At 46.2% G+C, this 71,394-nt stretch overlaps 2 protein-coding genes across 2 annotated transcripts in view; one reads left to right on the top strand and one right to left on the bottom strand.

Moving 5' to 3' along the window:
- The window catches only part of Nim1k (NIM1 serine/threonine protein kinase), a 19,235-nt gene extending 7,543 nt beyond the window's left edge, over nucleotides 1-11,692 (top strand). The window contains exons 2-3 of the mRNA XM_004647302.2: nucleotides 8,654-8,922; nucleotides 10,824-11,692. Coding sequence (XP_004647359.1) covers nucleotides 8,654-8,922; nucleotides 10,824-11,573 — 1,019 coding nt within the window. The 3' untranslated portion in view covers nucleotides 11,574-11,692. The remainder of the gene's footprint in view (nucleotides 1-8,653; nucleotides 8,923-10,823) is intronic.
- A 4,712-nt stretch (nucleotides 11,693-16,404) lies between these two features.
- Hmgcs1 (3-hydroxy-3-methylglutaryl-CoA synthase 1) lies at nucleotides 16,405-38,677 on the bottom strand. Its single transcript, XM_004647301.2, has 10 exons — nucleotides 38,559-38,677; nucleotides 25,462-25,919; nucleotides 24,892-25,017; nucleotides 24,285-24,449; nucleotides 23,184-23,349; nucleotides 21,204-21,374; nucleotides 20,153-20,259; nucleotides 19,566-19,691; nucleotides 19,249-19,412; nucleotides 16,405-18,131 (listed from the first exon to the last, which is right to left on the bottom strand). Exons 2-10 carry the CDS (start codon nucleotides 25,907-25,909, stop codon nucleotides 18,042-18,044), a joined length of 1,563 nt encoding a protein of 520 aa, XP_004647358.1. The 5' UTR covers nucleotides 25,910-25,919; nucleotides 38,559-38,677; the 3' UTR covers nucleotides 16,405-18,041.
- Nucleotides 38,678-71,394: the final 32,717 nt, after the last annotated feature.

The following is a 71,394-nucleotide window of genomic DNA, read 5'->3' as shown; positions in this document are numbered from 1 at the left end:
GCTGGGCTTCAATCCTCAGTCTCACAAACAAAAATGAAAAAGTAATTTCGTGGAGATGAAATACAGAGCTCCCGCCAGGTGGTAGAATAACAGGCAATACTGTCAAGGGCTTATCACAGAATATTCTCACATATTTCAATTTTGTCATATAAGTATTAGGGAGACTAACTTCCCATTTAAAAAGCATTAGTGATTAATACTTAACTGATTAATATAATCTGATGTCAGCAAGGAAGGTGAACAGAAGTTGGAGAATGATGACAGCCAAGGAGCCAAAACTCATCTTTGTTTAGTGGCCCAGATGGATGGTCCTGCCCACAGCCAATAGTGACAATGACAGGGAGGGAAGAAGACTCACCTGGAAGTGTGGTGGGATGTTGGAAAACCTTGGGACTGACTGGATGGGCAAGAGCAAGCAGAGCCAAAAGCAAGGAGGTGGAGGAGGGTAACAATCACACTTGCAGGTTGGATGATTTACCAGTGAATAATAGATTGCAGGAGAAAAAGTAAAGCTGAGAGTAAAGATTTGGAAGCACTGACTTGGAAGTAGCCAGAGGTCATAACTGAGAAGTGAAGATTTGCGGTTTACAAATTCTAAGGTAGAGTAAAAATCTGAGGAGCGCTGGGTATAGCACTGGAGCCAGATATGACATCATATCACACTCAGAGTCCCGCTGCATGGTATGAGCAACAAAGATGGACAAACATTTGGAGGATCAAGTAAAGACGCGAACTTCCCACAAAAGCTCAGGGGAGGCAGGAGCACACAGGGCGGGTCTCTGCTAGCTGCCGTCTGCCTCCAGCTCCAGCATGGGCTGGAAGCCGAGTCTGTATAAAGGCTGCACAATGGTTTTGAACAAGTGATCTCTCCCCTTGAATACATTCATTAAAATATAAACATAAATCATATTCTTACTTTAATAATGGTTAATTAGTGATTTGTGGGGAATCCATTATAAAAATAAGTTCAGTGTTGGACATACTATAACCCCAAATGTTCCTGGTAGTGTTAAGAACTAAAATTGACCTGGAGGATCCAACAATTCGGGGATCATCAGGCATGTTAGCATTAAACACTGGGCAGGAGTTTCCTGTCAGAGGTCATGCCTATAAAGATTTGATGTGGAAGACATGCAGAATGCATGAAAGAAAAGGCAAGGTGCAAAGCTGCCCTCTGGTGACAGTAACCTTGGTTCTTTGATGACTGAAGAGAATCACTTAACAGATATTTGTTGAGCACTTTGTATGTAAGAGAAACTATTCTAGGAGAATTAGAAATATCACATCAAACAAAATAAACAGTGAGTTTTGCTCTTACACAGTTTATAATCTTCTGAGGGAGACAGACAAAATTAAGTGATTCATTATGTTATGCAGTGATGAATGACAAGAAAGGAGAGGGTGTGGGGGTGGAGGGGAAGGCGGCCAGAGATGGCCTTCCTAAAGAGACACGAGCTGAGCTGACAGGAGAAAACTCACTGGAGTGGACAAGGAGGAGAGCAACAGAGCAGAGGGCGCAGCAAGCGTCAGATGCCAAGGAGAGCAGGCATCTGTACACTCTCCGGACAGCAGGGCTGAGGCAGAAGGCAGGGAGCGGTGCTGTGCGGCCCTGGAGGGAGTAGAGGAGGGGGAGATCTGCTCACGCTGAACAGGTCCTTGCTTGCTGCCTTCTTGAAAGGTGTGTACGCACCAAGGCAGGAAAGGAAAGGTCAGTTAGGAGCCAAGCCTGGCAGTACCCAGTAAGGTACTGGGGGAATCCTATAGAAAGCTATATGGAGAAAGAAGAGGCTGCTAGGGTTTGCTGACAAATTGAACATGGAATGTAAAAAAAGTCAGTACCTGAAGGCCAGGAGACTACAAGAAAAGTTTGTTTATTGAAATGGGAAATGTTTGGAGGGACCGGTGTGGGCAGAAGAAACCAAAAGCATGACACTGAACGTGTCATGTCTGCCATGCCTGTTGAACGGGTACTACATCAGAGAGCAGGGGCTCTTGGCATCTCACGCAGCGCTCCTGGGGTCTCACTACTGCAGCAGTGCAGTCCTGACCTTCCACTGCCTCTCTGGCCATCACTGCCTTGTGGGCTTCCCCTAGCTTCTGGAGTCTTCTCTGCTTACATGCATGGTGAATCTCTAGCACAGAGGAATTCAGAGTTCCTCAGAGGTAGCCAACACCAAATACTGGCAGGAGTTAATGTAAAAAGTCTCTCCAGTTCAGGTGACAAAAAGATGAGTTGGAGATAGTGACACTGGACCAACTGCTGCAGGGAGCTTTGCCTTCGAAGAATGAGAGAAAGTCTGCTGCTGAAGGGAAGTAGGCTGGCTCAGTGGGGCTTCCATGCAGTTACAGTTCTTGCTGTTTGATGTACGTCAGTTCAAAAAAATACGTGAAAACTCTAAGCAGGTAGGTCCTGGAAAGACCCATACAACTACCACAGAGCAAGGAAAGGATTCACAGTCCCTCAGAGCACCCCCAACTCCATCTGTACACACCTTGATGAGGGGGCGTTGGCCCCACCCAGGTGCCACTGAGGTGATTCCGGCACTTAAGCGCCCCTGCAGGGTAAGCTGTCCACCTGGGTGTCGTCTCCACTCGGATTCTGCCAGGAGCCGATCCTGAGGCAGGGACTGAAGTGTAGCCTCCACCCTGACTTAGCAGATTGCTTTTGCTTTAACAGCACCATCGCAGAGTGCAGGAGTCCGCTGGGATGGAGACCGGCTGCCCACCACACGCGCAGTGCGCATCCCTGGCTCTCGCTTCACGTGCTCAGTATTATACTTGGGAACGACGCACATCCTCGTCTGTACTGTAGGCGTCACTGCTCACTGTTAGTTCCCCTGTGTGTACATCACAGTTATTTACCCACTCTTCTGCTGGTGACATGGACAGTTTCCAGTTGGGACTGGAGGAATAATGCTGTGGTCTTCCTCTGCCTTGAGCTGCTATAGCAGAACACTTGAGAACAGGAATTTCTCTTTCACAACTCTACAGACTGCAAGGCCCAAGATCAAGGCGTGGTGCCTGGGGAGGGCCTTCTTGTGCATCCATGATGGAAGGACAAAGGGCAAGAGAAGGCAGGGCCACTTTGCCCAGTGCCCTCATGGGGTATGACTCCGTGCTTGAGGGCCCAGCCTGTGTGACCTAAATGCCCCCCAGAGTCCCGCCTGCCAGTACTGTGGCACTGGGGCTGAGTTTGCAACACATGAAGGCTGAGGTCACATTTGCACCATAGCAGCTGCTCTGGATATTTTAGCACAAGTCCTTCGGGAAATGTATGCATGCATTGCTGTTGGGGAAAAATCAAAGAGCATGAGTGTATGCTGATGGAAATTATCCAGTAGGAAAGGAAAAATTGGTAATGCTTGGAGAAGGAAGTTTTGCAGGATTGTCCTTGAATGGATAAAAGTATGCAGAATGCATGCAGCATGCAAAGGAATGGGAAAGGAGTACACACATTTTATCCAAAGGAAAAACTTTCTGGGTACAGAGGTAGATTGGAAGACCTAATGAGAAGACATTAAAGAAACTCTTTTCTTTGTTCTTGTATTTTGTTTTTTGAAACAAAGTCTCACTGTGTAGCCCAGGGTGGCCTTGAACTCTTGCTGATACTCCTGCCTCAGCCTCCCAAGTGCTGGGATTACAGAGATGCACCACCACACCTGACAAAGAAATTCTTTTCTAATGCTTTTTTACTCAGCGTAGGGAGGAAGGTCTGGCTAAGAGTGAGGAGAGGGAGGAGGGGCTGAGAGATGATAAAAGAAGCCTTGGAGGCCAAAATAAAAGGAACTGATGTGTTCTGGACATGGACCAATCCCCACAGCGAACATACTCATTATACACTGCGAACACGTACTAATAAAAACTTAAAACCACAAGTGTAAGAGGGCTGTCCAACTGAGGCAGAGCGTCCTCTGCCAGGAACACTGGAGGCCTCCCGAGGCTCGCGACCACACGTGCAGAGAGATGTGCCTGCTCAGCTGCGCAGCTGCAGGAAGCAAGTACTCAGAGCTAGGTTTGGCCGGGCTTTTGGCTTAGCGAGGGAAGCCAGCAGCTGGGAGAGGGCAGACCTGCAGGATGACACAAGCTGAGGACAGCCGTCCAGACCCTCCAGTGAGTGGCGCATCTGCCAAGTGCTCTCGCTGGAGCCTGGGCCGCAGCCACGTCCTGCCGACCACCTCCTAAATATCCCACCCTTTTTCACCCATTCTAACCACGGTCGTTCGCCTCCTTACTGGCTCTCGTGTGATTCCTCGCACTGCAGTCAGGAGCGATCTTTCAGAATGTGCCAGGCCGATCCTTTGGCCCCACTGACAACCGCGTGGTGACTTCTGTTGTCTAATGTGAGCCCCAGATGTGACTCACGGGGCCTTGGCCTGGAGACCTGGCTCTCCTCTCCTCTTGGTTTACACATCCCTTCCTTTCCCGGTGCCAGCCCTGCTGTCTTCTTTGGATTCCTCCAGAGGGGGTGCAGACACCCCCGAAGAGCCCAGGATGGCTTGCCAGAAGGAAAGCGTATCAGAACTTCCATTTGTGTGTTTCTCATTATATGTTTAAATTCCTATGATTAGACATACTTAAAATGTATATATTGGTAATAAATACATATAATTTTAAATAAATCTGTGTATATTAAGATAGTGCTCAAAATGTGTCATTGATAAGCCAAGCCAGTGGGAAGGCCTATAGACCTTGTGCTCAGGTGTGAGTCTTTCCCGCCTCAGGGTCCTTGCTCCTCCTTCCCAGCCCCAGTGGTGAAACCTTTTTTTTGCTCCCCCCATTTTCCTCCTGCTGACTCTCAGGCAGGATCTGGCTCCCTGCCTGGGGTCTACCACTCTGTCTCATGCCGGTCACACCCATGCTGTGCCCAGGCCCACTGTGCTAGGTATCGCTACCCAGCGCAGCAGACCCACCCTCCCTCCGGCCTTCCTATTGGCTGCACTGTCTCCCTCCTCTGGGGCCAGCCGACCTTTTCCTCCAGGAAGCCCTTGCAGGGGCTCAGCGGGAGGAGAGAGGGGCCCTGCTCTGCTCACACCCCTCGCTGAAAGAGTGACCCAGGCCTGCGGTCTAGGAGAAGTCGCAGACCCTGTCAAGGCAGCTTCCCCTAAACAAAGCCACACTCCTCGTCTAGGTTCCAGGATCTGCTCCTACCCTTTGTCCCTGCAGGCTTGTGACATATTTTGTTTGTCTTACTCTAGGTTTGTAATTCAAATTAGTTGCTGACACTTAAAAACAGAAGCTTTTGCATAAAATTTCAAATGTCTGACTGCTCTTAAACATAGAAATCATAGCCAGGCATGGTGGTGCACACCTGTAATCCAGCATGCAGGAGGCTGGTGCAGAAAGATCCTTAGTTTGAGGCCAGCCTGAACCATATAGTGAGACCTCATCTCAAAGACTAAAACTTACATAAATATAAATTCAGGTGAGGTCCAATGACACAATCATGTAATTCCAGTGCTTGGGAGGCTGTAAGCTTGAGTCCTACTTAGGTAACCTAGTGAGACGTATGTCAAAAATATAAATAAAAAGGGCTAGGGGTGTGGTTGAGTAAATAAATAAACAAATAAAAATAAATCCAAAAATCGACCTTCGGCCCAGACTACTGTAGTGGCCTTCAACAGTCACCACCTTTTGGAGCTGGCAGCAGCTTCCCTTCAGACCAGGTCGGTTCACCTCTAGTCTCCATAATCCCACTGCACTCCCAACTGTTATAGGAGCCTGCTTTGCTGTCACTGCCAAGGACATTTGAGGTTGCAAGTTCTGGCTTAAAAAAATGTTACCCAGTGTGGCACACTGTGACACAATAGACGCGGAAACCAAAAGAAGAATTTGGAGTGCTTTATTAGCTGAGCTCAGCAGCAACAATCCCTCAGACAAGCTAAGGAGAATGTACGCTGCATTAAAACAAAGCACAACCTTTAAGGTGAAAAACCGCAGGGTAGGGGGAGAAGGGGGATTCTTGCAAGGTTTACTCATTGCCCTTTGTTCCCTTACCTGGGAAGGACATTTGGTAACAGTTTAGCCCACACCTCAGAATGCTGAGGAACACTTCAAGCAGTTAATTTTATGGTCTGCCATAGGTGGGAGTTCACAGAGAGATTAGGACTTCACAAAATGAAGGTTATAGAATTTGTTAAAAAGGGAATTAGTTAAGCCAGTTTATAACACCCAGCAGGTGAGACCAGTGTCAGACCCTTCATCTGCTGTGAGAAGGGAGGTCGGCCTCCCAAATCCCCCCATTTCTCCCTCTCCCCCTCACCACCACCCAGAAGGTCTTGTCTGGGGCGGGCTATCCACTGGCACACAGCTGTCCTGCTCTTCCATGTCCCACCCTGCTGCCTATGTAGCTAGCCTATGCTTTCTACAGTGGGAGTCAGAGTATATCTTTCCCCTTTAAAGCCCTAGGTTTCCTCATCAGTGTAGAGACAAAGGCCACATTTGCTAAGTGTACCTCCAGGCTCTGGGCCCCAGACTGACTTGGGCTACTCTCCACCACTTTCCCACTCCTCTAGGTCATAAAAACAAAAACAAAAACAAAAAAAAACAGCTAAAGAAAATCTTAATCCTAAAGATTAAGAAAGACACGATCATCTATTTTCTGGTGCTGATTGCCAGCTGACGTCTAAAGGGCCTACCTGTCCATACCCGCACTCTGCCACAGGGCCACATCCTCAATCTGGCTTTCTTTAATACCACAATAACACTATAACACTCCTATTTAATGTGACTCCTAGAGGAGTATTTTCAAGCTGATAACCATTGTGCCAGTGCCATTCAAAGCAGTTTTCCAAGTAGGTTAAGTAGGCACCCTGTTCTGTTTACTTGCCTGATAACTTTTTTCTTATCTAGTAGAAAGTCTGGCCTAGTGTGAGCCAAAAAAAATGTAAGATGTTTTGTTATGGAGTCAAGATGCATTCATTTTCTAACAGTAACCCTTTCATTACACTATCTATCTCTCTCTCTATCTCTCTATCTATATTTTAAAGGTTTCACATATTTCTTATGGGCCACTAATGCTGATCACAGAGAAGAGTAAGGCTCCTGATTAAGCACACAGGTGTGTCCAACTGATACGATCAGCTTGGCTGTGATGAAGAAGGTGTCATCTCATGAGCCCCAGAGGCTGGCTGCTGCAGCTTCCGCAGGTCCCTGTGGTCCCCACGCATCTCCCCAAACATCTCCCCAGTGTCTGCTCAGGAGCTGGATGTTATTTTATTACCAGTCTTCATCTGAAACCACTGAGGAGTAGGACAGGGTTCTGCTTTTGCTTCTTGGCCAAGAATCTCTCAATCCTGAAAGTCTTGTGAGAGGACATGGTTAGGCTCAGATGCAAGAGCACAGTCAATATATATTTATTATAGAAAAATGAGAAAATACCAATAAGCCAAACAAAACCTAAGAGAAAGTCACTTATGGTTCCTCAGTTAGAGAATAACTCCTGTAAATACACTGATGAATGTGTGAAAAATCCTGTTGGGCTTTTGCTATGCAAATAGATACTTGATTTTTTGCTCACATATATTCACCATGCTTTCAGACCAATGAATAAAGATCCCCAACGTTATTTTGGTGTGCTGGTATATTAAGGAACTGTGTCTCAGCCATCTTTTGTGGGCTACGTAAGCTGTTCCCAGTACCAAGAAGTCTTCTTACATACGTCTTGTATGTGTCAGATTGCTTCTTGGACCCTAACTGCTACAGTGCGATAAAGACAGCCTTGGAGTACGCGGCCACCTTTAAGAGCTTGAGTGCACAGCGCTGACATCCCGCCCAGAGCTCACGGCACTCGGGGCCCTCACTGGCAGCAGAGTCCTGTGCTGCTCTGCTGGGGTTCCGGGACACGCAGTGCCGCTCTGCAAACTTCTCTGCACACCAGGCACTGGCGAAGTCAGGGAGAGCAGGAAGAGGGGGAGGGAAGAGCCAGCATGGGTGGGGAACACGTGGGGATGACAGTAAACTGGAGACCAGAACACTGAGAACGTGGACGCTGTGATCATCCTAGAACCGGTGTCCTGGAAGACTGGCTGGCTGATAGGCTAACTGAGTCTGATCTTGAGGGATCCACCTGGAATTAACTAAATAAAAGACAGGAAAAGAGTGATAGAACGATCCAGAAAAAGGAAAGGCCCCAGGTGTGTCTGTTGTTTCAGGAAGCAGCAAACCATTCCTCACAATTGGATTGAACGATGCATGGGAAGTTGAGGATGGTGGACAGGAGCTATGGCCAGTGAGGCTGAAGAGACAGGTCAGGTCTGATCAAAAAGGGCTCTTGGAGCTAAACAAAGAAACTTTTCCTTTCCTTGGAAAACCAGATAAAGTTAACAGCTGAACACTTCTTTGGGAGGGAGGAGTTGGCACCAAGTCCCACTCCAGGCCAGGGGAGGAGCGATCATACTCAGAATTGCTCTGCTGTTCCCACAGGTGGGCTCTGTAGACCTGGGGCCCCGACTAACAACATCGTGTGTGGTTCTCCTAATAGCCATGTGCAGCAGTTATTGGGGTCCCACTTCACACAGGAGCCTGGCATTCGTGTCGGACAGCTGTACCTAGAATTGCCTCGGCTGCCAGTCTGTAAAGCCTGAATGCTCTTGTAGTGCTAAGTATATATAAACACTAGCACATTCTTTCTTTTTTTTTTTTTTTTTTTCCCCAGAAAAAGTTGCCATTAAGATCCTGGACAAGACCAAGTTAGACCAGAAAACCCAAAGGCTACTATCCCGTGAAATCTCCAGCATGGAAAAGCTCCACCATCCCAACATTATCCGCCTTTACGAAGTTGTGGAGACCTTGTCCAAGCTGCACTTGGTGATGGAGTACGCTGGGGGTGGGGAGCTCTTCGGGAAAATCAGCACTGAGGGGCGGCTCTCCGAGGCCGAAAGCAAGCTCATCTTCTCCCAGATCGTGTCGGCTGTGAAGCACATGGTGAGCACGTGGAGAGTGTCCCCCGCCACTCCACCCACACGGAAGCATGAGGCCTTGGGTTCCTGTCACATAAGGAGCCCCACAGGGCTCTGGTTCTGCGGGGCAGCTAGTGTGGTCACTGGTCACAGGTCTGGCCTGGATGATGCTCTTTGCCTCCCAAGAAACACCCAGGGATCTCCAGTCACACGGGAGACTCCTGGGTCATCTAGCAGTCGCCAGGTCACGCACGCAGCCATCTCCTCACTGCCATCGCGTCTCCAACCTCGCATTCCATACTTTAGGCAGGAGCTCCTTGCCGTGTCTTAGCCTTGCTAACCCGTGCAGGAGGTCTTCTCTTCGTAGCACTTGTCACTGCAGGTCCTAGCTGCATGTCATGACTGCTTGTCTGTCTGTCTGCCTGTCTCTGTCTCTGTCTCCATTGCTGCTCTTGCTGTCTCCCTCTGAAACTTGTTCCTTTGAGTCCTGTGTTGACTCACCCTGAACTTTCCTGCCCTGGTAAGAGCTCCTAACTCTTCCTCCGCTGTGCTCTGCAGGCACTTGATCCTGTCCTTCCTGCCGTGGGTCTCTGATTATTTCTTGATAAGTCTGCATTCCTAAAGCCCACTGTCTCTGTTCTTCAGGAGCTCGAGTCCTTTTGTGCTAGCCCTATTATCAGCCCTGTTGTGGGTGGAGGTTGACTCGCTCCTCCTGCTAACTTGGTGGGCAACTGGAAGGGAATGTAGGGTAGAGTGCAGATAGACAGGGGTCCTTCAAAGACCTAAGCCCTGCCTTTCTCAGGTATCTGGTCTCCCAAACCAGTAAAGGCTAATCGTAGACATAGATTCAAACTACGCTTGGTTTGTCTGTGTGCTAGGACGGAGCAAAGCACCACTGGTACAAAGCCTGTGCAGTTCTAAATAGCTGCTGCATGGTCACCAGGGGCCCATTTTACAAAGGAGACAGACATCCATGTGTCACAGCCAGTATAGCCGAACATAAAATTGACTGAGCTGTCAGGTTTCAATACTAGAATTCTTACTCCAAAAGACTCACTAGGAAAAGTAACATGAAACTGCTTCCAAAGAGCCCCGGAGACTCAGAAGGACTGGGGTTTTGAGAAGGTGGTCCGCACCCCGAAGGGCAGGAGGCCGTGTGGGCACACCACGCCACAGTGGGACCTGCCGCTAGATGCCTGCCAAGAGCCACTGTCGCCCTCCCCCTGAATTGTATGAAGGGGAAAGAAGCCCCTGAAGGAGAATGGCTGGAGGCTGGAGGAAGGCTCCAGGCTTCCTGGGCTTGATCCCAGCTGTAGACCACTCAGAAAAACCCAGACAGGACTTCAGAACGCAAGGGCTACTGTTCGACTGTGGTTCAGAACACACCAGCTCTTACTTCTGGCACTAATTCCTGCGCCCTAGCGTGTGGGACAGACCCACAACTCCCCCCACAGTAAAACCACGCCTTTGTTTGCTTGAGGGAGGGGCATTAAATTGCTAAGGCTATGACAAGATTTCCTAACTGATTTTAATTGCTCTCATTAAATTTCTATTTAACTACAATCAACTCACTGTTTCAGAACAATTGATTTTTTTATCTTAAAGAGAAAAATACCACAGAATTTCAAAGCTAAATAGGAGAGTAACAATAATACATTCTTCATTGTTATCTTCAAAGTAGTTACTCAAAATAAATAAATAAATAATAATGTAGTTAACTCAGAGTACAGGGTGTAGGCATGAGCTAGTGTCTAAACTATGTTAGCACCAACCTTTCTTTTCAACGAACTAAGAGCAGTTAGCAATGTAACTATCCTATCTTCTGTGTGTGTGCGCGTGCAACATTGTCCCCCTTCCCCTTTCCAACTGACACATTTTGTATTTGGAATTTTACTTTGAAACTGATTTTCCTGTCTTCTTCCACAGCATGAAAACCAAATTATTCACCGGGATCTGAAAGCAGAAAATGTGTTCTACACCAGCAGCACGTGCGTGAAGGTGGGCGACTTCGGGTTCAGCACCGTGAGTAAGAAAGGCGAGATGCTGAACACCTTCTGCGGATCTCCGCCCTACGCTGCCCCCGAGCTCTTCCGGGACGAGCACTACGTCGGCGTCTACGTGGACATCTGGGCCCTGGGGGTGCTGCTGTACTTCATGGTGACCGGCGCGATGCCGTTTCGCGCCGAGACTGTGGCCAAGCTGAAGAAGAGCATCCTGGAGGGCGCCTACAGCGTGCCCGCGCACGTGTCGGAGCCCTGCCAGCGGCTCATCCGCGGGGTCCTGCAGGCCGTGCCCAGCGAGAGGCTCGGCATCCACTACATCATGAGCGACGAGTGGATGCGCGGGGTGCCGTACCCCACACCGCTGGAGCCCTTCCAGCTGGACCCCAAGCATTTGTCAGAAACCAGCACCCTCAGAGAAGAAGAAAATGAGGTGAAGAGCACGTTGGAACACTTGGGCATTACGGAAGAGCATATTCGGAATAACCAGGGACGAGATGCTCGGAGCTCGATCACGGGGGTCTACCGCATCATCCTACATAGGGTGCAACGGAAAAAGGCCTCGGAAGGCGTCCCCGCGGCGGTGGTGCCGGACCCCAAGGAGCGACACCTAAAGAGAGGGTCCCGAGTCTACAAAGGCATAAGACACACGTCGAAATTTTGTTCAATTTTATAAATCATGTTGGACTCCCGATAGTTATCAAAGATCATTGCTGCTGCTTTTAAATTTTTTCATGAACAACTTGAGTGGAGACATTTTTGTAATTTTAAATAAATTTAAATTTGAGATATGCATTTTTTCTCCAAAAAGTCTGTTCATGCACATTTTGGTTTGATTTAGGTTCTTGTCTTATTCTCAAACTACAGCCTTCATTCGTTTAACCAAGAAACATTTCTTCAGTGCCCACGATGTGCCAGCTACTCTAAGGTCCTGAGAAAATGCGAGGAAAGCCAGGCTGGTGTGTCCCAGCTCAGGACTCTGGCGCTAGCAAGTGCCTCTCTGTGCGTGATAGTCTAGTGTAGGGTGTGCATGATGACAATTCTGGCATAGCGATCTGACATGAGAAGCTTGCTACTTTGGGCTGGATCTTTATTGAAGCCCCCTTTGGGGAGACAAGAGTAGACGAGCTGAAGAAACAGGACTGACTTTTGAAACGTGCCACGCACCTTCTAGAGGTTTCAGACAGAGCTCGCCTGAATCAGAGCCCAAGACCAACACTTCCATGTACGGCAGTGTATTAGGGAAGTGAGCTCAGAGCACAGGGTGAGGAACAGGGCAAACAGAGTATAGCGGTTGGCTGGTGGTACAGGACTGCTGCTCAGCCCCGCATGGTCCTCTAAGAAGCCTTATGCAGCAGATCTCTGCTTTCTTCCTAGAGAAGGAAAGGGGGACATATGTAGCCATCAGCTCCTGTCCAGTGGTCTAGGATGACAGACGAGCCGCTGGTGGAGTGCCAAGCAAGGCTCCAGGGCTTCCTCTGCCTTTGGGTCAGGAAGGAAGTGGTACACAGCCTTGTCTGAGACAAGGGTTGGCCAGCCATGACCTGCAGGAAACTGCCTCAGCTTGCACGGACACAGTCACTGCAGCAGCGGCTGAAGCAGCATGGCGGGAGGACTAAAGAACATGCTTCGGACACAGGACAGCCCCTTCCACACTCCCCTCTGCTTGCCCTCTACTGAGTGTATCTGGGAGGGACTAGAAGGTCCAGATGCAGTAGGTCAGGGAAAGGCCCCAGGGCCCAGAAAGCTCTCATACACAGAATCATCTAGAGAGCTTGTTAAATCATGAACTGAAGTTTTTAGTCAGTACCTCTGGGGTGGGGGCAAGAAGTTGTTTTTGTATTAAATTCGTAGGCCATGCCAGTACGTCTCATGGGGCCAGGCTTTGAGACACACTGAGCTTAGTGGTCACCAGAGCTGGCGTGGAGGCTACTGAGACACCATGTCATTCATCTATCACCCATCCTCAATTTCCTTCACCTTTTGCCAGCCTTCACCTAGTGTAAATTGGGTAGCATGATTTAAAATTTCATCATCTATGGATATGAGCCCTTAGTTGCTTCATCCTTGTTGAGCTGTAATCACTCCCATTGCCATGTGCCCCACAGTGACACACCAATGAAATGCTTGGGTTCCAGGTGCATTCCTTTTTAGCTTCTGTGTGGTTAGGCTCAATAATCTCCACCAGTACAATGCCTCCTTACTTTGCCTGTTTGTCCACTGGCATGGAATGCCCAAGGGACCAGGTGCAATTCACAAGGCCTAACTCACTGGAGCCTTTCCTGGGGACACTCCAGTGAGTGTCTTTCTACTTCCTGGAAACACAAACCTCTATTCTAGCGTAGGTTGTAAGAAAGAGGAATGTAAAACCTTTAAATGAGCCACTGATTTTGAAGATGAGTTGGTCAATCCTACTTCCACCCATCGGCTCCCAGACCTGTGTGTGTTAACAGGACAGGGATACATAAGCCTTTGTTAAAGTGTAGGCAGTGAGTTCAGAAGGAAGCCCCAGACTTGCAGGTTTCTACCTCTATCCAGTGCCTTAGCCGAACCACTCCATCATTCGTTCTATTACACTGGCCGTTGAGATCTCTGGGAAGATGTGAAGGTCCTGTGCCTGCTGCCCGCCTTCTTTATCAAAGGAGTGGTCCCTTGGGGCAAGGTTATGCAAGATACCACAGCAAAGAACCAAACACTTGCTAGGTTTTCTCATGGAGCATACAATGCAGGCAGAAAAGGCAAATCCATAAATGGTTGTGTCCACTTCAGGGAGTACGAATCATTGCTGTGCTCATGGGATCTGAGCATGGAGGACTATGCTGTGGGTCTGACAAGGCGCAGACCATTTGGTACCAGCTGCTTCTCGAGTCCCTGGGTAGCCACGAACAGAGGCTCAGTCCCTACTGGGTCAGTAACACACCTTGCCCAGAGTTTTCTACTGCAGAAGGTGTGGGCTCACTCTAGGATCTCAGAGCTGTGCTGGAACCTCTAGGGCTCTCCAAGGATGTGATAAAGTGTTAATTGACATGCACACAGCCTGAGTAGCATGAATTTGTACTGAAAGTCACAACTGCTGTGATCTTTCTTTTGTGAAATCCACTTGAAAATACTGGCGCTGATAAAACACTTGGAATAATAAACCAAGTACAATGTGTGCTTCCAAAATCCAGGGAACGCCACTAAATCTTATGTCATTATATTAATGCTAAGAAATGGGGATTAGGGGCAGCCAGATAGCTCAGCAGATTAAAGCACCTGCTTAGGCAGATGCAGGGGCCAGGTTCAACCCTCATGTGCCTTGCCGGCCCCGCCCCTGGGGCACGCCGAGACAGCAATTGAGACTGGGCGTGGTGGCACACACCTGTAATCCCAGCATTTGGAGGCTGAAAAACAGAATCAGAGTCTGATCTGTACAGTAAGACCTTGTAGACCCTGTACTAAAAAATACATTAAAAAAAAGAAATGGGGATTAAAAGAGTTTACTGTAGAAAGAATATCTAGATATAGCCCTTCAGCTCATTGATTTTCTAAATACCTCCCCCGTCTGACCCACCCTCAGGTGCTCATGAAGCTTATCACTGCACCTGAGGACATGCAGGTCTGGCAGGGCATCTGAGGTTCTGCTCGCTCCTGGCAGCTGTGGGCATCTCAGAAGGCATCACCACAGTCAACCAGCATAGTGTAGTGTGTAGTATGAAGCCCACCAAGATCCTTAAGACTATGTTGTGGGCCAGCCAGATAGCTCGGCAGACTAAAGCACCTGCTTAGGCACCGCACAGAAACCAGGGATCAACCTCCTGCGTGCTGTGCCAGCCCCACCCCGGAGCACACTGAGACAGCAATGAGACTGGGCGTGGTGCGCGCCTGTAATCCCAGCGCTTGGGAGGCTCTAAACGGGAGAATCACTACAACTCTGATCTAGGTAGTGAGACCCCTAGATCCTGTACCAAATACATTTTTTTAAAAAAGACTATGTTGTGACAGAGCAGAAGGTTCAACATCTTTTGGGCAACAGTTAATGGTCATCACTGTTCTAGAGGAATGTGAACTGCTTTGGGTCCTCCTCTTGGATGGAAGCTGAGAAGGATGTATTTGCTGGATCAGTAGGTGCATATCAGACATCAGTGAAGATGCGACATCCAGCCTGGCATCCTGTGTAGACCGACAGCAGTGCCTGCCCTTCTCCGCCATCTGCTTGCTTTCTTTCGGGTATCTTATGGCTAGGATGGAGCCATTACTTGTTTCCCTTGGGATTTCAGGGGTGGCATGCGCAGCTGCTGCCCTCTTTCACGTGATTTCTCATGCCTCAGTGATGTGGCCAGGGAGACATTTCCATTTGGCTCTTCTTAGATTCTTCTCCACAAAACATAGGTCTAAGCATATTTATACACCTGGAGATTGGGAAAATAACCCTAAGCAAGACCTGCTATGAACTAGACTTTGGCTAGGACTCCCTTTCCACCCAGCTCACAAAAGCCCCCATCTACACATACAGCCACAGGCGGTCCAACAGTCCTTTAAAATTCTAGATTGTTTATACACTTGTGGAAGATAAGCTTTTATCAAGACCAGCCTTGTCCTCACCGTGCACTAAATCCTAAGTAGACCTAAATCTAAAGGCTAGGCACGGGCTATGACCCTCCCACTCTGGCAGACCACCTCTGCTCTCTGCTCACGTCCTTGCCTTCTCACCCTCCCTCTCTCAGTTACACAGGTTAGGTAACACCCTGACCAGCTGTCTCTCAGATACCCCCTTGGCCGGCCACTGTCACAGGCATGGCACTCCGCTCAGTCCTGCACTCTCACTATCCACGGCTGAGTTCTCCTTTCCTGGGCTAGTCTAGAACCCACCACTTCCCCATACCTTGCACTGTTTCAGATTAGCATCTGTCGACCCACCCAGGTGGCAGCTGCCGTCGAGCTTTCGTAGGTGCTGATGTGCCCCTCGCATGGCGATAAAGATGAGCTCATGAATGTTAGAAAACAAATGATCAGACTCCTTTACTAATTACTACACTTTTAAGAGCAGATATGAGCCTTAAAGCTGCCAATCCAAGAATTCCCTCTACAAAACCCCTGGCTGCGAGTTGCTAGTAATCTGGGACTTTTCGAGGCATTCACTGGCGGTAGGCTGTCCTAGGTTGGCTATAAAACTTGCTCTTCTTGAATCCCTAAGCCTTACTTTCATGTTGACAATTCAAGAAGCTCCTGGCCTCAGTTTTTATAGTTTATACATGTTTACCACCCAACTGGGAAATTAATTTCTTTCTTGGAACTGAAAGAACGAATTACAAATGTACATTTTTCCGTAGTAGACAAATAACTCCTTGAAAAGAAGACTGGAAATCTGGTACGTCCTTTTAGTCTTGACATACACTGTTTAGGTTTTCAGGTATTTGTGTAGAACGAGTGTGTGAACTGAAATGCCCATGTTTAAAATTAATATAACCTGGTCTCTGGCCTAAATTATTCATTCAGAAGGGAAAAAAAATACTCAAACAGCCAAATATCTCTCTGAAACTTTATTTCAAAGTGGTTCACCTCACTGGCTGCGAGGCATGTGGTCAATGTCCTGTGCCAGCACTGCCAGGCTTACCCACTGCCGGCAATGGGCCCTGAGAAAGCCATTTCTTGACTGAACTCCCAGCACTTGCGAAGGTATTACATGCACCACTTCCCCACCATTCTTCTTACATAATCTACACAAGCGGACATTAAAATGAAGTCACTTTAACAAATTAGGGCTGTACAAGGCAGAAGGTAGAGTTCACGTCAGACAGGCGTATCTCATAACCCCATTACACATAACCTTGCAGTCCAAAATGTTACATTTCGTATTTGTGAATGGTTATTTTAGATAACTGAAACTTCACAGAATTTAACAGCTAATAACATTTTTAAAAAATTTAGCTCTGTACATTAGTTCCAACTATCTCTATTTTACAATCTATAAGGCTCATGTCATAGTTCAGCACCAAAAACAGCTATACAACGTTCCAACCAATCTTTTTATCCCACATGACAGTTTTTTTTTTCTTTTATTTATTTATTTATTTATTTATTTATTTTAGGTTGGAAGTCTAAGAAAAGCTTTATAAATCCTACTTCCAGACTTCGAAGCAGAATACTCTTTTTGGCTAGCCAGACTATGTCACAACTTGAGTTGCACTTTTTTAGTTTCACTGAACAGACACACATAAAAACACACACATAAAACACACACAATAAACAAAATAACTCTTACACCATGAATTTGTCAGTCTAAAAATTAAATTTGTAACACTGAAGCAAAGGTAATCTAATAATGCCCTGACCCATCCTCTAAATTTTTAAAAGGCAGCCAAAAATGTTTCCTGTATCTTTTACAAAACAGTGCAGAGAAAGACCGCAAACACAGGCTTCCTCACACACACCCCAACACACGAAGGCTGGGAGTGTGACAAGCCACTGTGCGCTGATCCACAGCGACCAATGCCACAGCCACAGCCACGGCTATGAGCCAGGTTTTCTGTGTGGAAGCCACTCAACACTGCATCTCTGTTCAGAGGTTGTTACAGTAGCCTGTCGCTGCCAGCCTGGACACCAAGCAATGGCCCAGGGTCCAGCACCAGTGTCACTGTGTCCTCTTTTCTCCCTCGTTACAATGTCTAATCCTAGAAAAGCATGTTTATCTTACCAAACAAGGTTTGTTCATAATATATTTTAAGACCCCATTTCCTAAGCTAGAAAAGTTTGTCAAAAACCACATGTACTTTCATTAATCTTGTTTGTTCAAAGTATAAAATTCTTACATCTTTAAAAAAAAATTTAAATTTGAGACTAGTACCTCTGCTTTCTTCTGACAAAAGCACATGATTCGCATCATGTTTAAAAACTCGACTTCATGCATATAAATGGCCAGAGATGCCTAAATTCTAAGAGCCCTTAACATCATTCCAGTACACTCAGCATTGGCCAGACCACAAAGGGCAACGCGTCAGCAAACTGAGCAGAGACGTTCCAAGAGCACAAATACTTCCATAGGTTGTGTCAGTCACAAAAATTTAAGCAACGTGTAACCCTTTAAAACTGTCCCAGACACCGCACCCCTCCACCCTCTCCAGCCCCCCCACCCCACCATGACATCGTGCGCCCCACAGAGTACTCAGTGTTCCCCGTTGCTAATGACAGCTGCTCCAGGCTCTGCTGCTGATGCAGGAAGTCTCGGCACCTTCTTAGCAGGGCTTGGGATGTGCTAGAATGAGAGGAAAAGAGCAGCTGGCTCTTACAACGCCCCAGGCTCGCAGGCCAGAGCCAGGGCGAAGCTAGCAGGTGCTCCCAGAGCTAACTACAGACCTCTCCGGAGAGCGTCAGTCTAAACAGGTAGTCTCTCCAGCTTTCCCTGGGGCAACTCAATCCCATTCTTCTTACCTTACAGTCAACCACACCCAACAGACAGCAGCAAACTTTCTTTCTTTCCTTCTTTTTGTTTTTTTCATTTATGTACTTGGTACAGGGTCTCACTGTGCAGCTCGGACTCCTAGTGGTCCTCCTGCTTTCAGCCTCCCCAACACTGGGATTACAGGCACGCGCCACCACGCCCAGATTCATTTGCCAGCTCAGCACACCCTGGGGGTGGGGCTGGCACAGCATACGGCACTGGGGATCAAACTCTGGTCCTTGTGCTTGCCAAAGCAGGCACTTAGTCCACTGAGCTATGTCACCGGCCCTCTCTTTTCCTTGTTACATATTTCCCACTTAAACACTGGCAGCCTGACTTGCTACTTAATGGGCATAAAAGTAAGAAGCAAGACTATGCACTTATCAAAGCTGTGATAAGCAGAAAAATAAGTAACTTCAAGTTATAAAAGTTCTTGGTTTGAAACCCAGCTTTACCATTTGCTATGATCCTGGAGAGGTAATTTAATTTGTTGGAGCCTCATCGTAAGATAAGGATAGTATCATTAAGAAACCTTAAGTAGGTTGTTGTAAACATTAATCAAATATAAGTACAGCCTGCCATACAACAGACAGGAGCCCCCGCTATCGGGGTTGCCTGGCGGTGTGCGGAGCGGTCAGCAGCCCCGGCTCCACATCCCTCCTCTGCCCCCACTAAGCCGCAGCTCAGACGAGCATCTCTACAGAACTATCTTCCGTCGTGTCTGGTGCTGTTAACACAACCCAGCCTGGAGCACACACTCTACGCTGCAGCAAGCAGCACAGCTGGAATGCAGCGCCAGAGCCCAGGCCCTGACTAGCGTTTTACTGCCACCCTTTAGGGTGCTGAGTCTCAGCCGGGGGTCCTACAGCCTGCGAGATGAGATTGGAAACTTCTACACTGTCACAGAGCAGGACAGCAAAATGAGCTTTACCTCCGTGGCTGTGCTGGAATGAATCAGTCCTACTCCTTCGCCCAAAGTGTCATCGTTTGGAGAGGGGTGGCGTGCGTAGGTTCTTCTGTGCTTCTCATCCACTCTAACTAGGTACCATGTTCCTCCAAAAAGGGAGTCTACGGGGCACTGGGGGATATAGTTGGCTAAGGGAAGGCAGGAGACAATGAAAGTCAGTGCGGTACACAGCTCACCTGGTGACAGAACTAAACAGACTTCTCACACTTGTGGACAATTGCACATTTAGGATTGTGATAGCGCCCCAACAAGTCCTACTGAAGTACAATTTAGGTTAGTACCCAAGTGATGGGTGTCCTCTCTGAGCTTCATGCTTTCGGCGAAGACATCAGGTGCCACACACGTTCTTGAGTCAAGCCTCGACTTAAGATCACATAAACTTGCTGTTATTCTGTCAAGAGCGGACCCTAAAATGCAAATCATTTCAACTTTAAAGACTAAAAATAGCATGTGCTTAAGAAGCCTGAGTAAAGTCTTGCCAAATAAAAATAACCTTTCTTTTAGAACTACTGGCTATGTTTTAGCTAAAAACTAACATGGTGTATAATCAACCCAGCTTCTGATGCCCTGACTAGATACTGATTCAGAGATAAGGTAGGAAAGAAACGAAAATAAGTCACTTTTCTGAAGCCTGCCCACAGTATCCTTCTGAGTCACGCCAAGCTTTATTCAGGCTTGTTCCTCCCGCTCAGGGAAGCCATGAGTTTCCTTAAACCTACAGAAATCAGTGTGCTTTACCTAGGCAAGGCAGAGACTAACAGCCTGGTTCTGCTGCCCACGGGCCAGACTAGGGCCCATCTAAGGAGCCTAGTAGAGCAGCCTCTGCACAGCGGGTCCTCATGATTCTACCGAGAGACCTGGCACTGACCTGGCGTGGCATCTTGCGTGACCCTGAGAGAGTACAGGGTGGCGGCCAAGCCAGAGCCATAGGAGAACACTCCGATCTTCTTTCCTGCCAGCTGCTGGGGGGAGTACCTGCATGGTGAGAACACGGCTATGAAGCTTAAGTGATCCACACCTACAGTGCGTGAGAAGCCACAAAAGAAGGGATAAAAATCACACTATAGGTCAAAGTAGGAACTACTTTAATGTTCTTAAGGATCTAGCTTAATGTTTTAGTATTACAGCAGGAAATCTAACCTAAACTTTTAGTATAACAGCAAGCAGACTACAAGCAAGTTTTTATTGTGGGGGAATGGTGAAGCTTACAAAGGTTATACCCCAAGATAAGATGTTGCTCAGTCAACCACAGATCTGTCTTCAACTGCACATCAAAAATAATAGGGGCTGGTGAGATGGCTCAGTGGTGTAAAGCACCTACTTAGAACAAGCTTGGCAAAGCACGGGGACCACGGTTCAATCCCCCAGCACCACATGCCAGCCAGCCCCGCCCCCTGGTGGGCTGAGCTGGCTACACACACACACACACACACACACACACACACACACACACACAAATAAATAAAATTAAAAATAATAATAATAATAATAATAATAATAATAGGGGCTGGTGAGATGGCTCAGTGGTCTAAAGCACCTACTTAGAACAAGCTTAGCAAAGCACAGGGACCGCGGTTCAATCCCCCAGCACCACATGCCAGCCAGCCCCGCCCCCTGGTGGGCTGAGCTGGCCACACACACACACACACACACACACACAAATAAATAAATAAAATTAAAAATAATAATAATAATAATAATAATAATAATAAAAGCATGAAAACAGAGACCAGGAATGTATGAACTGGACTACTTCGGGAAGCCTTATCCACTCACTATGTCCCTCAAGTTAATGGACAACAGTACAACAGAAGATACAGCAGCATTTTGTGAACTATCGACAGACCTCACGCTGGATTTGGTCTGAGAAATCTACCACCACCAGAAGAGGAAGGCAAACAGCTGAAGTCTATACTCACTGTGCTAGAACAGAAGCAAGGGAGCCATATACTGAAGAGGTGTACATATTTCCATTTTGATTCGATACAAGCAAAGAAGCCTTTGTTTTCTGATTAAAGAGTTCAGAGCTGGCCTTCATAAATGCCTTTTCCACATCTCTGTCAAAGTAAGTATCTTCTAATTTAACATCCCTGAAAGGTACAGTTGTAATTTAGGTTTCAAAGTTTATATTTTTATATCAAATGATAGTCATCCTAGTTAATATTCAAATCTTTAAGTTTGTATGATTCTGTCTCCCCATTTTTAGAAAGTCAAGTAGCAACATGCTAACTGCTACAAAAGATGTAAAGTTGTATGTATATATTTCTTTTTTGTTTTTATTTTTTTTGGCGGAACCAGGGATTGAACTCAGGCCCTTGTGCTTGCCAGGAAGTGCTTATTCCACTGAGCCAGCTCCCCGGCCCCGTATATATTTCTTTTTCTCAAGGTTTCTCAGTAAGTAAATGCACTTGATACTAGTGAGTTCACAGACTACTACAACTCTATCATCCCCAAATACAGTGTGACACTATTGCAAGTCGAGTAGTGTATATTTAGTTAGAAAAGTTATCTTGTAGGAGCTAAGCCTTAAAAATTGAGTAAAGGGCTGTAGAGATAGCTCAGCAGTCTAAGCGCCTGCCTAGCAAGCACAAGGACCTGGGTTCAATCCCTGGTACTATATGCCATGCCACTGTTCCAGTCACTGAAACCGACATGGTAGCACACAACTGTAATCCCAGCACTGGAGAAGCTGAGACAGGAAGGTCACTATGAGTCCGAGCTGCATAGTGAGACACTGTACCAAATAAATATATTAAAAATTGAATAGAATTTTATCAGATGGAGAAGGGACACAGATGGGGAAAATATGAGTTTAATATACAAAATATGCTAGAAAACCTAAAGATTGAGAACAAGATGGAGCATGCTGTTCTTCAATAGTGGCAATGTGCGCAAAAGATAAGGCAGGGCTTTGGCAGAGGCAGGGGGCTCAGTGAGGCCACACGGGGGCTTCAGGAGTCTTATTTCAGGGACACTGAGATGGCTGATGGGGAGCTGAGAACATCTTAGGCAGATATGACTAAAGAATTGGTGTAAGTAAGCTACCGCCCTTCACATCTGTACGAATAAAAGAAACAACTCTTAGGGCCAAACATGGTGGTCTATGCCTGTAACACCAGCATTCAGAAGTTTAGACAGGCCGGGGAGCTCGCTCAGTGGAATAAGCGCTCCCTTGGCAAGTGCAGGGGCCTGAGTTCAATCCCCGGTTCCGCAAACGAAAAAAACAAGAAGTTTAGACAAGAGGATCACTGCAAGTTCAAGGCCAACCTGGGCTACATGGTAAGTTTTAAAACAAAACAAAAATAACAAAATCAAAAATTAAAATGTTCTACTTCTTGTTACATAGGTCTTGCTTTATCTTGGACTTAATCATCCAGCAGAAAAGTATAAAAACGAGGTATAAAAAGTAAAGCCCTATCAATATGTTGAGCTGTAAAAGGCTCAAGTCAGCAGCTTCTGACATTGCCAGTCCTGTGGACAACCCACTGCTACTATGGACTGCTGGACTATATTGGATTACTTTGCTGAATTCACATACCTACAATATTTAAATGGCAATGGAATACCCATCTCTGACAAAACTAACAAAAAAGGAGGATATAAATGAAGGACCATTTTGTAGTGACCATTTTGTATATACAAAATAGGATAGATATACAGCTACTTTCTCTTAATTCAATGAGAAGAAAGATTTGTATTAATAGTGTTTAGACAGGATATCATGTCTGTATCTTGTACTATGAGTAACTACCACAAAGACAATAATATGCAATGTATTAAATATTGTAACTGTCCTACTAACGTGTTTTGAAACTGTCTCACCGCTATTTGTTTCTCAATAAAATTAATTTTAAAAAGTTAAATGTTCTAATGTAGAGGGGAAAAAAAAATGTTCTTACCCAAAGGATTCCAGTCCACTATAGACAGAATTTTTATCTCTATTCTGGTCATTAAGGAAATCATTCAGCATCATCCGAGCCAGAGATTTCTGAACCAGTTTACAGTATGGTGAGTGAAAGATCATGAAGCCAAAATCATCCAAGGTAAAATCTTTATCATTTCCCTCTGAAAGAGAAGCCCAAAGAATCTGTGACATTCATACAATCCAAGAAGTTTTGTAGCTTGACTTTAGAACAAGGCTAGAATGTTTTTATATCCTTAGATAATAATCAAAATGCTCTTTATAAAGAAATTTCTCTTAGTGTAAAATGCATATTTTTAAAAAAGGACACCAAGGGATGGAATAATATATAGTACTGCCTCACTGATTTCCAAATTTAAGAGTCATACCTCATGAGGCTATATAATCAATCTAACAGTTTAGGACCAGCTTTAAAAAATAAAATAGAAACATAGCAAACTAGACACATGTACAATGTCAAGTGTGCTTCTTACTGTAGGATCTGGTTAAAAAAAAGAACATCACTGTCCTGTTCAATACAATTATGTGGATGGAAGTGAAATTTAACCCTGTCTCACAACTCTAAAATACAAAGCTGCATTACAGAGAAAGCATACTTCCTATACCACTGCATACTATAACAGCAATGACACAAATACCACCTTTTTCATTGCCTCAAGAACTTTTCAAGGTCAAAGACTGAGATCAATGACGACACTTAAAAATACAGATTCATAGGAATAACTTGAATAATTTGTTATTCTTAGTTTTCTCTGAGTCATAGTTGTAAACTAAAACTTTGCTAAACTACCTCTCAAAAGATGAGCAAAATTCAAGACATTTTTTTCTGTCTAATCAAGGCTTAATTAGCCCAAGCATTTTTGCAGACATATATTGCATTTTCAAAAGTTACCACTCTATCTGAATTACATGTTCCCCAAAACTACAGGAAAATGCTGGTTGGCAAATGAGGAAAAAGAGGTGAAATGTAACTACTCAAGGCTCTTCCCAAACAGTTTCTCACTAAGGTTACCCAGCACATTATGCCACTGCCAGCAGATACCAAGCCGTAGGAAACGTGAAGAAGGACAAACCTTACCTTTCTGCCACTGGGCACGGATCTTTTTACGGTAGACAGAATAGCAGCGGTCTAACGCGCTGAGATAGCACTGTATGGAGAGCTTTCCATCTACAATAGGGTACTCGGAGAGCATATCAGGCTTGTAGAAGTCATAGGCATGCTGCATGTGTGTCCCACGAAGCCCTATCAGCACCAAAAAGAAAGATGTCTCTGACTGATGCTCATATATTACTTAGTACACTGCATCATCTACGCATCTACCTCAACAAATTCACTCTTACCAGAGAAAACACAAGGGACTCAGGGTTACAGGAATTAAAAGGAAACACAAAAGGAATCATGGCCGGGCCTCTGAGTCCCTTCATGCAAGTTCCACAAAAGCACCTGGGAGATCAAGCTGGGACTGTGAAGACACACGAAATGTGCCGGTGACTGGGCCATTATTCAGCCCTCACCTGCACCCACCGTGTCCCTGTACAGCATGCTCCACCTGCCTCAGCAAGTGTCAGGAAGACACAACGAGGCAGCAAGCAGGGCTCACACTTAATAATCACTCGGCACGTGACAGCTCAGAACACCATGTTAACCAAATAAATAAGAAGTCAATAAATGCTTTCCCACTCACCTCGGTCAAAAATTAAAGGGGCATTTGGCCCAATTAGCAGCGCCACGGCTCCAGCCCCACCCGTAGGCCTGGCATTTCCCGTGGCATAGACAGCAATATCTCCTGCAACCACCAGGGCATACCGTCCTAAAAAACATTTTTTGTCATTTCACAAGGTAGTTAGCATCATATATACCATGCATTCAAATTCAAATTTTGTATTTTCCCCAGAATAAGCTTTTCCCATCTTTAATACAGAAAAATGTCCTAATTTAATTTTGAATAAATCATTTATCCTGGAGAATACAATAACCATAACTCACAATTTAGATGAGATGAAAGGTACCGTATCTCTCTGAATATATTTAAACAACTATGACTAGTAAAGTGTGCACATGGTGGGCTGGGGAGCTGGCTCAGTGGAATAAGTGCTTGCCTGGCAAAAGCAAGGTCCTGAGCTTGATCCTCATACTACCAAAAAGGAAAGCACTTTGTGAAGTGTGCACATGGCATTCATTACAAGGTCATGGGATCTATTCATCGAAGGAGTATTTAGGGTTCAGTTTTGCAGAGTAGAGGCATGCAACATACCGTCCCAAGAGCTAGATTCAACCCAGTTAACAGCATTGAACACCGCAGCCGTGCCCCCATAGCACGCGTTGGTTGTATCTATCCCTTCGATATCTGTATTCCCAGACTCCTCAAACAGCTGCATCAGATTACTCTTCACAGACTTGGATTTGTCGATGATCGTCTCGGTCCCAACCTCGAGCCGCCCGATGCAGTCATAAGAAAGGCTGTTCCTTTCCATCAGGTTCTGGACAGCGGTCATGCAGAGAGAGGTGATGTCCTCTCGGTCTGTGCAGAAGCCCATCTTCGCCTGGCCCAAGCCAATGGTGTACTTGCCGGCATCGACGCCGTCGTATTTCTCCAACTCTGCCTGGTCAACATACTGAGATGGAAAATAGATCTCCAGGGCGACGATTCCCACATCTTTTGGCCAGCAAGCTTCTGCATTCAAGGGAAGCGACCCAGGCATGGTGAAAGAGCTTTAGAAAGAAAGAAACACACATTATTTTAGGTGATGAAGTGTTAACTTTGAACATCAAGACCGAGAAACAGATGTGATGCATTCAACAATGACATAAAAAATTACTTCAGTTTCTCAAAGCTTAAAATATTTTCTTTAGGGCTAGCAAATATAAATATGTAAAGGAGTAATAGTTACTGTACAAGTAGAATGCTATACTGTACACTTATAGCCTTTTAGAAAGGCTTCTACTTTGTTCAAAACTGGGTATCTTTATATTTGAAACACTCAAGTAAAATTCTCCCATATTATAAAAAATTATGACATAAAGTGTAAAGCCAATTTTAAAATATGGCAAAAAAAATCCCATAATTCAATTGTCTGACCTACTCCTGACCATCTAAAATAGCTTAAATAGATTAGTCATCATAGATACAGTATTGATTATACACAGTTATTCACTTTATGGAACTTTAAAAATTATTAGGTCAAATACTATTGCTTTCTTTTCTTCTCTTCAGTACCGGGGGTCAAACAGGACCTTACGCTTGCCAGGCAGGCATTTATGCTGCTGAGCTATCTCCTCAGCCTTCTACTGCTTTCTTACAGAAGGCTAGAAGATCAATCTGTATGAAGCCTCTGCTATTATTTGTTCCCACCAAAGAAGCTAAATCAACACTGTGAAAAGCTACAAGCCAGGATCACCGCAGGGTTAGTGCCAACATGGCATTTCCACAGCTAGAGTCCAGGTCATCAGTGAGCACAGAATTGATGCCTCACATATCTTCTAGATCGGGGCTGAGTTAGGAAGAAACCCTGATAATCTGTGGAGGTTTTTGTTTTGTTTTTTTGTCTTGTTAAGACAGAGCCATGCTATGCTGGCCTTGAGCCCACTGTGTAGCCCAGACTGGTCTCAACCTTGCAATGATTCTCCTGCCTCAGCCTCCTGAGCACTGGAATCATAGGTATGAGCCACCAGGCCCAGCTAACTCTGATAATTTAAAACTTATAGTGTATATTACCTGTGTGGCAGCTAGCTCTCAGCTTCTTAAAACTACGGCTTTCCTAAAAAAGCACTAAAAAGATGGACTGTTGTCATACAGTGAAGATTTTCAGTAGGTTTGATGAATAAGTTTACTTACCAAAATTGGTAGCCCTCAAGACCACTGCTATATGCACATGCACAAATCATTAACTAATCAGAGCCTCTGTGTGTGTGTGTGTGTGTGTGTGTGTGTGTGTGTGTGTGTGTGGTCCTGGGGACCGAATTCAGGACCTTGTGTATACTAGGCCAACACCCTACCACTAAGCAACGTCCCCAGGACCCTAAATGTCTTTTTACATGGTAGTATTAGTCAAGAAATGAAAAATTACTCTAGAGGGAGATTTAATGCCAACAGAAGCAATTTATTCTAGAGAAGTGGTTGTAAGTCACCCGCTGAGCTAGGGGACCACAAGGGGAGGGTGCTCCTCAGATCACATGCTCACACTTGGCCTGAAGCTGGGGCAGCCACCTCTGCTGCCGAGAGGCCGAGGCCCACACTCCCTCGCCAACTGCTGTGCCACTAACAAGGTAGCAGCCGCATTCCTGCCCCTTCCTAGTCTCACGGGAGTTCGCCCACTGGGATTCTAACCAAACTGGCTGGAAGAGGGTCAGGGAATGAGCAGGCTTTGCCAAGTGGCACAGCCCATGACTTCCAGGACAGGAGCTAGGCACACATCTGAAATTCTACAGCCTTGTTTTCTTTTCAGGTAGGTCATCACTGGATGATGGTATTTAGGTGGCAGAGTTTCAGCTCTTCACTGACCAAAAGATCTTGGTTTATGAATCAGCAAGGGTAAACCGGTTCACTAACTTTCTTCAGTGTTGGATGACTAAAAACGCAGTCAATTCCTGTGTCATCCGTCCTCTGCCATTCTGCACACTCTGGCACAATCCTGAGGCATAGTGAAATTAGGAACTTTTGCCACAGTGAGTTCATTAAGGAAATCTTGAGAAAACACTTAAGACGAAAGGCTGGGTCCTTAAATCACAAAACCCACCTTTTATAGCCTGTGGGTGATCAACTCATGAGTACATTAAAACCTAAAAAATAAACACCTAGATATACAGCTACTTCTTCTTAGTTCACTGAGAATAAAAGTGTACACTAATATTGTTGAGACAAGATGTCATGTCTGCATCCTGTCCTCCGAATAACTAACTACTACGAAGACAACAACATGCAATGTATTAATTATTGCAAATGTCCTACTAACCTGTTTTGAAACTGTTTCATTGTTATGTTATCTTTTTTTCTCATTAAAACGAATAAAAATTATTTTTTAAAAAAAAGCACCTAGAAAAATAATCACAAATCTAAGCTAAAGATCTCAAGCAACACAGGTTGACTCTCCAAACACAGTCATATTCATGGTTGGTCTTTTTTATTCATCTAAAGAATGCCAACATGCTACATATTGAAACAGTCAGAGTAAGTTCAGTGGTGACATCTGTGTCTCCCCAAACACTGTCCTGTGGAATGGTGAGATTACAAACACGGAGTAACAAGGAGGCAAGGACATGCAGTCACGTAAGATCTTGCAGAATTACCTCACCGGCCTGGCGGCAGGCACCAACTGTGCCGAGAAGCAGCTGGCTACACATACCCTGATTCAGTCTAGGAACAGGGAGGAGTGGATCAGTAAAGCACACCAGAAACAGACTTTGGGGAACAATTTTCAGCGGTGAGGACAGCATAAACAAAGACACACAGCAAGGGACTAGGAAAAGTGGTTACTGGTCTGTCAGCATGAAGCCAGAGCTCCAGGGAACAGCTGAGACAAGGGTCAGGGCAGGGAGGTCCTGACAGCTGACGTGGGGAGCTTGGCCTTTATCATCAAGAGTTTTAAAAAGGAAACTTCGCCTTTTCAATAATTCAATCCTAACTTAATAATCAGGGTCATACTGTTTCCCAACTCTAGAATGAAGTTAGTAGATGGCAAACATTTTTTTAAAAAGTGAATCAAAAAATAGGAATTATCAGATACATGACAGATTTTTTGTCCATGGAATATCTGTTTCAATATTCACAAGTATACTGCATGACAACACAAAGTGCGATTCTTGCGGGGAGCTCCCAGTCAGTCCAGCTACGTGTACAGTCACAGGCGCTGTGCAGGGAACAGTTTGGAGTTAGGAGGCAGATGTAGCAACCTAGGTAAAACACAAGCCACGAACTAGAGCAACTGCTACACGAGGGGTTAGGAAGGAACAACTGCAAAACTACAACTACTGCAGAAACTGCTACTACCAGGATGCTAGAAAAAGAAAGAAATGTCCTGGAGCCGACTGTGGGCTCCACTGGGCACCACCCGATGGGCTGAGAGGACAGGGAGTGTCTTCCCGCCTCCTTCTACAGTCACTTCGTTCACACCGGCTGTCTGCTCCTGCTCTCGCCCTGGTCAGCAGGTGCCAAACAACCCAGTGTCGGGGTCACCGCGAGGAAGCAAGGGGCACGCGCAGAGCAGCTGCCTCTGCCCCTCTTCTCACTGACGCCTGCAGGTCTCTCCAGGTAGGCCTGCCGTCCACTCTGACCCGACCCAGGGTACTTTATGCAAGATCCTCAACTTGGCCTTTTGTAATCTACAATAATAAGTCAATAATTGATAGGTACTGAGTATCAACCCAGTTGTTCTCCTTACTCAAGTTACCTCAGAACCCTTCCCTATCGGCCAATTACTCTATCCATTATCTGAAAACCTGCATGGTTTCTTCAGCAACTCATCTCTCGGTTCCAACCTACAGCAGGGAGCTCACACCTCAACCGTTAAGTCTTTCGAACCCAATTCACTCTTACTCTCCCAAATTCCTAATACCACTCCCAGTCCACTGCTAGCTACCTTAGGCATTTCAAGCCTACGCTCCTCTACTATCATATTTCATCAATGAAGAGTCACATCTTGACAGTCAATAGACTGAAAGTCCCAGAAACAATTCTGAATTACTTTTCACCTCTAGGAAACAAGTGGCCTGGGAAAGGCTGTGAAACCTCAAGCAAGAGACGAAAGAACTTAAAGGAGAGTATGAAAACCTTTTTATGCACAAAACCTTCAAAGGAGTGTAGTATCACAAATGCTTCTAGAGGCCCAGAAGATGTTACATGAAAAACTATAGACTTCTTTTTTCTTTTTTTTTTAATGTATTTAGTACAGGGTCTACAGGGTCTCACTATGTAGTAGCAGTGATCCTCCTGTTTTCAGCCTCCCAAGTGCTGGGATCACAGGCGCACCACCACACCATCTCAGGTCTCAGCACTCCCTGGGGGTGGGACTGGCACTGCACACTGGGGATCGAACCCCAGCCACCGCGCTCTGCCTAAGCAGGCGTTTTAGTCCACTGAGCTATTGGCTGGCCCTAAAACTACAGACATTGATAACTCTGGATCAAAGAATAATTCAGAAGTGGTAGGCTAGAAAATTTACTGGTTCCTCAGTGTGTTACCACTTGTATTTTTCTTTTCATTAAATGTGCAAAAGGGAAACACAGCAAACCTATGGGCTCAATCTAAAAGCTCTTTTGATAAGTACAAATAAAATTCTAAATATTAAAAAATGCATCTTAATTGGCACTACAGCATCTTAAACTAATAATAGCTTCTACTACTGTACTTACAACATCTATCTGAGTCATAATACAGATAACTCCGTATTAGTCCATATGTTCAACATGTCTTCCTAAAACTCACATTTGTCGCCCTGCCCTCCCACATGATGGCTTCTGAAGGTGGTCAGGTTTAGAGGAGGCTATGAAGAGGGACCCTCAGTCCTTGAGCTTAAGACAGCTCAAGGACTAAAGCATCGGCTTAGGCAGGATCAGGGAGCAGGCCCTGGTGTGCTGTGCGGCCAAGGCCCTGGCCCACCCCTGGGGCATTCTGAGACCAGGACTGAGAAGTAGGTGTGGTGGCACACCCCTGTAATCCCAAAGAGCAAGAGCAAGGGCCTGAGATCAATCCCCAGTTCTGCAAAAAATAAATAAATAAGTAAGGTAATGCATCAGGATCTTCCACTAATTTGGGGGCTTGCCGCTTAGCTCAGTTGTTTAAGTGCCTGCTTAAACAAAGCAGTCAGGCTCAGGATCCTGTGGTTCCATCCTCAGATCCTCAAGGCAAACCAGACCTGCCCTGAAGGCATCCATCCCTTGGGGCCAGGGAGATGGCTCAGTGGAATAAGCACTTCCCTGCCAAGCACAAGGGCCTGAGTTCAATCCCTGGTTCCTCCAAAAAAACAAAAACAGGGAAGTAATTACACCCATGCCACTCGCAAGAACATAAAGTTGGTAGCATTTTTGGTCTAAAATGTTGCTTTAAAGTCTCCTCTAAGGCAGGCCTGACAGCTCAAGGACTAAAGCATCGGCTTAGGCAGGATCAGGGAGCAGGCCCTGGTGTGCTGTGCGGCCAAGGCCCTGGCCCACCCCTGGGGCATTCTGAGACCAGGACTGAGAGTAGGTGTGGTGGCACACCCCTGTAATCCCAGCGCTTTGGAAGGCTGAAAACAGGAAATCACTCTGAGTCTGATCTACATTGTGAGATCCTGTAGACCCTGTCCTAAATACTGGGGGAAAAAAAAAAGAAAATCTGCTCTAAGCATTTGCTCTCTGCTGCCACTTAAAGACACCAGTAGGCCACACACACACTGGTGCGGGGCGGGTCACTAGCCAAAGGCCTAAGATGCTACCACTGTGTTAGCATTTGCCCTACCAGACAACAAGACACGAGGGTTGACTCATTAGTCTTAAAAAATCAGACAAATATGCACAATAATTTTTCCTAAATAGAATACAATTTTGAAAATCTGACACTTTAACTGTTCATTAACAACGATGTTTTGGCCAGTAAAATTCTTTTATTTTTTTAGAGTTATATTTGCAATAAAAAAATCTAAACAGTATAATATATTTATAATAATTTAAAATATATTTATAATATATTTAAAATAAAATAAATTTCATTTTTCAATTCAAACTTTTAAAAGAATAGAAAAGGTACACATTCCCTACAGAGCTCTTTGTAAACCTAAATCTTCCTACAAGAAAGTAGTAGGAGAAGTCTTTTCTCCTTAAAGTGACTACTCATCGCCTGCAGTGGACAAAAGGAGCTCCACAATCTACAGAGTCAACCAAACAGGCTAAGAACCCTTGTTAATAGTGGGCTTTATACTGCAGGGGCTTCCTACCAAGGGCAGGAAAGGAACCTACAGACCCCTGAGAATAAATCTGTAAGTGAAAGGGAGGGCTGGTACCAGCTCAGGACCTGGAGCAATGGGGATCCCTATGCATCTCCTCCATGGGAAGTAAGGGAGGGACCTTGAGTCTCTGCCCAGGCTATTATGCTGGCCTACACAGAGCTCTCTTTCCCAGCTCCCTTCCTTGTCCCAGGCAAAGCTGTCTTTTGAAACTGCACGCCTAAAGATCGCGATGCCATTTCACACTTTCAAGTTTCTCTTCTGCTGCTTGGACTCAGCCACTTTGCACAAGGACAGGGGCGTCTCGAGCACAGAACTATGCCTGCTCACATGAGTGTCCCTGGTACCGAGCTCACCATGCAGCATGCGGTAGAGGCTGCTGGTTGAATAAGTGAAATCCACTAGCTTCCTAATCCATGACAACCACAGGAAACTGTAACACTGAAATACAAGAACATGCAGAATCATAAGAGAGGCACTCCATGGCAATGTGGAAAACTGCTGTGAATAATTACATCACTGGCTCAAACACATGCACAAGCATGTCTCCTGCCAGGTTCCAGACTGCCGGTCACAGGTGTGCACCAGCATGGCTGGCACTGCGACTGATTTGGATTAAACAGTTTATATGGTTACATCTTATTATCTATACTTTTTCTCTTATGACTGACCACTAATTTTTAAAATTGGTTTCTAGATTTTAAATATTAGTCTAATAAATATAAAATCTGTTGCAGCATTACACCATTAATTATAAGTAACCTAACAAGGGTTTTAAGAATCGACGGCACACGACAATGGTTTCACCCTAGGATGCAGCGCAGGGTCCATCGTCCACTGAAGAGCACTGCACACAGGTGGCCGTGCCTGTGGAGAGGACGGGGACTCGCAGCCTCCAGGTTCATCACTGTGTCCGCCTTCCAGCACTACGAGTTTCAAATAAGAACTTCTTTTAAAGTCATAAATCACTACACTAAACTCAAGTAGTATGACTTCAGTTATAAGTTAAAATAAGCATTTCCTTATCCAATTACATTCTGTGAAAGGTAGGTGACACGTGCTTAGAGGAAAAAATGGCTCTTTTTTTTTTCTTTTGGCAGAACTGGGGATTGAACTCAGGCCTTTGTGCTTGCCAGCCAAGTGTTTATTCTACTGAGCCATCTCTCCGGCCCCAAAAATGGCTCTTAAGGCTTATAAAACTTCCCCCTCAGCAGCCCCGAGAGTGACCCTACAGCGGTAGGTTCAGTTCTGATAACAAACTTTGTCATAGCATCAATTCAGGCTTTCAACCAGCTGTGGACCTAAGACCTGCAGGCTTCTTTACTAAATTTTGGTTATCAAAAATTAGGAGAAACACCGGCCAAATAGCTCAGCAGATTAAAGAACCTGCAAGTAGGTGCAGGGGCTGGGGGTTCAATCCCTTAGGGTGCACTGAGATTGCATTTGAGACTGGGTGTGGTAGTGCGTGCCTGTAATCCCAGCTCTTGGGAGGCTGTAAACAGGTGGATCACTACAAGTCCAATCTAGTAGTGAGAACCTGAACACCCTGTAGACCCTGCACTAAAATACAAAAATAAATAAATAAATAAAAATTAAAAATTAGGAGAAAGGATTACAAATAAATTGCACTGGGTTAGTAAATTTCTGAAGTTAAGAAATCTCTAGGTTCAAGGGCTTATTCTACACTGGGGAGCTTGTAACTTTAGCACTTGAACCTCAAACATCCTCCCCTATAACTGAAGCTAATGCGCGCTCCACTGCTCATTGTGAGGCTGCTGAGAAGACCAAATGTTAAAAATGCTCTGTTGGTGAAAAAGAACTGGTGCTTTATTGTTATCCTGGTTTTCACCAGTATTTTTCAAAGAAAATAGAGATTTCTAACAAGGCCTAATCATTTTCATTTATTTAAACTCATACTATTTTTTTTGGCAGAACCAGGGATTGAACTCAGGCCCTTGTGCTTGCCAGGCAAGCACTTATTCTACTGAGCTATCTCCCCAGCCAATCTCATACTATTTTAATACTGCCACTTTCACTCTCCCCATCCTTTGAGAAAATGACTTTCTCCTTTGTGCTATCTGGTATAACTTTGTATCTAAATTATCTTAGATAATTTAAGAGTTCCTCATAGCCTTAGCTCCTTCACTCCATAAAATTTACCTTCCCCTATACACAAGAGAAATAAATCTTGAGTTTTTATAGCTAAAGATGTATTACTACCTCTCCCAAAGTCTCTTCAATTACAGTATTATATATCACTTTTAGTAAATGACTACCTCTAATTCTCTGTCTTAGATTATGCTTTTATCTGCTGTAAATTCAGGGGACCATGGGAGTAGCGCTTACTACTGAGCGAAAAACATGATTCCCTTGCCTCGCCATGCTGAGACTACTTCTTCAATCCATGTGTATACACTGATTTGACACAATTTGCACCAAGAAAATTTCTCCTCTGGCTCCCTCCTTAGCCTTCAAAGAAGTGATCAGATAAATTGCTCTAGCATACGTTCTGGTACATGATACACTTTAATGCAATGACCTGCTGATCTTATTATTACTAGAGATCCAAGAAATTGAGAAAGAACCAGAAATCTTCAGCATGATGCAAACAAAAAGCACTTAAGAAACCTGGGACACCCAGACAGCTCAGCAGATTAAAGCACCTGCTCAGGCAGATCCAAGGACTGGATTGGATCCCAGGATTGCCATGCCACCCCCACCCCCAGGGTTGGCTTAGATAGTGATTGATACTGGGTGTGGTGGTACACACCTGTAATCCCTGCACTTGGGAGGCTGAAAACAGAAGTATCACTATGAGTCCAATCTGTGTAGTGATCCTTGTACTACATTTTTAAAAAAGAAAAGAAACTCTTGCCCTCACATGCACACTCTGGTGTTATCTCACAGTAAGACACACAACCACCCCAGCCCAGGACAACCAACCCATCAGACACTCTTTTTTCATATTTCAGGGTCTATTCTAAGTTACTTCTTCTTGGAAATCTCTGATAAATCACACACAATGTGAATATTCTAATCAGGAGCCCAGCCCTATACAGGTATATGATTCACTCAAGTCTTCATAACCTATTCTCAACTTCAAAACTACTTTATGGGATGTCTTCTTATCCATATTGGTTTCTTAAACTGCTGGGAGATACACCATGCTTTGATTCTTTTGAAATATTTCTTTGAAGGGCTGGGGAGACAGCTCAGCCACCTAAGCACCTGCATAGCAAGCTCAAGCTCAATGAGGATTGAGAGTTCAATCCCAGGTACACTTTTTTTAAAAAAGGGCCAGGGAGATAATTCAGCAGCATAAGCACATGCCTGGCAACTGCAAGGTCCAGAGTTTGATCCCCAGCAACCGCAAAAAAAAAAAAAAAAAAAAAAAAAAGAATAAATATTTCTTTGAGATCCTGGAGTACATGGCATTCAATTGCCATTTTTTGAGTGGCAAAACTTAAAGGATAAACTGTCTAGATAGATTCAAATATTTGTAAAGACCCTTACTAATGACCAAAGAATATTCAAATGTTTAAGAAAATTTACTCTTGGGCCAGGGAGATGGTTCAAGTAGAATAAGCACTTGCCTGGCAAGAGAAAGAGTCTGAGTTCAATCTCCTGTTCTGCCAAAAAAAGAAAAAAAGAAAGAAAGAAAAAAAGAGAAAGAAAAAGAAAAGAAAATTTGCTCTCTACCACTACTGTTCCATGCTATTTTCCAGGCCCTAATCTGAAAAAAAGTAGGGAGTCCAAATGGAATCTGAACAGAGTGTTTGTTGGCCTTATTATCACACCCCCACATGTACCCACAAACCCTTCGAGGGTGCAGAGGGAGTTTCCAAACGTCAGGTTCCCTTCTACTCTAACTCAGTTAAGGGAGTGTCAACTCAGACCATGTACTGGTAGGAACAGATCTAAGAGTCAGGTGCTGGCACAGTCCCGTTACATTAAGCAATATGTTTCCCTACCTCCTTCTTGAGAAAGGAAAAGTAGCAAGTCTTTCTAAGGTATTTGGTTTTATAGTAACCCAACATCAAATTATGAGACTAATTTCTTTCTACCAGAAACTGTCATTGTTTCTCCACCTTTTGGCTAAGATCAAGTGTAAGTGAAACTAATCAGAGATTCTCACATCAGCCCATCCAGCTCCTGCAATCACATCTCACACCCAGTTCCACTGGGTTATGAAAGATCTGACCAGGTTAAGGTCAGTCCAGAAGACCTAAGTTACATCTGGGATTTTGCCTTTCTTCTGAGAAAATCTACCTAAAAATCTGAGTTTTAAAAAACCTCAAACTGGGCCTGGGGAGATGGATCAGTGGAATAAGCGCTTCACTGGCAAGTGCAAGAGCCTGAGTTCAATCCCTGGTTCCGCAAAAAAAACAAACGCAAATTCAATCTCACAATTAAAAGAAGACATAAAAACAATCAGGAGGAATGTTTAAGAAAAGCAAAATTAAAAGCAAGGCACAGATAATATGGCTTTCTATGGTTTCAAACACAAAATGGTTTTTACACTCTCTCTTCCCAGCATTGGATACACTTTCCGGGAGCTAACACTGCTACACTGCAATTGAACTGAACTAAAACTTAGCAATTTAGGAGAAATATATTAACAAAGGTTAGACACAAAAAACAACTTTTCCCTTTTTTCTTAAAATGCTATCCCAGGCCAGGCATGGTGGTGCATGCCTGTAATGCCAACACTCTGGAGGGTGAGGCAGGAGGACTGCCGGGAGTTTAGGGCCAGCCTCAACTGTATCTACTGTGTTCCATGGCAGTCTGAGCTATATAGCAAGACCCTGCTTCAAAATAAATAATGCTATCCCAGCCTTACATCTCCACACAAAAATAACTGACATTTAAATTTGTGTGTGTGTGTGTGTGTGTGTACTAGGAACCTCATGCTTGCCAGGCAGGTCCTGCGCCACTGAAATATACATCCGGCCCAGACATTTAAATTTCTGATTAAAGAAAACAAACTGCTTAGATGTCTCAAGCTGCAAAGAACCATCTGCACACAGGTTAAGGTCTGTTAATCTGCTTCTCATCTAACAGAGTCTGCAACAAAAATCTAAACCCCCTCTGACAAAAATGTGGGTGGCTTAGAAAGCTCTTGGCACATGTCAGAGCTATAGACGCAGCAGTTGGTTTATTTTTTATTTATTTATTTTTTTGGCGAAACTGGGGATTGAACTCATACCCTTGCGCTTGCCAGGGAAGCGCTTATTCCACTGAGCCATCTCCCCGGCCCACTCTGACAAAAATGGAGGAGTACTTTATCTATTTGAATCGTGTTGTTCATCTTGCTATTTTTCACGATTCACCCTAAGACACAGCAAATGTTAGCAGCGATGAGAACACATCATCCTACTGCAGCACGTTGGTCAGGGTGTGGGACAGCGGCCACTGGCCGGCAAGAAAGAAGCCAAAGATGCCCTAAGGCCAAAGCAATGTACTGCAAGTATGATTGGGAGGAACAACTTCACAGCACCTGTTCCCCAAATCCCTCCTCCAGAGCAGGTTAGAGGAACCCTTTAGCTACCTCAGGTCTACGCAAAATCGTACATCCTCTTCACTTATAATTAACTCCTAACACTCGAACTGTTTTCAGACTCCAGGAAACGTCCTTGATAATTCTCCAAGCCGTTTCTGGGAAGACTCTTTGGGTGTCTGCCCTGCACATCACTGGCGGGTCCCAGAGCTACTAACAGGACAGAGGTGTGAGATTTCGGAATGGAGAGCAAATCTATTATTTACGAAGGCAGACATTTAAAATATGTAGAGATAAAGAGACAGAGACAGGGATACGGCGAGAAGAAGGGAGGCAGAATCTTGTTGCACTTCCAGCAGGCATACACCCGTCCGGACCACCGGCACCTCTCAGGGTCTAGAGCACACCTCATTTCTTGCGCTCGTACTGAGGGAGAAAAATAGTGCTGCCCTCGCCCTGCCTCCCATCAAGTCCGAAGCGACAGCAAGAAGTCACGCCCCCTGCCAGCCCCATCCCAGCCTGGTCGTCGCCCACCACACCTGCGTCTCTACCCCAGCCCATGCTCCGGAACCCGGCAGCGCAGCCTCCCTCTCCCCGCAACACCCCCGCAACACCCTCAGCGGTCCCCACCACCACTCCGGCCCCTCCAACTCCTAAGTCGGTAGAACTCGGGGCTCTTAACGCCCCTCGGCTTCTCCCCTCCGCAACTCGCTGGCCCACGGCAGAGGCCCGACACCCACCCAACTCGCCCGGTCGCCACCAGCCCCGCCCTGGGACCCGCACCCCGCACCCCGCACCCCGCAGACTCGCGGCAGGCAAGGTCCACGCCGCAGCCCTGACTGGAGAAAGAGCTCCTGGGGCCTAGTCAAGGACACCGCCTCCTCCCGGCCCACATCCGCCTCAGCGGCCCTGGTCTCTTTCCCCGCGCGGGACACTGACCCACACGGTCCCGGGAAAGCACGGATCAGAGGGAGCCAGCAGCCAGAAGACAGGTCGCGACGCCTCCCCTCCGCCAGCTTTATAGCCGCGGACCCACCAGACGCCGGCGCGGCCGGGAGCCGGCGGGGGCGGGGCAGCGGCGGCAGCAGCCAATGGCAGCCAGCGCAGGCTCCGCCCAGCGCCCGCCCCCTCGCCCGAGATCGGCCAATCATGAGGAAGCCAGCGTCGGTGACTCGCGAGGGTTTTCCCTCGTGGCTGGAAGGGCGGGGGGAAGGGCGGGGACAAAGTCTGGAGGCCGAGGAAGTGGGGTGAGGCCGTGACGTACGGTGGCCCGAGAGCCCGCCTGCCAATGACCGAGCAGCGAGAGACGGCGAGAGCCAACGGGAGCGGAGTGAGAGGTTCTGCAGCCACTGGGAACTCAGCGAGAGGAGCTGGGGGCCAATGGGGACTCGGCGTCCCACCACGGGAGAGATCGTCCAGGGCAGGAGGCGAGGTGGTCCTTGCCTAGGCGTTGTCAGGTTGCCCGGCAACCAGAGCTCGGCCTCACCTGAGAGATTTTGGAACTACTCGATTTGAATTGAGTCCTAACGTCTTCTAATTTCCAGAGCAATAAAGTGCTCCAAGATTACAAATTGGAGAAGATACCTCTCGCAGAATTTGTAAATATTCTAAATTCCTGATTAGTGTGTATCCAATATTGTCATTGCTAGTCAAAACTACCTTGCCTTGACTAAAGCAAACAAACAAAACAAAACAAAACAAACCCTGCGTCGTCGTCGAGAGGAATCTTCTTAACTAGATGTAAAACAAGTTTTAGAAGTTTGGCATCAGTGAGGAGAATGCCGTTTTTACCAGAAAAGGGAAGTAGCCCGGAGTGCAAAGATTTTTGCTAGACATCTGAGCCCATCCTTGCCGCGTCTTGCGAGTGTTGGTAGTAGTAGGTATTAAATGAAAGACGAAAAGGGCCCTGTAATCCTTTGCACAGCTACTTGGTTGAGTAAGGACTGCCTTGTCACCCATAAAATGAGGAGCACTTCAAGCTAGAGAAAATCTCTAGCCATACACTTTGGAGAGAGCTGGGGGAAGATGACTGTGTCCTCGCAATAGTCGGCCTCCGCTGGGGCTCCGACTATCACTCATATAGGGCAACTGTAATCACTAGCTTTGGTGGGGATTGTGAGGGACTTCAGATGGCTGGCATCTCTCCCCTTCTCCATTCTGTTACCAATGAGGGGTGTTGTTAATGAGGGGTAATCAATAATTCTATCAATACACAACTTTTTTATGTATTTGGTGCAGCGTCTCACTATGCAGCTCAGACTCGTAGTGCCCCTCCTGTCTCAGCCTCCCCAGCACTGGGATAACAGGCCCGCACCCATACCCGGTTTTGGTGGCCAGCTCAGCACCCGGCTGGCCGGGCATGCGGTACCAGAGATCCAACCCAGGTCCTTGCACTTGCCAGGCAGCTGCTTGGACCGCCGAGCTATCTCCCCTGGCTTTGCATGGGCATCTTATGCAACTGGAAATTTACACAAATGACAGGCTGTCTTTCTGATGAAATTAATTTTCAATCAAGCAAAGTGAGCATGGTTATTGACTTTGGGGAAACTAATGGACAATAAAATGGGTTAATAAAGGCAGAGCCAAATATCTTAATTGCATTAGACATAGACTCAGATCCATAAGATATTATAGTAGATTAATTATATATCAGACTGCACCAATATCTGCTGTGGCTTACGCTGAGGGCAAACTATCTAAGTATTCATAATCCAAGAAATTGCAAATTACTTAAGCACTGACTTTTGGCCTAACCATGGGAAGGACAGTGTCATACTTGAATGTGCATCTAAGCATGTTAAAATACTATATACGCTTTATTGTTAAAAGTTAATGTTGGGGCCGCGGAGATAGCTCGGTAGAATAAGCACTTGCCTGGCAAGCACAACAGCCCGAATTCAATCCCCGGTTCTGCAAAAAAAAAAAAAAAATTAATAATAATAGTAATAATAATAATAAAAGTTAACGTTAAAATATAAAATAAATAAAAGTTAATGTTGGCTGAGGCGCGGCGGGCAGCGGCGGGGCCGGCGTGGGCGGGTGGCTCTGGTGCGCAGGGACGGTCCCGGCTGCGGACAAGCGCTCGGCTGAGGACAAGCGCTCGGGAGGGGCTGACGGCTGCGCAGACCCTGTAATTTACAAGATTAAAGTTAATTTGGTTGCTGGCGGTTCTGAATAAGTACAGCTCTTTTATCTCAGGTATATGAATTTGCCTTTACTATTTTTTTTTTTTTTTTTTTTTTGTGGAACCGGGAATTGAACTCAGGCCCTTACGCTTGCCAGAGACGCGCTTATTCTACTGAGCCATCTCCTGGGCCCCTCAGGTATATGATTTTGAAGACTGAGACATTGGAGTTTTAACCTCTAAGGATAAAGAAAATGTTTGGGGAAAGTCTTACTTTATATCACAAAAATGAGAATCCCGGCTGATAATCTAGAAGGCCTGTACAGTGTAGCAGACCTTGGAAACACACCCAGCCAGCTTGAAGAGTCTCCGAAGGACCCTCCCACTGAGAAGTCAAGACGGCAGTCCACTACGGGGAACTGAGGAAAGTGGATTAATACGAGAGTGCTGTGATAAAATACCACCAAGACAGGGTTCTTTTAACATGGATTCAGTGAAATGAATGAAACCTATGTTACCCAAGAAATGGACAGTGGATTTGACTTTCTAAAAGACTTTTGCATCATTTAAACTAGTTCATTTTTAACATTTGGAGAAAAAAGATAACACAGATGACTGTGTATGCGAAATTTAGATTTGCTTGAATATGACTTCATGGAATGTTGTTAACTTTAATAAAGTTTCTAACGATAAAAATAAAAAATAAAATTTAAAAAGTTAATGCTAAATATCATAGGCACAACACTATAAATACTGTATATCACTGGTAAAGTATAATTTGTTGTATGGGTAAAAATTCTTAAACAGGAAGACATAATTATAACTTTTTTTTATTTTAGGGAAAGGTCTACAGGGTGTTCAGGGTCTCACTACTAGATCAGACTTGCAGTGATCCGCCTGTCTACAGCCTCCCAAGGGCTGAGATTACAGGCACGCACCAGCACGCCTAGTCTTAATCGCCATCTCAGGGCAACCTAGGGGTGGGGCCGGCATGACAGGCCTGGGGATGGAATCCCGGGTCCCTGCGCCTGCTTGCAGGTGCTTTAATCCGTTGAGCTATTTGGCCAGCCCTAATTATAACATTTAGTATTATAAATCCACCTATTGAACAAACATTTACTCTTTGCCTGCTCTGTGGCAAGAATTGCTGTCTCATAAGGCAGGCTCCTGCAGCTATGGCTGTTGCAGGTAGCTCGAGCACAGTGAGATGCGCTGCAAATGTAAAAGTCACACTGTATCTTCAGACCTGGCATATACACACATATGCAGTCTAAATTGCTTGTTGATAACATAAATTTACATGTTGTAATGGTAATCTTTTACTTACATTGGATTGCAATATATTATTAAAACCAATTTTACCTGTTTCTCTTTAGTGTTTAATATAGCTACTAGGAAATTGAAAAGTTACATGCAGTTTTCATTTGTGGGGGACAGTGGGAATAGGTAGTGGGAAGATACAGACTGTCACAAGGAGCACGTAGTCTAAGGAGGAGAAGAGGAGAGAGGAGAGAAAAATAAATAGATCAAGGGGGTAGGTTTCATGCTGTAACTAAAAGGCAAAAAAAAAAAAAAAGCCACCAGTCACGGTGGGGTCTGTGGTAAGAAATCTAAACTTGAGCACCTCTATCTCATTAGTTAGTGAGTAAAAGAGGGCAAGGGGGAAGAATTTTCAAACTTTCCAATTAAAGGAGTCTCCACCTTTTCAGGTTTAAATACATTTATTTACATAAATATTTAACAGTTCAAAGTTTAATCCCCAGTTAAATTGGTTTAATTTCCCTGCCAGTCGTCTACTTGGCAAGCTGTGGTATGGATTTTATGCAGCGCACTGGTTGATACAGTGTCAGGAGAGGGGCTCAGCTCTCCCGTGTGGCTCCTTCTGACTGGCCCTTAGCTGGCCCTTCTCCTGCTCTCCAGGTGGATACGCTGTGTCAACTGGAGAGTTGAGAGGTTTGGAAACCTAACTAAGTGACTCAGCAAGGGCCAAGGTCCTCCCTTTGAAAATGTCCTGAGCTTGTGGAAGAGGGGGCACTGAGATGGTGTGGATGGCTAGTGGCCTGGGCTGTCCACTGTCGGGGAGGAAAAGGGGCTGCCCCCCACCCCTGCTCCTGCTGCCTTTGCTGTCTTCTGCCTTGATCTCCGAGCCAGCCTGAAACCTGCACAAGCCATGTGCTAAATAGACCTTTCCTTCCTTAGCTTTGGGCGTCTATTTTGTCTCAGTGAAAAGAGAAAAGTAACTAAGATGCTCTATGATAGACAGCTAAGTTAAGTAGAAATATTATAGGCAGGCAGAGGGGTAGGCTCTCCAGGGAGCCAGCACGGAGGACGAGGACTCTACAGCTGCGACTGGATGTGCACCTGTTGAAAGCAGGCCCCAAGATGAAGGCGGATGGCTGGGCCTGCGAGCTTCCCCAGGGGTAAGCCATAAACTGAAGACTGGACTCACCCGGGCCAGTACAGTCCAGACCGATATCAGCCACCCTAGTGAGTGACTACCAGCCCCCAACGCATCCCTTCTGTATGGCTGTGTCTAGACGCCCCTCAAAGCCTCGCGCCATCATAGATGGGTTTTTCAGAGGTGGCTGAATTTAGGATGTGTGGATTATCCCCAGTACTATGCTAGGATTAAAGGTACTAGACTTGAGGGTGGGTGATTAAAAAATCAACCCACTGACCAACTTAGCCCACCCTAACTCCAGTAACCTGGGAAGACGAGGTGCAAGGAGGTGCTTCTCAGGCTGCCTCGTTGCTCTGGTACCATCTGCCCGAAACACAGTTTCTCCTCTGAGATGCCCCTCTCACACGCCACCCTGCCTCAGAGCCAGCGGATTATGGACTGAAAGCTCCACACACTGTAAGCTAATAAACCTTCTCCTTAACTCTGATACCAGGTATTTTGCCTCAACAATGAGAAAAGTAACCAAGATACCTTCCTAAAGAAGGTCTTTCCTCTTTCCACGCACATTTGCTTCCCTACTGGATCAGCACTACCTTAGTGGCTGTACTTGTAATCTTTATTGATCAGTCATAGTTTTGAATCACATTGTACCCATCTTGTGATTTTGCTCTATAAAACTTCCTTCAAGGGGTGGACTCATTGACAATTCCACCTTCAGGTCTCCTCCTGTCTCTCAGGAGCTCTGTCTCAATAAAGCTTTCCTACTCTTACCTCTGTTATTCCTTAAAATTCAACCTTAGATTTGGGGAACACAAGTTCAGTATATCTGACCTCGGGCAGGCAGAGTCATATTATTGCCCCTGCGTGTCTCTGGTGCTACAGAGTGCTAAATTTAGCTGCAGCTGTCCCTTGGTTCTCTGCAGCGCTGCAGCAGCTTGCAGCGACAGCTCCTCTGCCCCTTTTGCAGCAAAGCCCCTCTGTGCCGCCAGCCAGAATTGTGCCCATCTTCTTTCCTTCAACGACACCGAGGGCTTCTCGAGTCCTCCACAGAACTCCTGGGCGAGGGAGGCTGCAGGTCCTCTCAGTACATGGCAGGCAATGTTTCTGCCCCATCACCAACCCCAAGCAGGCATATGGCTCCTAGGATGGTCCCCCCACGCCTAGAGAATTCTTAACGGGAAGCAATTTGAAAGCGGCACAGATCAGTGCACTCACACTGGTAGCCCAATATTGTTTCCTGCATTGCTCCTGTCTAGGACTTTATCACCTGCCTTCTTCCTCCCACTTTGCCCTGGAAAGCCTTGCCTGGGAGTATGTGTGAAAGTATCTTTAAAGTAGTACAATTAACCCAACAAAGAAGCATGCACGAAGGAAAATGGAAATTCAAAGGAAAAGCATCTGATCCAGCTCCCAGGACAGGTGAGAGTCGCTCATTTATCACACTCACAAATCTTGACTGAGCACTATTGCATACCAAGTTCAGGCATTCTATGCATAAATAAGACATAATTTCTGATCTAACCCATCTTAATGGAGAAAGGCAGAACATTATGTAAGAAAAAGAATGAGCTGCGGTTTCTTTTTTTTTTTTTTAATTATTTTATTTATTTATTTATTTTTGTGTGTGTGTGGCCAGCTCAGCCAACCAGGGGGTGAGGCGGGATTGAACCGCGGTCCCTGTGCTTTGCTAAGCTCGTTCTAAGTAGGTGCTTTAGACCACTGAGCCATCTCACCAGGCCAATGAGCTGCGGTTTCTTAAGGTAGTGATGATACTATGAAGAGAATATTGTAGGACAAGGAGGGAGGAAACGTCTGGAGTGGAGAGGTATGTGAGGGTTTGGGCAACATCTCTGAACAGTCACAGTGACTGTGTCTCAGAGGAAGAGAAGCCAACAGCTTATGAGCTCAGTGGTAGGATGAGGCCAGGGAAGAGACCAGCAAGGTCAGGGGCCAGACGCAGAAGCAGGTTTGAGGGGTGTGAAGAACAGGAATCAAAGGCCCGTGTGCCTGAGTTGCAAAGGATTAACAGGCGTTTTCTATGTCATGAAGACTGGTGACAGGAAAATAAGGTATTTGAAGGAAAGGGACCAATGAACTATACAATATAGGAGCTGAAATTGAAATCTAGAGTACTGAAGTCAAAGCTGTAGTAGGCAAGAGATAATCCTCTCTTCCCTGGCTTTCCAAACAAAAAGAATATAGACAGAGTAGGAAGCAGTATTAGCAGTATTTCCTTCTACTATTGAGAAGGAAAAGAGCTCAATCACACACACACACACACACACACACACACACACACACACACAGTGGTAATGAAGTCTTATTGAGCACCTGCTATTCCACAGATACTGGGGTATTTTACATATGAGAACCCACTCTCCCGTGAACCCCAGTGGGCAAGCACCAATCTGCGAATGAGGACCCTGAGAAGTTGGGTAGCTTGTCCCAAGTCACTAACTCACTGAGGCACAAGGCTAGATTCAAATCCAGGTCTTCCGTTACAGTTTCTTTCTTGTTGTCCTCCCAAAGCCTCATGCAGTCGGGGGGAGCTTCTGGAGTTTGTGATTAATTCCTGATCCAGTGCTGGGATTATGGTTGTGTGTGCTACACCCACAAATAGCCTGAATACAATCGAAAGAAGGGAGAGACCCTTGCTCTCTGCCACGGCCTCTGTACCACTGCTGCCGCTGCCGCTGCTGCTGCCGCCGCTGCTCCTCCCTTTTGCTCTTGCTGTTTTGCTGCTTTGCACAGCCATGAATGGTTGCCCTCTTCCATGTACCACTCTGCCTTGGAGTCAGCTGAGTATGGACTGAAACCTCCACGAACCATGAGCTACATAAACCTTTCCTTTTGTAATTTTGGGTGTTAACTATTTTGTCCCAGCAACAAGAGAAAAGTAATCGAGACATCGCCCATTGTTGAAATCCATATTCCTTCCACTGTCCCATACACAGAAACACTTTTGCCCAAAGACAGGTGGGCCACGTGGGACGGTAGATGTTGAGTGAGTGGAGGAACGTATCTTCCCCTGAGAAGCCCATTGGTCCTAAACTCTGCTCGGAGGAATCATAGCATACAAACATTTGCTGCTCGGCTCAGGGGCCCAGAACACTTCTTTTACCAGCTTGCTAAGAACAAGCCCATCTCTGAGGGGAACCTGTATCGGACAGGCTTATGACACATAAACCAGAAGGCCAGGCTACTATTTAGGGCACAAAAGGAGCCACAAGCCTCAAAGTCCTCATGAGTCTCTCTAGATTAACATGCAAGGAAGCCAGGTCATCCTGAAACATTGACAAATATGGAGTTGGAAGAAAAATTAGGAAAATACTTCTTTCAAGCTATCAGACTGAGATTTTTTAAAAAATGGCATGTATCAAGCCCAGAGTGGTAGTTTATATCTATCAAGCCCAGAGTGGTGGTTTACACCTACATCCCAGCACTAGAGGGATGGAGGCAGGAGGACCTGTGCTAGCTCGAGGCCAGACTGGGCTAGATAGTAAGTCAAGACAAGCCTGAACTATATAGCCACACCCTATCTCAAAGAAATAAATAGAATCAGAGAAAGCTCAGTAAGGTGGGCCTGCAATCCTAGCTCTTGGGAGGATGAGGCAGGAGGACTGCTGTGAGTTCAAGTCTAGTCTTAACTACATAGTGAGTTCAAACCCAGCCTGAACTGCATTGCGATTGTGCACCAGGGTTGTGACCAGCAGCACATCCCAGACTCCTCCTGTCCCATACAAAGGATTGGTCAATACAATTGGTGAATATGTAAGTGCAACATTGATATTAAGACAGAAATGAAGAAGAGAAGAAAAAGTAGTGCAACAAAGTGCCCAAGGTGAAAAGGTGCTCTGGAGGAAGAAGGAAAAGGTGCCTCCTGCACACAGGACGGGCAATCGCAAGAATAAGAGGGCCATGGTGGTAGAGGCAGGGGATGCTGTCTGTAGGGTCCTCTTTCTGACTTGGGATTCAGGCCATCCCATCAAAACTCTGTTCATCTGATGTAGAAGATTGGCGTCAGGTGCTGGCCTGAGAGCCGCAGCTCGGTGCCTGTGGCCTGCAGTGCTCCACAATGGACAGCTCGTGCCCAAGTGCCCGGCACATGATGTGCCCTAGGCTTGAATGGTGACCCTTTACAGCCTCCAGTGGTGCGACCAGCCTGCAGTGTACATGCCACGGGTTTGCCACCCCTGCCCTACTCTCGCTGACTGAAGTGAGGAGAAGCTGTCAGAAGAAAATGAGGAAGGAGTTAGCGTCTATATACAAAGAACTGTTGACTACCTGTTTAGCATGCTCCTACCAACTTGGAAAACTTGCATCACTGGTGCAACAAATAGACCTAATTTATCTTTTTACTAATAAGATAAATTTATTTTTACTAATAAAAAGTCACCTGATAGAACAGTCATGCTTGTACCGCTGGTGGTTCAAGCCACCCAGCAGCAAGATAAAATTATGCCCCTCCATGAACATATTAATGAAAGAGGAAAAAAAAAGAAAAAGAAAGAAAGAAAGCAAGCAAGCTTGGCAAACCTGTCAGGAGCCTGTAGGAGCAAGGAGGATAGTAGATAAGATCCCAGTGTCTCTTAGAGTAACTCTACTGACCTACCCTCGAGGCAGAACTGCAATCTTGCCTTTGGAAGAAGAGCCCCAGATCTTCCAGAGGTTCACAGTGCAATCTTGGGCCTGTAAAAATGTGGATGATCATCTCCTATGTAGGGTTCGTGTGGCTCATCCCTGTGTTCCTTGAGGAAGGACTGGAACTGTCCCTCAGGACCTGGGAATGGGTCGGGGTTGGAGGACTGCCAGAGTTGCCCTTCTTGCCTCCACATCAGCCTTCTGCTTTCCCAAGAGACTTTAGACACAGCCCTTTGTCATCCCTTGCCATGAGTGACAGGGTCTTGCCTGGGAAGCTGGAATGCCTGCAAGACTTCTAGTTAAAAAGCCCCCACCCACTCTGTTGTGGTGTGGGCATGTAGCACCAAAAGCATATTTGGAGTATTTGACCTTTAAGTCAACATACAGGTGCAAAGGAGCTTCTACTAGGGTCACCCTCAACCCCAATTATGGTTATAGATCTAGAGGAGAATATACTAGAGAAAGAAGTTAAAGCAAAGCAACAGAATTGTTTGTGATGCCCAGGGTCACTGGGGTTCCTGGATGTCTGCGGATGGAGCTCTGAAGGTGGACACAAGGCCTTTGGTCCTTTTGGTCAGAACAGGAGCTGAGGGTGTTTGCCAGCCCAGCCCTCGCCGGGAGCAGGGACAGGCAGGAGGCAGGAGGCAGGAGGCAGGAGGCAGGAGGCAGGAGGCAGGCAGCCACCCAACCCCTGGAGCAGGGCCCCGGTGGAGGTTGGGTAGCCTGTGCCCAGTGCCTAGTCTCCTCGCCTTTAATTAGGTTGTTTGTGGATCTTCCCTTCAGTGACTTGAGAGGTTTAAATGTTGCTGACTCTGACAGCTACAGTTCTAGCCTGTCTTTTTTCTCTAGACCCTGACTATTGAACACAGAAAAGGCCAAGACCATTAATCCAGTTAGTGCTGTGCGGCCTATCTGCAAACCTACAGCTAGCCTCTCGTGGAGTTCCTGGGCATTTGTTGCCTGGGGATTACAAAGAGAAAGTTGAGGACTCTACCCAGTGTGGTTATTTTCATTAACCTGGTGGGAGAGATCCACACTCCCTGAGAGACAGGATCATCAAATACTATCAACTTGTTTTTTTTGCAGAGCCCCTTCTATGTACCATACTTTTTTGGATTTTCCAGAGAAGAAAGAGCCATAAAAGAGAAGAAAGAGTTTTGTAACTTAGGCCATCCTCCTGTGCCCATCTCTTGTCATTCCTTCTTTGTACTGTACCCAAACCACAGGGCAATTGCAGATAAATTGTTCTCCCTTCATGTTAGCAGGATCAGACTGTTCCCACTGGTGAAGGACACAGCCCTGTGGTATGGTCACTGGGATTGGGAGGCTGCTTTTCAGGGTGTTCCCCATGGCACATCTGACGATCTGTGGAGAAAGGAGAGGGGGCAGACGGTGTCCCTGCAGGAGGAGGAAGAACTGCTGTGCTCGCAAAGCATCCCTCGTGGTATTCAAGTACCTGCTTGAAGCTTTGATGATGGAAATGGTTTTTCCATCATCTTCCATCAGCTTTGATAATGGCTCGCTCTTTATCCTTTTCCATAGCAGACACACCCCACCCCACCCCACCCATCCCACCCCTATATGCACTGACTCCTCCTGCTTTGGCGCTTTGCTTAAGGCGATAGAGGTGGGGATCTAAAGTGCTACCCGGCTTTTGGCTTTGGCTAGCAGGAGGCTAAGGTGCAACTTTCTTCAGTCCTGAATCTGGGTTCATCCAACACCAGCCACGTCTACCATGCTGCGAAGTTCGGCCCTAGTGAGATCAAAGTTGTGGACCTATGTGCACTGGTGGTGAAGCTGACGTCACATGGGCCCTGGCCCCCAAGATCGGTCTCTTGGGTCTGTCTCCAAAAAAGTGGGTGATGACATCTCCAAGGCAACTGGTGGTGGGAACGTCTGAGCATTACGGTGAACAGGCAGGCTCTGCCTTCTGCCCCTGCCCTGATCATCAGAACCCTCAAGGAGCGGCCAAGAGACTGAAAGAAGCAGAAAAGCATTAAACGCAGTGGAAATATCACTTTTGATGAGACTGTCGACAAATGCAGCACCAGTCTTTAGCCAGAAAACTTTCTGGAACCATTAAAGAGCTCCTGGGGACCACCCAGTCTGTGGGCTGCAACGTGGACAGCCGGAACCCTCATAACGTCGTGGACGACATCAACAACAGTGTTGTGGTGTCCAGTTAGCCAAGAAGCATAAGAAAATACATCAACAAAAAGATGATCTGACAAAAATGAATAAATAAGGCCAGCTGGATGGCTCAGCAGACTAAGGTGCCTGCTTCGGTAGGCTCAGGGACCAGGGTGGTGTGCTGTGCTGGCCCCACCCCTGGGCCACCGTGAGTTGGTGGCTGAGACTGGGAGCGGTGGCGCAGGCCTGTAATTCCAGCACTTTGGAGGCTGAATACAGGAGGATCAGTACGAGTCTGATTTACCTAGTGAGACCCTGTAGACTCTGTACTAAATACATAATAAATAAATAAATAAATAAATAAATAAATAAATAAAGTGATACCTGGATTTTAAAACATGGAGGAGATCTAATCTGATCACCTCATGTTCCCTGAAAAGAGGCTTTAGCTCTTATCTATAAGGGTACCCAAGCCACAGTCTATGTCCATTCAGTAGACAAAAACAATAAAATACCAATTTAAAAAAAAATCTCTTCTTCATATCTTCAAATTGCAAGAAATCAACAAATTCACTGGCCAAAGGAATCTCAGCAACTTTTTCAAAATAATGTTTTCCTATTTTAACAGTCCTGCAGACCTTTTGTTTTGAACTGTTCAAAACTGAAACAGCCTGAGTGTCTCGGGACCTTCCTGGCCTGACTGACCATCCTTTCCTCTCCTCCTAGCTTCACTTTGCGAAGCCCTCTGGAACACTTGCTCCAGGGTGATTTGTTAAAAACCTCAGAGAACCTTTTTCTGCTTTAATGTTCTTTCTGAACGAAACAACACAGTCTTCTATGGAGACTTTGCTGCCACTCCCAGAACTCCTGTGAAGATAGACTCTGACTTTGGATCAGCCGAAGCCTGACTGGATGTGACAACTTCTTACAGTTCCCTGTTCTTCACATCTCAGCAAAGGGACAGCACCACTGGCAGCAACTCTGATGATCTTGCCAGCATATTTTCCAATGATTCTGGCAACATTACACTTATTTTTATTAAACTCTTTTAGCTAAATGATGACTGACAGAAGCCTTGTTTTCTTGAATGGAAATGTGAGCGCACTCTTACAGGCCCAGTGTGAGCAGCCCCGTTGTAGGGCCGACTGCAGACCGCACCTTCAGGCTTGCTGGCTTGTACTCCTGTGGAGCTCTGTGCAGGCTGAAGGAGCAGATCTTTATCAGCTTGCTCCTGTCTTTCTTGTTTGTTGTTAGCAGCAGCGTTTTTCCTAGAGAAGGCTATTCTTTGTTGGAAAGAGCATTCTTAATCTTTGGCTGATCTGAAACTGGAATTCTTCCGGGCTCATAGCTAGAGCGAGCATACGTTTCTCTAGGAAGCGGTGATCTTCACTAAAAATTACTCTGTCAGCCATGATCCTCTCACTGCATGAGGCCTGGGTGTTGGTTCAAAACCAGGTTTTTTGGGTTTTTCAGTGCAGGTCACAATTCCCTATTAAGAATTGAGCTACATGTCAATTCAGCACAACTTCCATTAGTGTTAGAAATGTGGCTGTCATCCAAAAGAGCATGGCTATTTTGGTTTGACCAGCAGAAATAGACTTATCTTTTTTTTTTTTTTTTCTTTTCAAAGTTTTTTTTTTGTTTTTTTTAGAAATAGACTTATCTTGACAAAACCTTTTCTCAGCATGACCAAAACCCTGTCATCTCTTGATACATTCATATCTCTGACCTTTTCTGAGATCTCCTTGTCCACTGTGCCATGGCCTCCACGCTTAATTGTGAGCTCTTGGTCAGTCTTGTCCAAGCACCCAGGCCACCACACAGGTGACGCATGCATCGGGATTTGCCCTGGCACAACTGAGGCTAGGGACAACAGCAAATCAAAGTCACACAACAACAAAAAAATACCCTCTTATTAAATCTGCTCTAACACTAAAAGGAATTTTCAGTTCAAAACCTACTAGTTGTTGAAAGATTTTATAGTCAGGATGTAAAACTTTACCATACATGACACTCTATTATATTAAAAAAAATAAAATAAAATCCCAAATCACACCAAATTAAAATGCAATTGATTAGACTATTACATAGCAAATGTTCATGATAATATTTCCCTCTTTCACTCTGAACATTTTCTTTTTTTTTCCATTTCATTTTATTATTTTTTTTGACAGAAACAGGGATTGAACTCAGGGCCTTTCGCTTGCCAGGGAAGCGCTTATTCCACTGAGCCATCTCCCCGGCAACATTTTCAATTATAAATTGAAAAGAATAGTGAAAGGAATATTCTCGATGATATTTTTCTATGCTTGCTTGATTTTAATATAATAATTGAACATCTAAAACTGTGTCCCAAGCATGCTTTCTCTCTCTCCACACTGTACACAACCCATGTCTCCAATGTGATCACCAGTATCTCTCTGTTTTCTTTTTGCTGATATTGATCCCTTCAGGAACTTCTTAAACTAGTACCATACTGACGTTCAGTATTTCTACCAATTTATCTTATTTTCCTATTTCACCCATATTTCTGTGCATTCCACAAGGATAAGGGATTTGTATATTATTTTGCAATGTTTCTCGCATATTAGCTAGCTTATTTAAAGTTTCCTGAGGGCTGGCCAAATAACTCAGCGGATTAAAGCTCCTGTAAGCAGGTGCAGGGGCTGGGGTTCGATCCCCGGCCCTGCCATGCAGCCCCCACCCCACCCCCGGGGCGCACTGAGATGGCAATTGAGATTGGCCGTGGTGGTGCGCACCTGTAATCCCAGCTCTTGGGAGGCTGTAAACAGGCAGATCACTATGAGTCTGATCTAGTAGTGAGACCCTGAAGGGGTCTGTGTAGGGGTTTCGATATGATACACTAAACTCTTCAGCACTACCTTTAAAGGAATATGAAGCCCAGAGTTTTCAATCCTGCCTCTTCAACGTGGTAGCACTTAAGCACACACGATGATGTGAGCCTATGAATGATGTAAGCCTGTGACAGTTTCTGTATTTTAGGACTCTTCTTAGTCATTAAAAACAGAGATTTTGTGGAAACCCTCAAACTATCAACGTCTGCAGGTCTGAGGACTTTTTCATTTCACTAGGGTAATTACTGGAATCATAGACAGAAATCTAGGGAATAAGCCAATGCACTAGGCCAGAGCAAAGGCCAGACTTATCACCTGAGAGGCAGCAAATCTGCAGTATGCATCAGCTTCCTACTGCTGCGCTGCAGCCCTTGGGCTCAGGGGCTCAGGTCCTTGCTGCTGCGCCGCAGCCCTTGGGCTCAGGGGCTTGGGTCCTTGCTGCTGTGCCACAGCCCTTGGGCTCAGGGGCTCAGGTCCTTGCTGCTGTCCCCGCTGCCTGGGCACTAGGAGCCTCAGTGTGACCCTTTGCCCTCTCTCAGAATAGCTTAAAGGCAGGGAGGGCAGGGGCCAGATTTCTCTTTCAGCCAGTGAGGACAGCAGCTTCAATGGAACCTAGCATTCTAGAGGTGAAACCACAGAGCAGGGACTTTCCTGAGTAGCCCCCTGTTTTGCACAGAACCCTGATGTCCTCAGGCAGCGGCTCCTTCTGTGTCTGTCTAGTGTAAGACAACCTGCAGAATAGATCTGGTAGCACCAAGCAGCGTGGTGCTACTTATTTTTGTTCACTCTGCTGTAGTTTCCATGAAACTAGAAATCCTCTTTCTGAAATTGCATTTTGCTCCTTCTCGTTGTCATTTTGTGTAGCACTGTCTTCTGACCTTTGTTGTAGAGCTTTGGTGCAGTTATAACCGTAGCACCTACTGAAGTTCAGGTGCAGATCTACAAAGTTTGGATTTATCCAGTTGTGCCTGGCTTGGGTCTGGCTGCTGTGTTCAGCTCCTTCCTGCTGCTGCCCTTGGGGGATTATGAAGCCCAAAGTTTTCAATCCCGCCTCTTCAACATGGTAGCACTTAAGCACACATGATGATGTGAGCCTATGACAGTTGGTGAAGCCTTTGCCACAGCTTGCACTGTGTGATTTTAGGAGCCTCTACTCACGTCACACTGGAACTGAGCTCAAGATTGGTGGGGATAAACTCTGAAAACAATTTGATGTAACTCTTGGCTTCCCAGGGCCAGGGAGATGGCTCAGTGGAATAAACACTTCCCTGGCAAGCGCAAGGGTCTGAGTTCAATCCTCGGTTCCACAAAAAAAAAAAAAAAAAAGCTTTCTGTTTTGAAACAAATGTGAATATAAATCTTACATAATTTTGCAATCTATGCAAGACTACATTTATTATAGAAGATTTAAAATTCAGAAGAGTCTGTAGGATCCATAGCAACAAAAGTAGTTGGTACAGATAAAACTGGAGTGTGACACTAAATTCAGCAGATAGAAAATGATTTCTAAGCATTAACAGCTCAGGGATAAAAACGCAGCATAACACCAAAAGTAATTACAACAAGGAAAGAGTCGTTTAGATAGCACCACTGCAGTTGGGGATTATGCTTCAGCTGAACCTGCAGGAGCACCACAGGGCAGGCTGGCCTCAGCCAAATAGTCATAGACAAACCAATTAAATACGAAAGAACAGAGTAAAAGAATGTCTAGCGTATGCAGCAAAGTTGCCCTTGCTGACAGAGCAAATGGCACCAGCAGTAGTCCCAGGAAACCTATCCAGATTGCAGGCCTTGTCAGGTCTCTGGCAGTCAGAAGTACTTATGAACGAGAAAGGGAAGTAGACAGTGGCTACTGAGGCAGCCAGAGGGCGAGAACGGAGTGTGCTTATTCAGTGCAGCATGAATCTTCGCACATGCATGCTTGCTATGGCTTACATCTAGGAATACCCCCAGGCCTTGTGCCCCAGCAGGTGGGGCTTTAGGGAGGTGCCGGCTCACAGGTGTGTGCTGCTGGACTGAGGCTGCAGTAACTAGATTTGCACTAACCAGTTTACCATAGTTCTGGGTGTGATGAGTGGGCGGCCTGCACTGACACCAAACAGTGGGCTTGTAGCCTGAATGGAATTAAAAGGGAAAGGGAAGCCGGCTGCGTTCTGCTCCCTGTCTGCACAACGCGGAGGGCTCTTCCTCCGTGACCCCCGCCCCTGTTATGCTGCCCAGCCTTGGAGCCACCAGCTGTGGGCTGAACCCTCCCCAGACTGTGCTAAACAAACCTCTCCTCCTTTGACTTGTGGCTGTCAGGTACTTATTTTGTTAGACAGTGCTTTTACTACATGCAGACTAGGAGTTCCCCTAAGACGTGAACATAGGATCATCTGCTAAGAACTGAGCTTCAAAAGTTGACTCTCAGGGATATAGCTCAGTGGCACAAGCACCTTGCCTGGCAAGCACAAGGTCCTGAGTTCAATCCCCAGCCATCCCTCTCCCCAAAAAAGTTGGGTCTGGCTTCCAAAACATCGAAAGACACCTTGAAAAAATCAAATAATACTCAGGCAACTAAGTTACACTGTAACCTGATTGATTATACTAAGCTTGTTTTAAGAACTGAAGGTTGAGCGTGAAAAGGATGAGGCATCAGCTTCCTGCAAAGACGAGTGCTGGGGTGTCCCGTGGATGTGATCTGCAGAAGGACAGAGCTTTGGAGCCGACCTCAGGCACTCCGGGCTCTTAGCAAGGTCCGCCGAATGCAGCGCTGGCGAGGCAGCTGACGGCTGTGTGGCATATGTCTGCCCACTGGTCCTACTGAGAAAGGTGCAGCGTTTGAGATAGGGAGGCAGCGCATGGAAATGTGCCTGGGCAATTAGTCGTCACCTGCCCATCGCGGACACTTCTTTTTTTATAGTACAAATTATTTTATTTACAGAAACTTGTTACAAGACAAATAGACTATATATTTCTTCTCTTTTAAATATCCAAATTAATTTTCTATCCCTTGACATTTGTTCATGTTCTACACAGCAGCCAACACAAGTCCAGCTGAGATGCTCTTGACTGTGTGTACAAATTGTCAAGCCGCGGCCCTGGATAGCAGCTGATGCGCCCGGGACTGGATGCCAGCATCCTAGCAGCAGGTGGAGATTTTCCACAGGATGTCCTGAATCCAAAATCAAAAAGAAGATACCAAAGATGGCACCGGCGGCTGGGCCGCCCTGCCCCTCTTCCGCAGGGCTCGTTCTACACTCAGGTAGTAGCTCCTTTTCCTTCAGAGCACCTTTTCTCCTTGCGCACTTCACGCACTATTTTCCTTCTGATTTTTGGACTAAAATAAATGTTAAGCTTTCGCACTCAGCTTTGTACTGACCAATCCTATCTGTGTGGGGGACAGGAGGAGCCTGGAAAGCGCTGCGGGTCGCCAAGCTCCAGGAGCACAACTGAAGCCAGCCAGGAGGTCACGGGCTTAGCCAGAGGAGCCAGGAGGAGGTAAAGCACTGGGCAGTGGGCACAGCCTTATTGCTTTCCCTCTTCCAATTCTTTTATTGTCCCTTCTGTCCCAGGCAGGGAGTGGCAAACAGCCAGAAGGTGATAAAACCTAGTAGAAGCTGGGGCCCCTCCTTCACCCCTCCAGCAGCCGGGATAGGAGGGTGATCGACTAGGAGCTGAGCAGGGAGCCCGAAGCGCTGGTGCTTTCTGCTGTTCCCTCATTCCTTAGGAGCTGTTGCCCTTCAAATTCCCTAAAGGGGAGTCCATCTTCCCTAAATCTCCTTGGAAATTTAATAAAGAAACTATTTCAGAAGCTCTCTGTGGACTTGTCATTGAATCTCATTGGACAGAACTATGTGGCTTGGTGGCACATACCTATAATCCTAGCACTGGGGAGGCTGAGACAGGAGGATTGTTTCTAAGACCAGCCTGGACAGCCTGAACTACATAGACTCTGTCCCCAAAAAAGACAAAAAAAAAAGAAAGAAAGAAAGAAAGAAAGAAGAATCAAAAACAAGATTCTTCTCTAAATCTCCTGGAAAAATAAAGAAAACTGTTTCAGAGGCTCTCTGTGGACATGCCATTATATCTCGTTGGGCAGAACTGTGTCAATGCCCTTTCCTAAAGGGATCATTGTGGGGCATGCAAATACCATGACTGAACACAGCATGGATGCCCTTCCCTCATGGGACCCTAAATGACCTGCTGTAACCTCTTGCGAATATTCAGCATTTCGATGACAGTGACCACTTCCTGAGCATCTCCTACGCTATAGGCATCGTAATGGAGGTCTTGATTATCCCATCCACCGCCTTCAAGGTAGGTATCACTTCCAATTACAAGTGACAGACAAATCCTCAGAGATTCAGGGCTTTGTCCACAGCAAGGGGATGCAAGCAGGACTCAGTGCAGGCCTTCTGCATCAGCACCCATGTCACTACTCCAGGAAACACAGAAAGTCACCTGGCCAGGAGCAGAGCCCTTCTCCACCGCCCAGAGTCTAAATTGGCATAACCACTACGGAAACCGTATGAAGAATCCTCAAAAACTAAAAGCAGAGGTCCCATTTGACCCAGCTGTTCTCCTTCTGGTTATCTTCTGAGGATTAGTTTGTTTCCTTTGTGCAGCAAATGGCCAGGATCTCTACCTTTTGTGACTTCTGCCAGCCTACCAGACCAAATGCTACTATGCAAAAGTATATATATATATATATATATATATATATATATATATATATATATCAGCATAACCTCACTCTCAAACTGAGTCGCAAAGTGTAGCAAATGTCAAGATAAAAAATAATAAAGGGGGCGCTTGGAAGATAGTTCAGGAGCATAAGTGCCTGCCTGGCAAGTGCAAGGTCCCAAGTTCAGTCCCCAGTACCACATGCCATGCCCAGCCCAGACCCCCCAGGCATGCTGTGCTGACCCCTGAAACCAGGTGTGGTGGTGCATGCCTGTAATCCCAGTGCTGCAGAGGCTGAGCTAGGAAGATCACTACAAGTCCAAACTGTGTAGCAAGACCCTGTACCAAATAAATAAATAAAAGGTTTTTACAAATTAAATGAAAAAGAAAAATAAAGGGACAACACACCTAGTACAGTTATCAACACAGTTAGTAAACTGAAAAGAAAAATGCAGGAAGAAAATAAATGACAGCTTAGCTATCTTTGGACAGCTGGCTGAAGGTCCATTTTCCGAGTGGAGCAGAGGGTTCTAAACAACTGCACCACATGCTGAACACCTCTAGATTAAAAAAAAAAAAAAAAAACTAGTAAAAATATGACAATAAGTGAGAACTGTAGCATGTCTTGTTTATATACTTATTTATATTTCACAGTTGGGCTAAAGAAAATAATTTGCTATATTATTTTTTATATTAACTTTTTGGTCTGTGGATTTTAGTTATTTAAAAGTAGAACACAGTGCCTACTTCATAGCCTCTTTCTGACCATAAACAGAACACAAGCTGTGGCCTTAGGCACGAAACACACAAAATGTTTGTACTTTAATCTATACAAACATTTGGCTATTTGCACTGAAGCTGGAAATGGCTGTAAGGCACATTTGTGATTTATTCCTCTTCTTAGCCTTGGGCTTCTTTCCTGCATTTAGGGAACTGCCCAGAAAATTCTTTCCCTCTCCTCTCGAGCCCCACCGTCTGTCCCCTCCCTCTGCCTACTAGAGACCTCTGCCTACTAGAGACCTCTGCTGTTATTCCCTTACTATATTTGCACTGGGAGATTACAAACATAAGGTTTTAGTTGTAGGTGTCATAATTCAACTATGCTGTGTTGGTGCTTGTGAAATCCAGAAGAGTAACCTAAGGGCCGGGTGTGGTGATTGATGCACACCTGTAACCCCAGCACTCAGGAGTCTGACACAGGAGGATCATTTGCAATTTAAGGCCAGCCTGGGCTGCTACAAAATGAGTTGAAGGCCAACCTGAACTGCATAGTGAAACTCTGCCTCAAAAAGACAAAAAAAGAAAAAGAAAAAAGAAAAAGAAAGAAAGAAAGAAAGAAAGAAAGAAAGAAAGAAAGAAAGAAAGAAAGAGAAAGAAAGAAAGAAAGAAAGAAAGAAAGAAAAAAGAAAGAAAGAAAGAAAGAAAGAAAGAAAGAAAGAAAGAAAGAAGAAAAGAAAAGTAACATAAAAATTGCATAGACTTATTATATGATGAGGGCCATTTCAAATCCATTTCCGATCCTGCCCAGGGGAAGAAGCACTGACTCGCCTACTTAAGGCTTTTCTAGAAGAGTATAGGCAGGGGTAACAGCCCATCTTCCTTAGGAGCAGCCTGCCCACAGGCAGGGGATGTTCTGCTGCTCTTTGTTGGGAGGAGGGGAGGGAGTAGTTTCAGTCCGTGGCTTCGGAAAGAGGCCTCACCTGGTCTACCACTGTCTGCCCCTGAGGGTGAGTGTGCAATTGTAGAAGCCCCCATTACTATTCATTCCTGGATCACTGATGGTGACACTTGGAGAGCTCTGAATGGCAACAAACAGCTGTTGTGGCATGCACGTGCGGCAGGTTTGTCACCTAGGACCAAGACGCCCCTGCAGCCTCACCAGAGACATAGACCTTTCCCTTGACTCTTGGTGGTAATAAAGACAGTACTTCAGTTGTGTCAGAAGTTGACAGCAGACTGGGTTTTTTACATATTCCCTGCCCCCAACTCTGAAAAATTTATATGAAGTGTTCTATAGGTTCTTTCAGAGTAAAATTCTAAAATTTTTCTTCTTTGCTGGGAGCTTTTCTTCTTATCTGATCTGGATCTAATCAGGAGAGAAACACAGAGTAACATAAGCAGGAAAATTTAATCTAAAGAAGTACTGCAGAATAGCTATCAGTGAAATCATACTTAACAAATGCAAGAGAGGCCATGAGGCAAAAGGAGTGCTAGGCTACATTCTTGGTGGGAAAGCGGACCTGTACAACCACTATGGAAACAAGTGTGGAGGTTCTTCAAAAACCAAAACTAGAAATCCTTTTGACTAAACTATTCTCCTTCTAGGTATCTTCCCAAAGGAGTTAAAGATTTCATGGTACAGTGATCCATCTGCTCTTGTGTTTGTAGCAGCAGAACTCACAGTGGCTCAGTCTTGCAAGCAGCCTGCAGGTCCACCAGCTGACAAATGCATAAGAAGAAAATGGCTCTCACATCCAACGGAGTGCCTCTCTGCTGTAAAGAAGGGTGAATTGGAATCAGCTGTAGAAAAATGGGTGCACCTTGCGATCATAATGCCAAGCAAAATAAATCAGACACACAAGCTTAAACATCACATGGTATCTCTTATGTAGGAAACCCGAATTTTAAGTAAAAGGTGAGGGGCTGGGGAGATAGCCTGATGGACTAAGCACCTGCTTAGGCAAGCACAGGGAGCAGCGTCAATCCCTGGCAGCACATGCTGTGTTGGCCCCACCCATGGGCCCAATGAGCTGGCCACCGAGGCTGGATGTGGTGGTGTACGCCTGTAATCCCAGTGCTGGGGAGGCTGAAAACAAGAGAATCACTATGAGTCCAAGTTGCATAGTGAGACCCTGTACTAAATACATTTTTAAAAAATCCACTAAACTAAGTAATAGAGATTCAACAATGGTTACTACATTACATGATGCTATCTTCAAATTAGTTGTTCAGACTACCAGATACAAACATGTAAGATTTTTTTTAAACGTATTTGGTTGTTACAGGGTCTCACTATGCAGCTTGGACTCATGGTGATCCTCCTGTTTTCAGCCTCCCCAGCACTGGGATTATGGGCGTACACCTGGGCTCTGTGGCCAGCTCAGCCGCCCTAGGGACAGAGCTACCACAGCGTGTGGTGCCAGGGATTGAACCACAATCCCTGCACTTGCCTAAGCTTGCCTAAGCAGGCGCTTCAGTTCACTGAGCTATCTTGCCAGCCCCAAACATTTAAGATTCTTTTAAAGAAAACAAAACAATAACAAAGAAGTTATAAGAAATTCAAAAGAAAGGGAAAAAATTCAGAAAAAAAAAAAAAAAAAAAAAACAGGCATTGACTGCTCCTTTCCAAAGACCAGCAGAAATTGACAATTATCCAAACTATTGTACATATATATCTACATTTTTCCCTTCTTTCATTTGTCCTCTTCCTCATCCCAGTTGTTTCTTCCCATTGAGCAGTTTCTTTCCCTTTCGCAGAATCTGCTGTACCTTTTAACTTCCATTACTCTTTCAGGTTCCCACACTGTCTGCCGGTCTTTTGAAAGGAGCAGTTAATGCTTAAAATTCTTTTTGCTTTTATTCTTTTTTTTTTTTTTTTTCAATTTCTTATAACTTTTTGTTGGTGGTGGTTTGTTTTGTTTTAACCAATTTTGCACATTTAGATCTGGTAACCTAAACAACTAATTTGAAGATAACATCATGCAATATAGTAACCATTGTTGAATTCCTGTTACTTTGTTTAGTGAAATTTTGTGTTTCTAATCCTTTTTTTTTCTTTTTTGTTCTTTGGAAAAAAATTTAAAAACAAGATGTTACAGGCAGCTAAGTTAGAGATATTATAGGCGGTCAGAAGGGCCAGGCCCTCACAGGAGCCAGCGAAGAAGGTGGGACCCCTTGCACCTGTGGGGGAGACAGGCACCTTGCTGTGGGCCAGACCTCCATATTAAAGGTTAAACAAATGCACCCATCTACCTCCCTAGGGTTAGACCTCGGGGGCTGATATTCTAAGTAGGTATCAATCACCCCAAACAAACCAGGAAGGACCCTATCCAACCCCCTCCAGGAACAGCGCTGCTCTGTGTTCATGCCTGCTTGCTGTGACTTGCTTCTCCATTTGATCCAGAATTAATCAATTTTACCTGAGCAATTATGCTTGAAATCTTGTTGGTTGACCACAGTTTTGTCCCCCCTCACGATCGTTTTTCGATTTCCCATTTTTCCTACCTTGGACCTGCCTTGTGTTATGGATTTGCTCTATAGGATTCCTAGCAAAGGCAGGGTCTCTGGCAACCCATTTGGTACCCCTCCTGTCTCTGTCTCAGACAGAAGCTTTCTTTCCCCAGTAGATTCTGCTCTTAACTCCATTGTCCCTAAAATTCATTCTTCGATTTTAGACTGCATGGCACGAACTCGTACCAGACATCTTGCAGGTAGGGAGTTTCTTTCCCTCTATCAAAAAGGAACATATTAATAACTTTGACATTGCCAGTCCTGCCGATGATCCACTACTATTATGGACTACTGGACTATATTGGAATATTTTTGCTGAATTCATGCACCTATAATATTTAAATGACAATGGAGTACCCTTCTTTGACAAAACTAAACAAAAAAAGGGGATACAAATGAATGACCATTTTGTATCTGTATATGCAAAATAGTTAGGATAGATATATAGCTACTTTCTCTTAATTCAATGAGAAGTAAGATTTGTACTAATAGTGTTTGGACAGGATATCATGTCAGCATCTTGTGCTATGAATAACCACTAAGAAGATAACAATATGCAATGTATTAATTATTGAAACTCCCCTACTAATCAGTTTTGTAACTGTCTCATTGCTATTTGTTTCTCAATAAAATTATTTTTTTTTAATAAAGAGGAACATAAATGTTCATCATTGTAGGAAACAATGTGCTTCTTGTTCTTGAGGGCCTGCACCCTAAATCTCTTGAGAGTGGACTTCTTAATTTGCTTTTTTTTTGCAAGAGGTTTTTTGTTGTTGTTGTTGTTGTTTTTTTTTTTTTTTTTTGCGGCTCCGGATTGCCTCCAGCGCTGGTCCGGGTTGCCTTGAGTATCTGGGAATGCAATCAGGGCTCCCAGAGACTGACTGCTTCGCTTAAGCAGGCACTTAAACAACTGAGCTAATGGGCGGGCCCCCTTCTTTTTTTTTTTTAATATTGATGTTTTGGGGCCGGGGAGATGGCTCAGTGGAATAAGCCCTTCCCTGGCAAACTCAAGGGCCTCAGTTCAATCCCTGGTTCCGCAAGAAAAAAAAAAAAAGTGCCTTTAATATTGATGTTTTGTTTGTTTGTTTGTTTGTTGCGGAACCGAGACTGAACTCAGGCCCTTGCGCTTGCCAGGGAAGCGCTTATTCCACTGAGGCATCTCCCCGGCCCAACTTTTTAATTTTCTAACTAATAAAATCCTTTCCGTGCCTCTTACTGACTAGTCCTAAAAATTCTTTTATTGCAAAGGACATCAGGGACCCTGAGAACCCATGTATGATAAGTGCAGTAGGGCCCTTCCAGGTCCAGGAACCCCTCGGCCCTGTTTGGTGGTAGTTTCAGACCTGTTTGTACAGAGCAGGAAAAGTCACAGAGTGAATTCGGAGCGAAGGCAACACGTATGTGTTACCTGAATGTATTTCATGACAGTATGAAATTGGTTGGCTTTTAAAATTTTTTTGTTTAGTTTGTTTTGAAGTACATGGGATTAAATTCAGGGGCACTGTACCAACAAGCTACATCCTCAGTTCTATCTATTTATTTAGTATTTAGTACAAGGTCTATAGGGTCTCACTATGTAGATTGGACTTGTAGTGATCCTCCCGTTTTCAGCCTCCCAAGCTGGGATTACAGGCATGAGCCGCCATGCCCAGTCTCAGTCATCTTCTCAGAGCCAGCATGTCATGCCAGGGATTGCCAGCAATCAAACCCCGGCTGCTTCACTCTGCATAAGCAGGCGCTTTAGTCCACTGAGCTATCTGGCTGGCCCTTCTTTTTATTTTTTGAGACAGAATTTCCCAGGCTGCCCTAGAATTTATAATTCTCTTGTTTTAGCCTCCTGTAGCTGAGATTACGATTATGTACCACCACACCTGGCTTTGGTTATATTTCCAACACCACCGACTGCTTTGTAACTCTGTCCTAAAGTACTGAATATCTGTCCCTACCCAAAGCCTTCTGAGAACTGAAGGTAAATTTATATTTTCTCTGTTGTTTCCATATAAAATAATGGAAATGTTTCTTTTTTTAATGTTTTTTCTTTTCACATTGCTAAAAAAAGAATTTATTTTTCTTTTTAGCTACTGCTTAGGTGTCTTTAGAACTGAAAAACCAATACTTGACTACTTCCTTGAAAACCTGCATCTTATTCTAGCATTCACTTCGAATTCTGCCTATGTTCCATCAATGTCATTTCTGTGCACAACATCTTGATGCCCAGCCTAAGTGACCAGTGGAGACCGATGGCCCCCTGCAGAGCCTTCTGAACCTCCTGGAAGGCCCTGCTCTTCCTCCAAGACTCGCAGCTCAGGACGTCTGAGCTCCCTGCCTCTGAGCCTACAGCATTTAGGACCTCACCCTAAGGCAAGCGGTCTTCCTGAAATGCAGTGGGCAACTAGAGGCAGACACAGCGCGGTGTGGCTGCCTCTATCTTCCATAACCTCCTTTGTTCCCTCAGATCTTGGGGTCAGAAACTGCCTGCTCTGCAAGCGAACAGGTAATCACTTAGGAGTATCTATCTAAAAACTGATGATACGGGATTCTTCAGTCCCAAGTCTGCCTGACCTGTCTCACCCTCCCTCAAGGCCACGCCAGGTCCCTGGAGGCTACTTGCTGCTCGGAGAAGGCATCTGCGGCACACAGCAGGAAACCGCTGGAGCTGCAGGTCTGCTCTTCGTGACCAAGCTGACAGCAGGCAACATCTGAGCCAGGGAAGGGAAGGAAGATCGCAGAGACGCTATTTCAAAGAGTGGCCCTGAGCTAGCGGGGAAGGGCTTGAAGGAAAAGAAGCACCAACAGAGTGGTAAAGCCTTTGGTGGAACAGGAAATTCTGGTTGAGAAAGCTGCTCTGGTTTGTTCCCATTTACTCCACACTTTCTTTCTTTTTTCCTTTTTCTTGTAGTACTAGGAATTAAACCCAAGGCCTTCATGCTGAAGTATATTTTCAGTCTCTTTTTAATTAATTTTTTTCTGAATGTAACAATGTTTTTTAAAAGTACTATAAAGAAAGAGGGAGAATATTGATATAGTTTTGGCTTACTTAATCAAGCAAAGCCCAGAAGCCATATGGAAAAAGACAACAGATTTCGCTATATGAAATTTAAAGCTTCCGTATAACAAGTGACATTAGAGAACTGTAGCAGACTGGAAGAAAACCTCCGCACGTACAGCGGATGGTGACATCCAAGAGTCCCGGTGCAGCCAGCCAGCGGGGTAGAGGTTTCTGAGCACCAGCTCAGGCTGGGCCTGACGCCCTGGTCACTCGCTGCCAGCAGGAGAGTCCGGCCAGGGTCCCTGGGTGCAGCAGGCCAGGCCTAGAGGGAGCCTCTGCACCCCAGAGCAAAGTCCCTGCCAGGCGAGCTGCCCTTTGTCTCTGGCCGGCAGAAGGCCGCCTGGCTGTTCAGGGCCCGGCAAGCAAAGGGGCTTCTCCTCCGTGCAGGAGTCCTGCAAAGCTGGCCATCGCAGGCCATGGCCTTGTCTGCTTTTTCTTAGGGCAGCGGAGCACATTTGCACCCTGGGAGTGGAGGGTGGCTGGGACCTGCTCTGCAGACATCCCTGGCTTAGGGACAGGCAGCCCAAGTTGCTCTACCTCTCTGGGCAGCACAGGGGGCAGCTGCACCGGACCCCCTGCCCCCCTCCCTGCTCTGGGGACGTGGTGGTGCCATCTCGGCTTGCTCCTGCCAGGCCCTGCTGCACCCAGGCTCTGTAGGCCACTCCCCACTGCTGCGTGCCAGCCCCTCGTCCTTCCCACCCCGGAGCCCGAGACACTGCACCCTCTGTACCTCAGAGAACCCCTTCCTGCCCTGGTCTGCACTGCTCCCTCCTGGAGACGTTCCCGAGGCTCCCCCAGACCTGCGCTGCACATGGACGCCTCGCTGGAGCCTCTTCTCTGAGCAGACAGTGAAGGCAGACCGGGTGTTATCCTGCATAATTTCTGTGCAGGTTCTGAGAGCTTCGCACATGCATTTTGAGGTAGCAAGGGAGTGTGGTGGGAAAGTACGGGGTTCTCCTGCTCCTGCGTGGTTCAGTCTCTTTCTTAGATCTCACAAAGTTCCAAGGCCAAGCCCAAATTTATGAACTTCCTGCCTCAGCCTCCCCCAGTGCTGGGATTACAGGTGAGTACCAACACTATTGTTTGTTATTTATGGCGCATTTGTTTCAACTAAAGAACCAAGACTGATGTCACTTTATTCATGTGTGTGCAGGTTTTAGCTGATGTTGTGTAGCTGCTGTTCAGGACCCCATCCAGGATAATGGGTTACATTAAGTTGTTCTGTCACCTTAGCCTGGGACGACTTTTCACATTTTATTTTGGACGGCCTCGATGATCCTCAGAATTATCACTCAACTCTTCCGCAGACTGTCCTTCCACGGACTTTGCTGTTCTTCTTGCAGTCAGCTGGGGTTACGGGCTGTCGAGAACCACACACTGCGCCGTGTCAGGAGGCGCCGTCAGCACACCGCGTCTGTCGACGCTGATCTGCTCAGCAGGCCCAGGCAGCGCTTAGAAGGTCTCTCCATTGCACGGTCCACGCTTCTCCCTTTCTAAGCCGCGCTGTTGGACAGGAAGCCACTGTACACACGCACACTCGGAAGGCAGAGCTGCGCGCCTCTGAGTTTCCAAATATCCCCGGGATTTCCTCATAGTCGCTCCGTATCCACCCCCTACCCTCACAGCATTTTCTTTGTGACAGATGGATCCCTCTGAAGAAAGCTATCCTCTTTTCCCTCCCTCTAAGCACAGAACGGAGCACCTTAGGCAGCTTCTCGGAGATCTGGGTCCGCAGCCTCTGTCCGTGCTGGTGTCTACGGACGAGCCAGAGGCAGTGGGTGCAGGGTGGGCTCCGCAAGAGCTCAGCCCAGGGCCGGACCTGCTCTTGTTTTTCTTTTCTTTTCTTTTTTCTTTCTTTCTTTTCTTTTTTTTTTTCGGAACCGGGGATTGAACTCAGGCCCTTGTGCTTGCCAGGGAAGCGCTTATTCCACTGAGCCACCTCCCCGAGCCCCTGCTCTTGTTTTTCTAGAAACAGGGGCGGAGGAAGCCGCTGCCCAGAGCGGAAGATGCTAGCGGCAAGCGCAGGACGCAGAAGCCCAAGCCTCTGGGCACAGACGCGAAGCCCAGCTTGCGTCCATCTGCTAACCGGGTCGCAAAGCCCGGGGAAGGGAAGCACCCGCCGCTGGGGGGGGGGGGGGGCGGCGGGGCGGGACTGCGGACTGTCACTCACGTGACGGAGTGCGGGGAGAGGGAGGCGCGCGCACGCACGCGCACACGCTGGGATAACCCGTCAGCAGAGCAAAGCCCGTCAGATTAGCTTCCAAGGTCAGTGTAGAGAAGAGCGCTTCCTTGACACCCTTCAGGTCTTCAGGTATGGACGCCAACCCGAGAGCCCGCCTCGCTGATCTTCAGCCAGGGCGTCTGAAGGTGGTGGTGGGAGCCGCAGCAGGGAGGGGACGCAAAAGCAGACTCTGCGAAGTGGGGAATTCCGGTCCGCACCAGCAGGCACCCTGCTGCTGTGGCACGTTCAAGTGCTCAGTCTCTTCTGCATCACCCAGCAGCTTCAGGAAAAGTCCTCTCAACAACTTTTAATTTTTTTTTTTTTTTAATGTATTTAGGACAGGGTCTCTACAGGGTCTCACTGTGTAGATCAGACTCCTAGTGATCCTCCTGTTTTCAGCCTCCCAAGCCTGGGATTACAGGCGCAATCGCTTTCTCAGTGCGCCCCGGGGCGGGGCCGGCACGGCAGGCCCGGGGATCGAACCGGTCCCTGTGCACTGCCTAAACGGACACGTTAGTCTGCTGAGCTATCTGGATGGCCTTCCTCACAACAACTTTTAAAGTCAGGTAGTTTTTATCTCTACTTGCAGGTAACGAAGCAAGGGCCTACACCAGGCTTCCAGTTGAAGCCTACCTGGCCAGAGCAATCCAGAATGCTTGCTTTTTTTTTTTTTTTTTTTTTTTTATGTACTGGGGATTGAACTCAGAACCTTATTCTTGCCAGGCAGGCACTTATTGTACTAAGCTCCAGCCCCCAGAAAGTTCCTTAACTTGGAATACAGCACAAATGAAAAATCAAATGTTAACTTCAAATTTTGAAAACTCATTACACTACATGATGTTTTTCAAAATTTTCTTTAAATAAGAAATGTTCCTGCAGGGGAGATAGCTCAGTAGAATAAGCGCTTGCCTGGCAAGCACAAGGGCCTGAGTTCAATGCTGTGTTCTAAAAAAAAAAAAGGGACCAGGGAGATGGCTCAGTGGAATAAGCACTTCCCTGTCAAGCGCAAGGACCTGAGTTCAATCCCTGGTTCCACCAAAAAAAAAAGAAGAAAGAAAGTAATGTTCATACTTCAATTCTAATTTCATTTATAAAATATTATTTACCCCATAGGGGTTTTTTTGTTGTTGTTGTTGTTTGTTTGTTTTTGCGGAACCAGGAGTTGAACTCAGGCCCTTGTGCTTGCCAGGGAAGCACTTATTCCACTGAGCCATCTCCCCAGCCCATTACCCCATGGTTTTTAATTTATAAAAAAATACATTCACATACAGTGCCTAAGTTGTTTGTGTTTTTAAAGTGATAATTGCTAATGCCACAAAAACACAGGCAATGCCATTAAAATTAATAGTTTATTTGAATTAGTTACATAGAAGTCATTGAGAGCGCATTGGCTCCATTTATACTGCATTCTGTATATTCACTATCTCTGGTTTTCAGCCAGAAATAACATTTGATTTGGGGAACCTATGAGTGTCTCATTGTGCCTGCACACTAACTTGAACTCACTTTAGAGTGAGGACCTGTCTATGTCCTCCACCTAAATAGTCCAAGCAGGCAGTCCAGCATAGGGCACTTCTTGTGTTCTGAACACCGGAGAGAGACTGCCTTCTGCCAGCACAGCTGCTGTGGCTGCGGCCATCCTGTTCTGTATCCACTGCTGGATCCCAAGTGTTTTATAAATCATAGTTTACCTGGGATACTTCCAGAGCACCTGTGAGGTACCAGCCCCTGGGCTCCGGCACCAGGGCATAGGGAAGCATCCCACCGGCCTGGGCTCTGACTCTGAGAGGCTTCCTCAGTCCCACGGTCCAGCTGACAGCGTGCTGGAGCGCACAGGCCACTTGGAGGAGCGAGCAGTGCAGGCAGGCTCTGCAATAGTACTGCCTCGGCCCTGTGGGCAGCAGCACTGTGACCAAGCTCAGCGGCTCCGAGTGTGGGGCTCTAGCCACGCCCTGCAGGGGCTACAGTTCCCCTCCCTGTGAACGCTGAGCGCCCTGGGTGCCGCCGGAGTTATCCACTGTGAGGGCTCCTGCCCAGCCAGCCAGCCTTGGGTGCCTTCCCTTCCACCGGGCCTGAGGGCAGTACCCTGACAGGGTCCCTAACTGCAGTGCCAGGCACCCCACCTGGTGAAGGTCCTGAAGCGCTCATCTCCTCCTGGGAATATAAATCTCTACATATTACATATTACAATTCCCTAACAGGAAGGAACTGCTGTTAAGCCACACAGGAGAGGGACATTTGTGATGGAGAGCACTTGGGTTAGTGTCTTCTCATCCCCATGTGACTGCCTATCTTTACCTGGTGAGAAAAAGCGAGGCTCGTGTATGCAGAGCAACAAACTGTCGTCATCTGTGGGAGCAAGTGTCTGCCATGGGACAGAGGGTGGACACGCTCGGCTCTTGTGCAACGTTACCGCCCTACCTTTGGCCAAGGCGTCTCTCGGCTATGGCTATGTGTCGGCCTAAAATCATGTTCACTTAAAGCAGGGCTATGAGCAAGATTTCACTGGAGCTGAGCTTTCTCTTGCCCTTCTAAACTAGGGGTACGGCTTAGTTGTAGGGCACCTGCTTTGTATGTGCAACAGCCCTCTGGGAGGGAGGGAAGGAGGGAAGGAAGGGGGGAGAAGGGAGGGGAGCGAAGGGAGGGGAGGGAAGGGGTTAGGAAGAGGGGAGGGGAGGAGAGGGAAAGGAAAGAAGGAAGGAAGGGAGGGAAGGGAGGAGAGGGGAGGGAGGAGAGTGGAAGAAGAGGGGATGGGAAAGAAAGGGAAGGGAAAGGAAGGGGAGGGGAGGGGAGAAGAAGGAAGGGAGGGAAGGGGAGGAAAAGAGAGAAAGGAGGGAAGGAAGGAAAGGGAGGGGAAGAGAAGGAAGGGAGAGGAAAGGAAGGGTTATCAACGCCATCTGCTGTTTTAAAGTTAGATGAAGACTAAGACTTCCCTCTGAACAATGATTGATCCTATTTTTTCAATTTAAAATTTTTCCTCCCCAAAAGATATTAGCTTCTTAGGCCCTTTTCCTCTCTCCTATTCCTCCTGCCGTGTGTGTGTGTGTGTGTGTGTGTGTGTGTGTGTGTGTGTGTGACTTCCTGCTGGTCTCCCTCCCTCCCCACCCGCCTTCCTGTTGTTTGTGGAGGGACTGCCTGTCTTTCTCTGTCCTTGTGTGTCTGATTTGTCTTCTTGTAAGTTTATATTTATCTTACTCAACCAGGTGCCTTCAGCTATACGAAAACAGCGTAAGTCAGACAGCGAGGAGGGTAGACAGACGTGTCACCTCACACATCAGGGCGACCGTGAAGCAGGCCTCCGGCTGGCCGTGCAGCACCCTACAAGTCACTGAGCTCTTCACTCAGTGAGCGGGCTTGGGGCCAAGTGTGGCTGGCTCTGACATGGGCTCACAGGGTGCACACTGATGGGGAGACAGGGGAAGGAAGAGGAGGCGGGAGGCGGAGGGAGAGGAAGGTGGAGAAGGAACAGTATCCACATTGGAGTTTACGTTCTGGCACTTCACAGCTTTGCCTCGTAGCAGAAAAGTGTCTCTGCAGTGCCAGTTAGCTTGAGCAATGGGCTAGCACGTGGCACCTACAGGGCTTGCCCTGTGTGTGCGTGGCACAGGGTGACCCTGGGCTTGGCACGTACTCAGAAAGCACTCCCCACTGAGGTGCACCCCAGCCTTTTCTAAAAATCTCTTTAGTTTGAGACAAGATCTGGCACAGCTGTCCAGGCTTTAGACCTTCCTGCCTCAGTCTCCCTATGAGCTGAGATCATAAGTGTGTGCCACTCACCAAGTTTTTGAGTTTATAATGAAGGATACATTTTTCTCTTTTTGTTGTAGCTGTTTTCCCATTTACTGAGGTCTTTAATTTCTTCCAACATTTGGTAAGTTTCAGAAGTAAGTTTTACACTTTCTGTCAGTTAATTCCTACATATTCTTTTGACATTTTTGTAAATGGAATGCTTTTTTAAAATTTTTCCAGGTGCCCATGGCAAGTGCTTAGAAATACAGTCGATCTGTGTATACTGATCTTGTCTCCTGCAGCGCATAGAACTTGTCTGGCCTGACTTTTCCTTCAAGCCCCATCTAGAATTCTGAGTGAGGAGGAGCGCGCTGGGAGCTCCTGCCGCCTCCGGCTCTGCGACTGCGCTCTGCGGCCGGGGAGGCGCATGGTGCACGGTTCTCCTGAGCGAAAACATCCGCAAAGCCGGGCGCCTCTCGCAGAGAGCTCCAGGAAGAGCCTTGGGGCCCAGCCTGCTGTGGTGCCACACGAGAGAAGTCCTGTGTGGGTCTGAGTGCAGGCGAAGCAGGGCCAGAGGCCACCAGACTACACCACTCCCCTGCTCTTGTGGAGACCCTTCTGCTGTGTTAGGAGTGTGCCTGGCATCTTTAAGCTGCCATTTCTCTGGTTCTCCTTCTGCCTGGAAATTTAGCTAGGCCTGGGCAGTCACAGGGGGTAGAAAAAGAGCCAG

Source organism: Octodon degus, unplaced genomic scaffold (genome assembly GCF_000260255.1).
Source record: "Octodon degus isolate 3935 unplaced genomic scaffold, OctDeg1.0 scaffold00299, whole genome shotgun sequence".
NCBI classification, from domain to species: domain Eukaryota; kingdom Metazoa; phylum Chordata; class Mammalia; order Rodentia; family Octodontidae; genus Octodon; species Octodon degus.
Note: the sequence above shows the minus strand (reverse complement) of the source record. Positions and strands in the feature narration are given on the sequence as shown.

Excerpts from the sequence above, each read along its gene's own strand:
- Hmgcs1 (XM_004647301.2), bottom strand. The coding sequence starts at position 25,909 with ATGCCTGGGTCGCTTCCCTTGAATGCAGAAGCTTGCTGGCCAAAAGAT. Across the intron at positions 25,018-25,461 it reads TGAATCTAGCTCTTGGGACG|GACGGTATGCCCTGGTGGTT; the intron begins GTATGTTGCATG and ends AATGTTTTTTAG. Across the intron at positions 19,692-20,152 it reads CACGCAAGATGCCACGCCAG|GGTCCGCTCTTGACAGAATA; the intron begins GTCAGTGCCAGG and ends TTTGCATTTTAG.